Genomic DNA, 72089 nt, shown 5'->3' with positions numbered 1-72089 from the left:
CTACAAAAATGAATCCTAGATTTTGATGAAAAGTACGGAAAAACTTGGAAAGGTTAGTATTGTCGCCTATGGTGAAATAAATACTACCGTTTTCACTGTAAAGTTTTAACAAGCAGATCAATCATAAATAATGATGGTAGAACAGTAAAGTCGACGAAATATGAATTAAGACAAAACAGCTTCATAAAGTTCTATTGAAAACGCAGATATATTTCTTCACTTTTCAGATGATCAGTTCATAGTAACCAATTGTTCTACAGGGCATGACAGGTAAAATTACATAATATAAAAATCTAGTGCTATTTCTTTTGCTGTGTCGTTTTAGATTTGTACATCTATATAGAACATCTCAAGATAAAGGCCAAAAGCAATTAAAGCAAGATAGGAAATTCTGAAGTCAATTCAAAGTAGCTAATCGTCAAATATTCAATGTCACTGGTTTTGGCTTATTCTTATTATCCGAAATGGAAATATGCTCTAAAGTCGGGTGACTTCCACTTAAATTTTGATATTATTGCGTACTCTTTCGTGACCCGGATGTTTTCAATCATCCGGAGCAAGATTGAACTGAATGAGAATTAACCCTAGCGATTAAATAGAAATCCCTTGTACAGATTGTCTGTTATAGTATTCATGTAACAAAACAAGTACTTTTAAAATATTTCGGAAAATACCGAAAAGTTTAAATTACGACTGATAACGATCATTGCTTTACCAACCATTGCTCACACAGTGAACACATTTCCTTGAGTCGGGGATGATAACAAGACTTTTTTCCAGAGCCACCGGACGTGAAACAACCGTCTACCTTGCACCACATATTGTACATGTAATTGCCTTAATCGTGTACTTTTGGTCATTTCGATTTTTGAATATCGACGACAACGCCCACAATTGAATTCAAAGCCATCTGACTATGACCAATCACGTGATCTGATATTTCGGTGCCAATTTCAGGTTTATTGTAAATATTTGAATTGAGTTGGTTTTACACTGTACACGTTGATGTACTCCCAATCAGTTAGAGTGGGGAAACGCTCTCGGACCCACGTGTGGTCTGGGAGTAGGCCAGAGCGTCAACACAGCAGCCCAGCCGCTAGTAGGACATACTCCGGTCAGGTATCCCGAAGGCTGGGCTTTGCTACCTTCTACTACTAACTAGCATTACTAACAGAATCCACGTAAGGGGCGGTCGTGCGAGATCTGTAAGGATAGTCGAGACCGCAAAAACCCAAATAATGATCAGTTGGTTTTATTCATCCATATTGTGTTCCAAAATACAATAAAACGAACCTAAAAAATCTTTTGAATTCGGATTAACCCTTGAGATCGATTCAGAATACAAACACTTTGTAACAAATAGGACAAACGACAACAAGCTGTATCCACATCGAAAGAGTACTCGCTTTTGTGTAAGCTGGTTCAAAATCCAAAAGCAACTGATAAACACATCTTGCCTACTCCAACAAAAATATCAATAAACACGCAGTCCAACAGGATTTAGTGAAAATATATATTAAATGTCAGAGTAAAACAAGATCTTCGTGCAAATACAAAGACATGAAGCGATGACGTTCACATGCACAGACTAAAAGCATTTCGAGCTTTATTTATTACTTTACCATAAAATCCCATTTTTGATTAAGCTACGACAAGTACAGCCAAACTTCAGCATCAAATCTTTATATTTACGGAGACGAAAATAAATCGGTCATACAGAAATTTCGTTCATAAGGTCTAAACATCGCTACAAACACGGACATATCGAACAATTGGAGAAATAAATACACCGCATGTTTAACATCCTCTTAGAATGACTTTTATCTTTTGCTATACCGTCCTAAACTCACTAGACCGAAGGCCCTTGTGCTTCTGTCACGATCCATGTTCGCGTTGTCTGACCAGATTAAGATCATCCGAATACCCGGCGGCGTGTCTTAAAGTTTCATAACTTTTACACATATATTGCTTATGTTTTAAAGGAAAGGCCTTTGTTGCAAAATGGGAGTGGAATACACCACCTTTATGAAAACAAACAAACGGTAAGAGTATTGTTTTAGTATAATGTAGATCCGACTGTAAGTATCAAAACTGACATTTCGAATTAAGATTAAAAAGCAGCAATCTAACATGGTAAGCACATACAAGTATACATGTGTGTGTGTATCTCTAGAAAATGCAAAACAATGCTACTTTCACGTCCAAAGATTTTTTTTGTTTTTGTTTTTTGTTTTTGTTTTGTTAATGTTTGTTTATTTGTTTTGTTTTGTTTTGTTTTTGTTTTTTGTGTGTTGGACCAAGGATTTATCTATTAGTATATTTTACTCCTTGGTTTGACATGAACTTAAAGTAGACGAGACACAAAAAATTATTTTTAATTTTTTTTTTTTTTTTTGATTTATTACACCTAACATATATATATATAATCAAAACGTCCCTTGTAGTCACTTACGTTATTTACGTCATTTACATTCAAAATAGACACCAATTCTGTTTGAAGATTACATAGAAATATTTCATTATGTTCTGTGAATTGAACATATTTTATTGCATAATTTAACAGCAAAAGGATCGGTCAAAATTTCTATCAACTTAAAGGCGTCCTCTTCCAAATATATAACGTGAATATGGTGTATACGATATGAGTAAAATACATGCATCAACATATAATAAAGACAAGTAATGATATATACTACGCGTATTAGGGCCATCATTTTTTTTCAAATTGTCGACTTTAATCTTGGAATTTCCAACTTTATTCTGATCAACATTAGTCTTGGAATTATGAACATTAGACCTGGAAATTCCAACTTTAATCTTGGAATTATCAGCATTTATCTTGGAATTATCAGCATTAAAATTGGAATTTACAACATTTAACTTGGAATTATCAACATTAAACTTCGAATTATCAACATTCAACTTGGAAATTCAAACTTTAATCTTGGAATTATCTACATTAAACTTGGAATTTCCAATGAGTGTCGGCCTTAAGGCATTATCTCGGTTTCCAAGATTTTCCAAGGTTTTAATTCTGTTCCGGTTTGGTGATGTTATGGATAACATAAATAGTCCGACAGTTATAAGTCCGACACTCATTGGTCCAATGCTCATTGAAAATTTCAGGATTAAAGTTGATAATCCAAGATTAAAGTTGATAATTCCAAGATTAATGATAATAATTCCGAGTTTTATGTTGATAATTCCAGGATTAAAGTTGATGATTCCAAGATAAATGTTGAATATTCATTCCAAGATTAAAGTTGATAATTCCAAGTTTAATGTTCATAGCCTGAATATAGCTGAAATATTGATGCTCGGGTATTAAACCTCAACAATCAATCAATCAATCAATCACTTTGAAACTTTGTAATAGTATTTATAAATTAGAAACGTTTGCTTTGTTTAATAAATTGTTGAACTGCTTTGAAAATGTTTTCCTTGTTTTCTTCATTTAACCTATTATTACCAAATAAAAGAGTTTCTATATCCAATTCGTTGAGAAAATTTAACCGATTTCGTAGATTTTGTCTTGAATTTTGATAAAGAGGACATTCTGAGAAAGAATGAATAGAGTCTTCAATCACGCATCCACACGAACATTTTGAATCATTTATTAAGTTAACTCAAAAAAGATCAGTATTTATATTGCTACAACGATATCTTATGCGTGTGTGTATAACATTCAAATACCTGTTTTCGGTATCATAAAATTTAGGGTGTTTTGAAAGTAATGTATTTATTTTTCGTTTAAATGAATGAATACATGTAGCGTTTCGAATAGTTACATCAAATCTATTTCATAAATTAATAGACGAAGGAAAGAACGAATTTGAGAAAAAGCTGAGGTCGAGTAAGTGTAGTCAACTTGATTTCTTAAATCATAATTATTTTCAGCGGGGTTGAAATCTTGTAAACAGTCTATTAAATATTTGGGAAATTCCCCAATTTCCAATTTTGTACATTAAACAAAGTTTCCGATTTTTCCGTCAATCTCGAAGAGTTTCCCAACCCGTTTCAAAATATAATGATTCAATACTGCTAAATTTTGAAAGTTCGGTAACTATTCTTGTGGCTTCATGTTGAATTAGCTCCAATTTATCTATATTTGTTTGACCACACTCATCCCAAATTTCACATCCATATTCTAAATGGGTCTTTTATATGAAAAATTTATTTTTTTCTAAATTTTCTCTCTTAACTGTAAACTTGAATTTTCTAAGTATTGATAATTTTTTTTGTGGCGCTACTGATTATAGATTCAATATGACAATTCCATTTTCAGTTGCTAGACAAAAACACACCAAGATGTCTATGATCTTCAGCATAGTTTACATTTTCACCATCAAATTTAACAATTGGTTTATCTACATTGTAAAAAATACACTTTCAGTTTTGGCGGGATTCAAATCAACTAACCATGCTTAGACCAGTTAAGTACTAGATTAAGATCATTATTTATATTATTTTCCAAAGATTGGGTATCAGCTGAAGAGCTAAAACGTGATGTATCATCTGCAAACAACCTTGATAGACTTTCAGTATTGTCAACACGATCGTTTATGTATATTAAGAATAACAAGGGTCTCAAAACTGAACCTCGAGGTACTCCACCTATAATTAACCCCTGCTGAGACGAAACATTCTTAATCAGAACTTTTTGTTTTCTATTTGAAATATAATTTTCTAACCATTTTAATAAATTGCCTGAAATACCATATGCTTCAATCTTTTTCAATAACCCTCGATACCAAACCTTATCAAATGCTTTTGATATGTCACAAAATACTGCGCATACCACTTCTCTATTGTTTATCGCTTGACATATTTTATGATATATTTCTATTAGCTGATGAATAACAAAAACCAGATCGTTATTTATATATCAAATTGTGAACAATAAGATTATTATGCATATTCTTGTATAACTTTACCAACGCAGCTTAAGAGTGAAATAGGTCTGTAATTGGAAGGATTTGACTTATCTCCCTTTTTTAATAATGCAATTACATGAGCTGCTTTCCATGTGTCCGGGTAAACAGAATTTTGTAATGAAAAATTAAAACTATGCTTAAGGGTTTACAGAGAGTTCTAGCTGTGTTTTTGACAAATGATGACTAATGAAATCACAGCCTACTGCTTCTCCAATTTTTAATGTCTCTAAAAGGACTGAATATCTAACGTATATTCCGTTCGTCTGTCTATGATTGGTGGTGTTGAGTTCGTGTTGGGAATATCAGTTATTGAACAGAAAAGTTGTTTAGTATATTTGCTTGATTCACCACTTTCAATTGTATTTGTAGTTTTGGTTGAATAGAGCCGGAATGTTAGTTACCCATCAAAATTCTAACAAGTGTTCAATATGACTTAGGATTTTGTTTGTCAACATTTTGTAATTCATTAGTATTTATGAAAAATTACTCTTTAGCATATTAGATCATGTTTTTCACCTTATTTCGCTGAGTTTTGTACCTAGATAAAAAAATGTTCTGTTATGCAAGAGTGAACTTTTACATAAAGTAAATTAAATTCATATTCTAAGATTTAAACTGTTTCGATCTCGAACTTCAATGAAAATATTGATTTCACCTTTTTACGGAATGTTACTACTGACAAGTGTACCAGTACCAGGAAGTGTAATATAAAGACCCTGCAAGTACAGATGATAATACGAACATGTTTATTTTTCATTTGTTTCTTTATAATTTTACTTAATAATAAGGCTATCTCTTGTCCATAATTAAGTCTACCGAGCTTGTTTATTTTTTTAATATGATATATTTTAATTTGATGAGAATCCTGCCATTTGATTGGTTTGTTGACAAAAATCAACATTGTTTCAATTGTATAAACTAACTTGCTATTTAGGCCACGCCCACCTTTTGCGGAACTACTTTTTGTTTGTCAACATCCGAAACAACGTTTTCAGTCACATTGTAACGTTGAAACATTTTTGTGACAATAAATTTTTAACTAACTTTATGTCCGCCGGGTTTATGTCAAATTCCTGCTTTAATAACTGTGTCTTCAATTTTGGAAAATAACTGAACATTTCCCAATGAATTTAAAATAGCGGCCAATTTGTTTACTAGAATTACTACACGGCGGGAAAATTAAATTTGCTGTTTACTCAGTGTTAATAAAAGTGATATATATATTTTTTTTATTTTTCATTAAAATATAATGAATGTATTCGATTTCTGATTAGGTTATAGCGTATAAACTAATCAGAAATTGAATACATTCATTAAATAACCCAGCGACTGGGTTGTGTGCCCCAGGTGGTGGAATGGGGTAACCCTGGCATGTTTCATGCTGGGATCATCAGGCCATAATACGGAAAACCTGACAGCAAACCATAGTGGTGCAATGTGTTGGGAAAGATGCCACGTTCCTCGCACGTTAAAGAACCCTTCTGTGGTATTCTCCCGGAGTAGGAACCATAGTGCTCCGCCACAGGCGGCTAAATTGCCCTACCATACCCACCTCTCTTTATTTCCAGTGGCGTTAAACCCCAACAATCAATCAATCAATCTTACTTTCTAAACTCGATTATTGCAACCATACACAGATCAGTAGACCACTATGCATCATACATATTATTTTCGAAGATTTATTAATTTTTTCGGGCACGGGATTGAGAATCAATGACGTAACACTTCCATAAATGGTAATTGAGCGTTACTTCCGGTTTTTATTTATGCATATTAATCAGGTAGTCGTGAAAACACAAATAAATCATTCTAAATTTCTTTAGCGCTAATCTGATGAGAAAACGTTTGTCACGTATCACTATATTTTTTATAAATAAAAACGCGTTTATAAAATGATATTTTTTGTGTCACGTCTCCTTTAATATTGGACACTGAGTGTTAGCTACGTCCTATATATTAATACATGCTCTGAATCATGAGTGGCTCAAATCGTTCTATCAGAAGTGCCGTAAAATCGAAATGACGTAAGTAGCTAGGAAGTGATTGTTTGAGGCACAGCGTTGGTCATGGGAAGTCTCGCTCATTCCAATTGGTCGAGACAACTAAAAACTACAATGTACTGCATTGTGACTGATACTTGAAATGAATAAATTGTGATATTATACAAGATATAGAATATTTTATTTATAAGTGTTTAATTTGTAAAATGGGAGTTCTGTATGTCTTCACACAATCCCTGGGTGAAGGGTGCAAGAAATCAGGGAACCCCTTTATAACTACCTTGGGCTTAAAGGGGAGTTTGCTGTATTGCAGGATTTGTAAATAAACTGTATATGAATCTTTAAAAAAATGTTGCGGGAGTGAATAACTTGCAAAGTTTAAAGAGTTCTTATATTCACTGATCAAGATGACATCCCTGAAATAACTACACATAAATATCACAAATAGAACTTCGGTAACTCTATATCTTTAATAAAAATTTGAATATATGTGGATCTAATTAGTTATAGCTATACTATATATAGCCAATCAATAAGAATTGAAATGAATAAATGATAGATTAACTAAATACTCAGAAAAGAAGGAGTCGGAAAAGGAAAATAAAAAAAAATGTATAATTAATTCATAAACTGATCCTATCACACTAACATCATATTATTGTACATACTTCTGGATTACTTTCATTGTATTTCTCACATATTTCGTACCAAAAGAAACAATTTACACACCAGACTACTGATTCGTTGCCTTATTTAAAAAAGGTAAAGTAGTAAAATTACTTCAGGGGAATATGCTCAAGTGACTTGAGAGAAAATACTGAAATCATCAAATAATTTTAGTTTCGAAAATATAATTTTTTTATACCGTCCCTCCCTAACAGAGCAGTAAACCAATACATCTGGTGTGTATTAAGTCTGTTCCCTGTTGGCCGATGCATAAAATGTCTACATTGTAGAGTGAAAACAAGTCATTGAAATATGTTGTTATATGGGTCTAGATGTTGCACTGGAAGGATTATGAATGAAAATATATTACACAAACAACAAGTAGATCAAAACTGATTGATGCCCGTGCAATAATCACCAAGGTAATGAAGTACAATTAAAAAGAGACTTAATATGCATCTGTAACGACGAAAGTTTAAGCTTGATTTCAAAGCATTAGATAGAATATTAATACATTAGAAACTTTTTCTAATGCTCAGTTCGTAGAATGGTATGACTAAAATGGCTTCTCGCCATACGTCAAATAATAGCATGTAATAGTTCAACGGCCAAATACACCCTTTTGCTGAATTTCAGAGATCATGTTTTAACTGATTTACATGTATAGATTGAGCATTGATTTTTAGCTAACTGGTACTTACTGCAAATTATGAAAAAAGATCGATTTGAAGTGTAAACCTGTATAGAATACTATGCTGCATATCTAACTTTAATAGCGGAGGGTATTTTGCTTATGTGACCGAACACAGTAGGTTATCTTGATGAAAAAGAAAGTACAAAATTCTATTTTTGAACATTGTTGGAATCCAAGAACTACGGTGAAAATGCTTCATTAGGTTTGAATCCAAAATAAAGTCAGACCTCTCTATTTATACTAATGAACGCTGAACACTCCAGTTTATCTCTATCACTTTTCTATATTATTTTATAAATTGAATAATTGGAAAAAGTTTACTTGTGGGACCAATATAATAAATAAAATACGAAACATAGTACAATGATCACACATTTCATCAAATAAAATTTTAATCAGATTTGGGTATTAACAAAGCGAAAATATGCGTCGGTTATCTTTTTTAAAGACAGTACTTGTTTAAAAAATGATCTATACTCAAACAGGAAAAGGAAATTATGAAACTTCCGCTTTTTATCATTTTATCATCAACACTTTGACCATAAAATAATTTAAAAGAAATATCCCGTTTTAAGGTAGTAGATCTGAGGTAAGGGAGATAATCTAAATTGAAAGGTTTTCAATTACTAGAACGTTTGGATTACTCCTAATATGCAAGCTTCAAAGTGATACTGATGTTAAAGGGAAGACTTCAAGAAAGGGTTCAACTTCTGCAACAAATATGTCAGCCTCCACTGCTCTCTGTAAACTAGCTTAAGGAAAATTGACGTATTGATTAAATGTTTCAAATTTGTAATTTGAAAAAATTACATAAATAACATAAATAGCATATAGCTAAGAGGGTGATAGAGCAACCTCGAGCAAATCGTTGTCAGGCCGAGGTGTAGCCAAGGGTGACAATGTATTCTCAAAGGATAACAAACTCTCTATCATCCTCTAAGCTATATGTTATTTATTTCATTATACTGAATGTTCTATTTTCATTCGTTTCAAAGTAAGCCCTTACAATCAGTTTTGTATTTTTGTCTTTTGTCTTTATTTTCTTCATCATAATTGTTTTATTTTCTTCCAAGTTTGCCATTCATTTGAAACTGTAAACGGCAACTGTTAATCACACCCCCTTTTATGAATTTATTCAATGTATTGGTTGTGGACCTTTTCTCTGCTTACAAACATACATATCAATAAAATTGGTTTTCTTTTGTATAGTTATTTAAATCAACTGCTACATAAGTCTTTACGAGACAGAATTACCAAAAAAAAAAAGAAAAATAAATAAAAAAAAGAAAAATAAAACAAAAAATGAAAAAAAACAACGAACGAAAAACAAAAAAACAACAACAACAACAACAACCAAAAATTGGTAAAGAATGCATTTAACAGCAATGTAATACATTCACATTTGAACACTTTCATTTCCAGTTTCTGTCTCAGTTACTTTTTAATTTGACAATACAATAATAAATGTATAAATGTTTGGGTACAGATACGTAGAAGGTCTGGGATTATAAGTAAAAAAAATAAATACGTTTATTAATCGATGTTATATCAGTTATTGATACGAACTTCTACTTTAAACGCAAAACTGGCTAAGATTGAGCTGGTGCCTATTTCTTTACCGGAACCAGCTTAGCTTTTCACGAGAGGATACTTGTAATAGACAAAAACAACAGAACAAAAAAACAAAACAAAAAAAGAAGAAAAACAAAAAAACAAAAAGACTAACACCCTCTGAGCTATCCTGTGATAGAGCAGAACATTACCCTCGTATTGAACCAATCAAAATTCAGCAAATTGAAATGAAGTATAAAAAATTATTTATTCGGTAAAAAAATGTTTGAAATGATGCTTTCTATTGCAAACCAAGGTTATTGAAGGAAATATTAAATATTCTCTGTCATGAGCCAGTACGGATAACAAATAACCCTGCCATGTTTATAACTTCTTAACCTTTTAGAGTTGAGAAAAGATATTTTTTTTATAATTCCTGATAAGATTTCAAGCTTCTGTTTTCATTTTGTAGCTGTGTTCAGCATACGACTCATTAGGGCATTTTAAGTTTATCATATAAATTTTTCCCTCTTTCAACCTCTTTCAAAACTTTTAACTTCAATACTCACAGCTGTCAAAGAGGATCTGCAGTCCCACCACAACACTTGTTACTCTCGTAGTGGTATTAATTCAATGGATCCTGAAAAATCTTTTGGAGACAATCAATTCAAGACTATTATAAAAATATAATAGCATGAAAATCTATTGTTTTTCATCACTATACTTCTTTTCCCCATACTCAATAAAAATCCCGACTTAAAAACATTATACATCGTTGTTTTTTCCAAAAAAGATGGTACAGCTAGATACAAATATATCGTTCTTGGTAGAGATTCCGCATACTTTGAAAGAAATAATTCCAAATCATCTTCCAAATATATAGAAGAAGATGTTTACAAAATGCTGGAATTTTTAATCGACAACATATTTGTCCAGTGTGGTGGACGCGTTTTTCAACAAACGGTCGGCATTCCAATGGATACAAATTGTGCTCCTCTACTTGCTAACCTTTTCCTTCACTCTTATGAGGCTGACTTTATAGCTGATCTGATCCGAAAGAAAGAATATATTTAGCTAGATCCTTTAATCTCAGTTTTTGCTATATAGATGACATATTATCTTTGAACAATCCTAATTTTAGGGATTTGATACATCGCATCTACCCAAAAGAACTTGAGATAAAGGATACTACAGACACTGTGAAGTCAGACTCATATCTTGGCCTACACTTAGAAATCGATGGTAAAGGAAAACTTTTGACCAAACTTTACGACAAACGTGATGACTTTTCATTCAGAATTGTCAACTTTCATTTCATCTGTGGCAACATCCCTTCAGCAACGGCGTATGGAGTATTCATATCACAACTCATAGATTATACCAGAGGTTGCCGCAACTACGCATACTTTTTGTATCGCTCTAGAATTCTAACAAATAGGCTTCTGGAACAGAATTATGTTGCTACAAGATTTAAGTCTTCGCTGTAGTAGTTTTATGGTCGTCATCATGAACTCGTGGATCGTTACGGTGTATCCTTCTGCACAGTGAAAACTGATTTGTTCAACGTGTCATAGGTTTCCTTTCCTCTTTTGTCTACCCCGGACTTGACTTTTAATGAGCAACTCGGCGGGTGTTTCTAGAAAAGCAGAGGACGCTTACCCTACCGGTGCACCTGGTTCATGCTCCCAGTTTTTAGTGGAGTCTGAGTTGCTCATTTGCTTTTGTTGCTTTGTGTGTATGGTTTTAGTTACTTTATGTTCTTTGTTGTGTATGTCTGTTTTTATGTCAGGTCTTTGTCCCTGAATTACATTCTTTTGACTACCACTATAACCTTGGTTCCCTTGGTTACTCTTCCCTTCATGCAGAAAATGGATCTTATTTTGCAACATTAGTTCTTTCATGCTGTGCCTGACAATGCTCTTTCTTTTATATTAGTCATCATAATTTGATATTTGGTGACGTTATTTAGATGATATAAGCCATTAATTTGACTGGAAAAGAATTTATGCTAATGCATTTTAATATAAAAAAAATACACTGTGAACTTTTTTTAAACTTTGTATATTATAAAACGTATGACATATTTCAGTAACTAAAAAGCATAGCCCATAAATTCCCAGTACATGAATGATACATGGGCTATAAAGTGTTTCAGTAAATACACTTATGACACAGCACTATAATATTGAAAACAAATAATTTTGGACACTAGATATTGTAGATTATTATTGGTCTATTTTAAAGATGGTTCTGTCACATGGATGATGATACATACGTGAACGTCCCTCTCTTGGTCCTTTTACTACAAAATTACACTTATACAGAAGACTGGTATATTGGTAGTCCTAGTCTGACGCATCCTATGAAAATACGTATAAAGAATAGATATGAGGTTTGCTTACTATCAAATAAGTTAAAATATCAATCAGCAATCATTGTCCTTCAAACAAGAAAGCAATACACGAACGCAAGCAAACAATACAAATAGAAAACATTAAGACCAATATTGTCGTACTTTGTAAGGACGAATAATAATAGGATAATTAATTGGAAAGAGTGAATAACTGAAATATTATCACGAGTTAAATCCTCAAGCGTTCTTGGCACAAGTGATTATATTTTGGTTATTCACGATAACCAATTGATTATCCTATTTATCATATAGATTTTCTTTATAATTTATCGAGATTTTCAACATGAATTTTAAAATTCTGTGATTGGCGGATTGATATCAAAGTTGTGACGTTTGGCGGGAGAAAGTGCGAGGGTGAAATTACCGAATTTATTTCACAGTGTGAATTATCCAAATTTATTGCACTGGAAAAATTCGATTAAACACTGCTTTCTATATAATAATTGCGTCTCTTTCCCTTTTGATAACGCTTTAATTTTTCTGATTGCATTGGCTGTACCAGATTCTTTGTTGGTACTGTTATGTGGTACGCAGGCCGCAATTCAAATAATCCCTGATAAACTAATTTTTGAATAGGAGCCCATTCTTAATATTTGTACTTGAATCCATTAGAAATTAAGTTTCGGGGTTGTTTATTTAAACATAAACTGTCGTCGTTATTTCGTATAACCTGTTCAAAATTATAGAAAGAAATTCTTATATAGTTTTAAATGTTAACTGTCATTAATTGTTATCAGGAATTCTGGTTTGCACATGGTGGATGTGGATTTTGTATCAGCAGAGGACTTACAGAAAAAATGATTCCTTATGCTCGGTGAGACACTTCAAATATTTTCTTTTATCCCAATTCTTGTTCCCCCTTGTTTTGATTAAGCAGGAGCTATCTATCAGTTTATAGCTTCTTATAATCGTAAGTATTATTTGTAAGATTCCACTGGCATGCGTATAACACACGTTGTCTGCTAATTTCCATCACTTTAAAGCATGTATTTTTACATTACAAGCTTTTAATCACATAAACAACATGCATACATTTGTGTATCAGTTATCATTAAAATTTATTTAACAATAAAAAAAAACGCAAAAAATTAAACACAAAACGACAAAAAACGGGTTTATTGTGTAGAACTCATGGCATTAACTGTATAATATATAAAATTTTGTGTCTATATCATTAGTGTACTAACAAAGTATTTCTCATACCCTAACTGTCATATAATAAAGCAAAGAAATATAGATATATTTATTTTACGAAGAATGCTCAACATGATTATTTCCTTTTTTTAGAGGTCGTCAATTTGAGAAAATGTGCTCGATAACCGGAGTATCAGACGACTGCACAATTGGTTACATTATAAGTATGTATAAACTCATGCTGCTGTAGATTGTTCAATCTAAAACTACTTCAAACGAAAAAGTATTGGTATATTAATGAAACCGTTAAAAAAGTTATAAAATTCAAGATTTTTGAAAATTATGTATGCTATATATTTATCAGTCTATGGTAACCGTAAGATTTGAGGTTCAATCCTATAACCTATAGTAAAATAACCCTGTTCCATAAGCCTAATTGTAAGAAGTCTAACGCGATACAAAAAGTCTGCGTAGTTGCGACAAGCTCTAGTATATTGCATGAGTTGTGAAATGAAAACTCCACACGCCGATGCTAAAGGGGTGTTGCCACAGAAGAAAGAAAAGTTGACAATATGGAATGAAAAGTCATAACGTTTGTCGTATAGTTTGGTCATCGATGTCTAAGTATAGGTCAATATATGTGGCAGCTTTCATAGTGTCTACAGTATCCTTTATCTCAAGTTCTTTTAGGTAGACGCTATGTATCAATCTCCGAAACTAGGATTGTTTAATGAAAACACGTCATTTATATTACGGAAGCTGAAGGATCTAGCTAAACGATGTTTCTTTTTTTGGATCAAAATCTATGACCATGTGCACATCAAAATTGAATGGAGCAACTCAACTGATAGAGATAAATAAACACTAAATAATTTTAAAAACAGAATTCAAACAGAGTATCTTACAAATATTTAATTAAACTTTGCTTTTACCATTGTTTTCTTATACTAAAGTCTAATATGCATTTTGTGTACACGGGCGTTTCTTTTGAGATTTTATTAATGAAAAAATGTAATCTTCTTATTTCATTGGTTTTTCTATGTGATAACCGGACTATTACTTGGGATATTCGATTTTTTTTTAAATTGCTGACATTTATCTGCTTAACAGATAATTTGCTGAAAGTGAGTTTGACAAAGAAATTGTTTCGACACGAATATGAAGGAAATATTCACATTCCTGCTAGTCAACTACCAAACCAGGTATATCATCATAAAGAGCGCGTCAATATCTTGAAACAGTAGTATACTAAATTCCATTAGGGAAACTATTCTGTAATGGTCAGAAGAATTTTAATGTTCAATAGCAAGTAGGAATAAAACAGAATCAGCCTGAACTGAATTTGTTTTTTTTTACATTTCATTCTGCCATAAGAAACTCGTGCAAACTTAGTTACTTTCTTAATGATACCCTTTCAGGTAACGATAAGCAGATCAATTGAAATCCAAGGATACAGTCCTAGTGTTGACCCCACAAGGTAGAGAAACGATATTATGCATATGACCATTGTTTACGGCATTTACAAAATTAAACTCGTCCTAACACAATCACACAAATCTATTTTGCTCTTATGCTGTATTCAACCATGACTTTCCGTTTGTAAAGCTTGTGTATGACTACAAATGTATAATTTCAAATAATTCGTCATGAGCATCACATGCAATTGATTCGAGATTTATGATGTCCTGGAAGTTCAATCTGTCTGAAAATACTGATATCGGGAAGCTTGTGTGTGTGTGTGTGTGTGTGTGTGTGTTAAATGCAGTAGCCATATTTTATTGTCAATGCTGCTATATCATAGCTGATCTTAAGAGGAGAGTCTCCCATTACTAATGTAGCTTAATGTTACGTCTAAGTAGACAATAATTTTTCATTTGAATTCATTCACGTATTCATATTTTTTGTTGTTACTTGTTCCTTTCTTGTTTGTTCGTAGGTATTTTTGTCATTTTCACCTTTACAACAAAATTTCAATTTTCAGATTTCGCACTATACACTGTCACTTGTACCCAAATTTAAAGCAGTGTGAAGATATGCCTACGATAATGATTTAGTTGGTGAAATGATTGGAATCAAACCTGTAAGAATGTGTTACGAATATAGGTTCAATAAAACTGATGCAGTCTTAGTTCAGTGTTACGTATCATATGCATCGTTCAATCGCTCAATACATAATCTCATACACGGAAACAACACAACGTCGACTACTACGTTAAAAGACTGGAAATAACGTTACTAACTTAAAATTAATGGATACATAGAATTCTTTACACATTATTCTTGGGCCTCAAAATGCTCTATGTTCATTACATCTAAATGTGAGGCAATTACAGTTCAAACTTCTAGATCGCATCGCCCAAATTCAAAATTTGTGTGCATTATCCACATCGTATGATAATATCATCGTCCATGTAAAATCTCAATTGTCTTACTAATCTCGATCCAGTGGTAATGTTCGTGATATGATTCTTTTCTGTTGCAAATTGTTTGCTATCTTTGTATACAGGAAATCCATAGACATGTCGTTAGTTGAATGTCGATTCCTTTGATATTCTCCCGTGTTTGTCAACATGTGCTTCCAAAACCGTATCTCTTCGTGGATCGCCATATTTCTTCAAATTTCAGTTCGTAGTAACTTCCCGCGGATTAAAAATCTCGCTATGTCAATGATTTTCCAAATGCCGAGCAATTCAGTATGATTAGATTTTCTCTCACCATTTTCGTTTGTTGACATCAATAATGCTGTTTTGCTCGTAATGTTCGGTGTCCAATCTGACCACTTGTTTTCACAGTTGTCTATGATGGCCCATGCATCAATATGTGATAGGACAATGGTTAGACATTATTGATTAAATTGTTATTTTTGAGATAGGGAGGAATGCGTTAATGACTTTAATAATCAGTATTGCTCATGTTAATTATAAATTGAATTATATGTACTTAAGAGTATAAAACAACCAAAAAGGGGAATTGTAAGAACACATTATAGAAAACAAGGTACTATACAATAGCAAGCATACCTAAGGCCAAACAATAAAAGTGTTAGTAAATGCACAGGTACACAAAAATACCTCGGTGAAAAAACAAGTAATAAACAAGTCAAAAGAAATGTATTGATACCCGGAGGACAAAAATACCTGTACACAAATAATAAAATGGTTCAGTACATCATACGCAAGGCGGGTAAACTGCACGCATGGAATGTTTATGTCCAGATTCACATTGATTTAAGGATGTGTCTGATATAATTGAACAGTATATATTTGAACATGTTGTATATTCTGAGATCCTCGCTCATACTCTCGTAATAAAATTTACAGTCAGTAGTTATTCGTCTTCGAACCAGATACTACCAGAAATAGACTTCTCTATGTACTTATGGGCTGTGATACCTCGTTTTTGAAGATTGGCTGGGTTTGAATCTGTTGATACGTATTTCGAAACAAAGGACTGCGTTGATTTTCTTATTTCATTTATACGCTTCTGAATATGAATTTTACAAGTGTTTTTGTAGGTTAAATCCAATGTAAGACAATTAATTTAACTATCGCTCCAGAATATTGCTTGGTGTATATCTAAGCTTTGTATCAACTGTGTAGCTATGCGCGTTCCAATGAAAGTGACTATTAACTTCAGTTTTGACAGTTTTACTTCTTTTACCGGCGCGACGTTATTATTAGCTATGACTTAAGATTATATGTCACATCTACACAAATAAACACTCGCTCCGTAAGTCCTCTGACTGGCCTCAATGAAAACATGTACAAATGTCATATTATTTTGCTGTTCCTACTTGTTTCTGATTATGATTCCTCGAAGTAATATCGTACAATGCTAGTGTCTCTAATCACATCTTGAATGTTGAATCGAATATCTATCCACGATATTAATGTGTGCCTAGGCAATATTTCGTCCCATTCGAATCCATCTGTTCATAAATTCTGAATTAGTATCTTGGCCCTGATTATTACTGGTCCTATTGGTCCTAACGGATCGTAAATAAATGAGGATTGACGCAATATCTGACGCTTTTTTTATCATTTCAGCCAATTTATTACTAGTATTTCCTGTTTTATCGAGTTTTTGATTCGCAAATGTCAGTATGTTAGTAGGCACATTCCAACGCATCCGTGTCCGTATCTATCACGTTTTCCTATGATGCTTTGTCCATTTGTTTCTCGCTGTTCTATTTCCATGTTCTTAAGTTGAATCCATCACTTTTCAATAAATTCCTAGAGTCCATAAAGAAACTTATGGCAGCTTCTTCAGTGTCTACGATTGTCAACACGTTGTCAACATATAAATCTCGCTAGAGTATTTCCGATGTGTTACTTGGATTCAGTGTCAAGTGGTTCGGTACGGTTGCATTTAGAAAGCAACCTTAAGCTTCTTTGAGCGTTGTCGTCAAATAAAACTTTTACATCGTCAAAATTACGTCCATTGCCAGACACAGAAGCAATAACAGTCTTGTCTTTAAAAGTAGAAGATGATGTGAAAGAATTATGCTTGCAACTTGTTCACTGTTTGTTGGTTCACAATGAAGAGTAAGACTGGTTTTGTGCCTAGTATTTTGTACATACACTAGTGTGGTGTCGTTTCCCACGATTTTTCCGATTTGTTTTCTGCGACTTTATGACTTCGTAGACAATTAAGACACAACTAATTCTATTTCCAACGACTGGTGTATTTCAACTATTCTCTCCAATCCACAAATGTAATTTTCCATACTAGCAAAAGATTCCTTCAATTTAGCGATGCTCGATGTCGGACAAGGAAGATAAATAAGCCTTTGCATATAGGCCTTAACAATTTTGTGAGTTCGTCCGAATCTTAGTTTAAGAAAATGTAAGGCTTGTCCATAATATGCATTTGTTCTGTTAGCCTGCTATGCATTTACTAGCTTCGTAAAGTTGTGACTTAAGATAATTGATAAAATTTCTGTACATCATTCAAAGATAAGTTGCCATGTGCTGGAGCACTACATGAATCCCAGAAGGTTTGCCACTCCAATAAATTTCCACCGAACGTCGCTAAATTTAACTTGGAAAGTTTATGGTACATACTTGTGTTTGTTAATGCAGAGGTAGACTTTTGGGGTATGGAACTATGCTTGAACTGCCTAATGTTATAACTGAGTAAGCTGTGAGTTACTTAAAACTGTGAATGAACTAGCCTGGAGTTGGCTTACAGATTGTTCATGTAGAAGCATAAAGGATTAAGTCATGACTTACTTGTGACTGTGACTGTCTTCGAATAATTAAATCACAAAGTATTAAAATCGACAACATATTTGTCCAATGTGGTGGACGTGTTTTTCAACAAAACGGTCGGCATTCCAATGGAAACAAATTGTGCTCCTTTACTTGCTGACCTATTCCTTCACTCTTATGAGGTTGACTTTATAGCTGATTTGATCTGAAAGAAAGAATATCGTTTGGCTAGATCCTTTAATCTCAGTTTCCGCTATACAGATGACGTATTATCTTTAAACAATCCTAATTTTGGGGATTTGATACATCGCATCTACCCCACAGAACTTGAGATAAAGGATACTACTGATACTGCAAGGTCAGCCTCATATCTTGACCTACACTTAGAAATCTATGGTCAAGGAAATCTACTGACCAAACTTTACGACAAACGTTATGACTTTTCATTCAGAATTGTCAACTTTCTTTTCATCTATGGCAACATTCCTTCAGCAACTGCGTATGGAGTTTTCATATCACAACTCATACGTTATGCCAGAGCTTGCCGAAACTACGCAGACCTTTTGTATCGCGCTAGAACTCTAACAAATAGGCTTCTGGAACAGGGTTATGTTGCCACAAGATTGAAGTCATCACTACAGAAGTTATATGGTCGTCATCATGAACTCGTGGATCGTTACGGTGTATCCATCTGCACCATGAAAACTGATTTATTCAACGGGTCATAGTTTTCCATTCCTCGTTTGTCTACCCCGGACTTGACTCTTTATGAGCAAGTCGGCGGTTGTTTCTAGAAAAGCAGAGGACGCTTACCCTACCGGTGCAACTGGTCCAGTTTTTAGTGGAGTCCGAGTTGCTCATTTACTTTTGTTACTTTGTATGTATGATTTTATTTACTTTATGTTTTTTGTTGTTTATATCTGTTTTCCATGTCTGGTCTTTGTCCCTGGATTCTTTTGATTACCGCTATAACCTTGGTTACTCTTTAACAAAAATTGCCAAATGTCAAGATTTTATGATGTTTAAGTTGTCATTCCATAAAAATAAAATAATGGTCTTGGGATGACATTTTCATTCCGATGGGAATTCTTTCGGAGTTTTTGGAAACAGAAATTTGTTGAATATCAGCTATTCTAATATGACTTGCCTCAAAGATCTTTAGACCACAGCCATGGTAAAAAAAACACATGACCAATACATCGCGCATCACATTAAAAAATATGAGGAAAATCGAAATGAATCCCGGAAACTGCATTTTATCATTGTTTTACCATGCACGTGTTGGCCGTTTTTGTCGTTATTTAAACATTGTGACATAAGTAGCCATCCCGTGGTAAAACAATAACAAAATGGAGTTTCCGTGATTTATTTCTTGATAAACTAATGTATTTATATCGTAACACTATGTAACATACCTCATGCAGTGCATTTGCGCGTTATAATTATTGTTAGCATTGTTGTAAAGTTATATTTGATGGTATTACAAGCTTAAACCTGGAACTTACCAATTTTAGGCATGATTTAAATTTTTATCGCGTGATTTGTTGCTATGTTATATCAAGGTTAAGATCAAATTCCGACGTTTTTAAATATACAGTCGCTATCGGCAGGTATTTTTATGGCGATTTTTTTTATTATCTTTATTTAAAATTTGTCTAGTTCGGATAACTTACCCCTTTTTAGCATTATTTACTTTGTTCACATCTTTATACTTAGTTGAATTAAATGATATTTACCTAGTGTATATCGTCTTTGACGGGACTCCTTTGTGACTCAGCTATCATTGTTAATTTCTAATGATTTAATTTCAGATGTAACACGCTTTCTGATTGGATAAATAGTTTTGTCGATCATCTCATAGACACAATTTTGTAATGTGTCTGTGACGTCATCTAATCTTTTTTGTAAATTTACTCCTTAAATATTGATACTAAAATTCAATTATAAGGAATGACTATAAGAATGTGACCATTCTTTTAATGCAAATTCTAAAGAAAGGAAAAGTGAAAAGACAAAAAGACGAGCATTTTATTTATTATTTTACTATGCTTTTTATTTATTTTTAAATTGTTATAGAACAGCTGTTTTTTCCTGGACTTTTCATAAACCACTTGTTTTATTTTTTTCCGCGATATACCAACTGTCAGGTTTCTGCATGCGCATCATTCAGCACCTTGCTTCATTAATGTGAGAAGATTCTCTAACCTTAATCGAACAGTTATAGAAATGTTTCTAACGTTCGTATCAGGATATTGTACTTATTGATATTGAATACTAAATCTTATATCGAGCACAAAAGATATGAATCGATCAACTAAAACCCAGGAAGTAAAAATATAATTTATGAAAAGAAACCAATAGTATTTGTTGTACAAATGACGAACGTATATGTAATGTGTAGTGTGTAGGTAAAAACGTAAATGTTTCATAGTTACAACATTGATGTTTATATGTGAAGTGAACGTGTGCTCAGTGCAAATCTTATGTAATAAATTAAGGATTTGTCATTAAAAGATTATGTTATGACTGGTATATAAGAAAGACATGAATGTTACAATAAACACAGTGTATAGAGTCTATAAGGATTCTGGTTTTATGGGAGGTTTCTGTCCGGGTTGTTCTCCTGATTATTGTTACCATAAATCGAGGGGAAAAAGATATTTCAAAATGTAACAAAAACTTTTGAACAAAAGCGAAATCCAACGAAAAGAATGCAACAAAAAGATTTTTTTAAATGTCATGAAAAGCACAAACAAACAAGCAGAAAATTATAAAAAGAACTTCAATCGATTCTGAAAGCACTATCCAGCCCTATACTGCAGACTTGTATATTACTGTACATTATTGTTTGTTCAAATAATTTTTTGATTATATTTTCTTCTTTGATGGTGACTTCAGTAAAAATCAGTTTATTCGAAACTGTCTGATTAGTCGGATCACAATAGATATTTTAAGGGCTCTCTTTTTAAAATTAGAATTTATCAAAAATTTATAAAGTTGAATTTTCGAATTTTCCATTAAAAGTTGCATCTAATCGATCCAATACGTTAATATTACAAGATGAAAACATCGATTCAGTACGTTAGTATTACATGATGAAAGCGTCGAATCGATTCAGTACGTTAACATTACATGATGAAAACATGAAATCGATTCAGTACGTTAACATTACATGATGAAAACATCAAATCGATTCAGTACGTTAATATTACATGATGAAAACGTCTCAACTGTGGTATCATTTGATGAAATTTTCTAAATCATGAAAATAAGGAAAAGCTTATCTTCATGCACGAATTTCCAAGAAATTTATAATATTACACATACCCCTATATAACAGGTCTCAGTATCAAGCACAATGCTCCATCACATGCCATCACTGGAAAACACACATTTGAGGCATTTATAATTATGATAAAAGGGGAATTATATGTGTACTACCCATGAGAGAGAAGATGACAATTTTTTTATTTATCTATCAATTTACTTATAAAACATAAATAGGAGTCATTCTTTCACGTAAGTCATGTTTTTTTTGTGGTTAAAAGAATAAGCTGTAGTTGGAACTTAAGAATTTTACTTTTATTGGTGTTTGTTTTCCTCTGGTGACTTACCCGAAGAAACCACAGTGCAAATAAATAGCTTAAGATGTTTTGGAAATGGTTTAAAGAGTTGCATTGCTAATTATCCTATCTCTGAGTGCTAATGATATTTTATAAGATTGGAAAAGTACTCGAAAATGCGTAGCCGTTGGTGTGTATATATTTTGTTGAAATAACAGGTATCTAAATAGTGTATTTAAAACAAAAAATACTGTATGTTAATTTATACGTAGAACTTTAACGCAAATAAAGGAAAAAAACTGCAAATTTCCTAAGTCCAAGAGTAGTACGTTTTTATTGATCGAAATGCATGACATAACTCAGTAAAATGTTTCCAATTTATATCGAATAAATTCAAACCTGTTTGACATTCGTATAAAGAACTACATCTTATTCAATATAATTATGTTAATTTGATAAAACATAAATAAGTTGTCATATATCTGATTAATGGGGAATTGTTTATAACATATAAAATAATAATTTTGGCGATATAGTTCGTTTGTTTGCTGATGACGTTATGAGAGACAATATTGAAAAAAATGCATGAACGACATGGTAAACTGGATGACTTGGAATCAAGAGCAGACATCTTGGCTAAACAAACGGTACTTTTGTTTCAGTATTTATACAAATTCAAAAAGCTGGTGAATCATGCAGAATGTATAAGACTGTATAAAATTCAGGCAATGCCAATGGTCAAGTGATTCATGGTGTAGGAAAACCCACCAAACAAACGATGGTTTTTCAGTTTACATATGCTATATTTTTACAAAACAAAAATCATTTCAGTATTCAGATCTGGACTTTTGAGAAAATCATACATTCGTCTCCCACCAAAGTCACCACCAAATAGAACCAAATCAAGAACGATAAATCTTGCAAAGTATAAATTCATGTACAATCTATATAATTTTTATCACAAAAGCGCAACAACCAAATGAAAAACTAAGACTTGTAATGTGATCAGTAACTGTTTCTGAAGAAGAAATAAAACTAAATTCAGTGGGTTTTTGACATGAATGAATCACCTTCTGTCTGATTTTTAGGAAGACTGCTACTTAATACCATTATGACTGAACATTATTGTAGAAATTTTAATATTCCCGAAACAACAAATTAACTTCTATCTTGTTCATTGTCAATATTTTGTCAGTGTCTAGGGAACATTGACAATTGAATCTTGATTCAATATAAACAATTCCTCTTGAATTCCTTCACAAAATTGACTTATATAATGGACACTCGGTTCTTGTTCAAGCTCAAAAATGATAAACTGATGGGATATATGAATAATTCTCTTTGATAATTTGTACATTGATAATTAGTTTACCTCTAACGTATTTCATTGTTTATTCATTTGGCAAGAATGATTAAGGGAACCAAGAGTATATACCAAGAGTATAGACTAGACGGGTAAAACAAACAAACACAAACAACAAAGAACACGAACTAACCAAAATTACGCCCCGTGCAGGTCCGGGTGTTAAAAGAATAGGCCTGCAGCAGCGCTAAGCTTGTCGTATAAGGCGACTAAATAGTGCTCAGAAACATAGCCGGGGCTATGCGCTCTGCGAACAGGGCAACTGGGATGTGTGCCCCAGGTGGTGGAATGGGGTACCCCTTGGCGTGTTACATGCTAGGGTTGTAAGGCTATAATACGGAAAACCTGACCGCAAACCATAGTGGTGCACCGTGTTGGGAAAGATGCCACGTTCCTCGCACGTTAAAGAACCCTGCTGTGGTATTCGATAGGAGTATGAACCTTTGCGCTCCGCCACAGGAGGCTAAATTGCCCGATCTTACCCATCCCCCTTTTTCCAGTGGCAATAAAAATTTGTCGACCCTATTATCCTTGTGACCCATCCTTTTGTTTCATTTCATATTCATTTTATCATCCATTTCATGTTCATGTCTGAATATAGCTGAAATATTGCTGCTCGGACGTTAAACCCCAACAAACAAAAAAACAAAAAACCAAAATTACACTTATAAAACAAAATTAATTGAGCAACCCGCACTAAAAATTGGGAGTATGGAGTAGGTGCACCGGCATTTAAAGCGTCCTCTGCATCGCGTTAATCATATGGTTTTGTCATGAGTTTTCATTTTTCGATAGATCACTAAGTGTAGCTCAAGAAATGAGGCTGCCTTCATAGTGTTGAAGTTAATATGTGAAATGGAAACTAATAGTATTTTCAGTTCTTAGACATCGATGTCTGAAACAATAATAGTGAGACCTTATGCATGATATAACCGGTAAGAATAGCGATAATATTAGACGTACATAAGATTTTGCACACTTATTCCCAGGAAATGAGATCTCTCTTTAAATAAAGTTAAACAACCCCTCTCAAAGTCACCAACATCGTCGTTTTCTCCTAAACCACGAAAATGGGTACCCACGATTAAAAGTACTTTCACAGTAATCATTTCACATGATGTTTAACAGAATAAAATATTTAGTGAACTGTTATAATGGTAGTTTGAGAATTTTTATTCCTTCGAATGTGGAAATGCTGAAATTGCTAATTTGCCAAGCATTTTATGTAAAACATATAATGTCACTCTTGGATCATTTTGTCGGACTTTGACTATCCTATATATATATAGCTATCGAAATAAACTCAAAACCTGTATGTACGAGTACAGATTTTTTTTATATCTTCACTCTCTATTTGATGACTGAGTGTTTCCTTAACAAGACATTTAGTGCAAGTTCCTCTGGTTTTCATTCATAAGTATGACTTCTGTTACCTCTGGCCCCAGCGCCAAAAAACGTAAAAACTACTTGAGTTTGAGATAATTATTAACTGTTTGTGACTATTATGGTGGTTAAAACTGTTCTCCGATTTCTCAGACTTAATTATTTTTTTCCTTTTGTGGAGCTGGGGCATTCCATGCAAAAACAAATGGTCTTTTTGATCAATTTTGACCCGAACTGCATATTAGGTTTGAATGTTGGCTTTAAACATATGATTTGTTTTTTCAAGCTGTTGAATTTAAAAAGCTTGCAACACAGACAAAGAATCAAGTGGAAAAGAGATCTAAACGTCTCATATTTATTCTTGTGGTGATAACTATTTTTGTAGCTCTGATTATTATTTTAATTCTGACATTGTATTTTACTGGTAATTTTAGTTGAGCAAGCAGTAAGCAAACACGCAACAAAATGGAGTGTCGCGTAGGGGACAAAAATACTCATAAATGATGTGTTCAGTTGTGATAATTAGGTATGGATTCAGGTAAAATTGCCAAATCAATGCAGGGGCGGGGCCATAATTTTGTTCACAATTTGTTTACTGGTACTAATTTTGTTTTCATGATTTCAACATGTAATGCGAGTAAATCTAGTAGTCTGATTTAGAAAAGCATTTATCAAAATGGCATTGATATATTTTTTGAATTGCCCTTTTGTGATTTGAACTGGCTCATCTTTTTATCTTTTTTTCACAACCTTATACCTGATGTTCTGAACCTGCCTCAGAACCCTGCCGGCATTATAACCTGTCGTCATGTCAATGTCATATCGGGCGAAAAAAAAAGAAAATATTAAACTACATTCTAGTCATTCATTTTTTGTCAGAAAGCTCTTAATATTCGTACTTTTACACTGTAAGCGGAGTGAACGTTGTTATTTTTTTCACGACAAATGACAGTGATGGCAAGGCCTTATACCAGTGACGTAAAGACCTTATTATGGCAGTATTTGGTTTAGTTATGCCAATATTTTACTTTCTGTAGTCGTCTGTATGTGATCAGATTGTTAATTAATTGGTGTATTATGTATCGAAAATAATATGTGTACCATAGTGCCTATCTAGTGATACCACATGTGATACTATTAGATTATTTAATATTTTTTTCAACGAGAGGGAGTTTCTCATTCTCGCGAGACGAGATGAGCAGAAGAACTCCCACATTTATATGAATCGCCATGAAACTTTCTGAAACACCACGGTTAGTCCAACAAAGAGGACAATGGAAATGTATAAGACGGGTGATCTATTCAAGAGCAATACAAGCCGTTTAGAAGCTGTAGATACTGTGTACCTGTTTCTATGTTTTTTTCCTTTTATGAGACTACTTTAAATAGAACCTTGAAAATCCTGTCCGTACACTGACATGTGTGTGCATATAACATTATTGCTTATTTTGCAAGGAGCAACTTTAATTGTTACATTTGTCACCTGCCTATCGACGTCTACAAAATTTATGAATCTATTCCGAATGTCAATTCCTTGCGTGAGAAAGGGTCAAAAACGTTACTACAAATTCCTTTTCCTTTAATTGAATATATTGTATACAAGATATTGTAATTGTATTATTACAGAATAAATATGTTTAAACTAAAGTAGCAAAATTATATTTATAGAAGATACATTATCTATTGCTACGTATAATAGCAGAAAATTGTAAACTTTTATAAAGTCAGAAAGACATTGCCTTATCACGAAATAAAAAAAAATGTTTCTAAAATTTTATTTAAGTAAAATGTACATCTTAATTCAAATATATGATATATTCGTATATACATCAGAAAGTATTTTTTGTACTAATATCATCATATTAAAGGGAATGACCACCTTTGCATTAAGTTAAGCTCTTATGACAAATCATACCCACGTGAACAAAAATAAATAACCTTTAATGCAAAATGCGCTTTTATAAAATGTTCAAGGCTATGTAAAGTTCGAAATCCTTGAAATATAAGTGGATAGCCATCTTGCAGAACTCTCCTATCTGAAGGAAGATCATAACCAGAGTTTATTGATTTTTAGGCGCGGGAAAATTCAAATTTCCTAATTATAAATCTCGATTAGTTAATTAAGAAAAGGAAATTATTTTGTTTCAATTTAATTTTCATTAATATTTAACAGATTACTTTCGATATTTATGACTTGCACAATAACATGGTCTTCCACTTTAACTTAAAACATAAAAAAAGGTAAATTGCGATATCAAACATAATTCAGGCAACAATCCTGTTTATCGGCATTTGATCTATATTGTTAAAAAACGTATACGTCTTTTTTAATACTGGTGCTGATTAAAGACAATACATAAGATTTTTTTCTATATTCAGCAACAAAAAGAGTGTACAAATAGAAGCCATGAGAATAATTACGGATGGGACAAAGTTGGCTTCCATTAAAAAAAAACTACAAGCCGAGACTGGATGGGAAAAACCTGTGGATCGTAGAAAGAATCAGAAACTTATTATGATTCACAAAATAGTGCACAAGGCCACCCCGGTTATCTTTGCATTTTGTTTCCAGATACAGTTTCGGATTTACATCACCACTTTACTCGACGATCCAAAATGGCTGAAATTCTTACGAGAACTAATCTTTATTCGGGGTACTTCTTATCGTCCAGTGTTAAAATATGAAATAATTTGCCTCTAAACATCCGTAAAACTTCGTCATTAGAAACGCTCAAGAACTCTATTAAAGTTCTGAATGTAAAATGTCAGGCATATTTTTACATCGGCAGTAGAATCCGTCAAGTCCTCCATACAAGGTTGCGTATGAACAGCGGTTCTTTGAATGCGCATTTATTTACGCAAAACCTTATAGATAACCCATACTGTACATGCGGTCAATCGGAAACAGCACATTATCTACTTTACTGTAATAAGTATGCAGCCATTCGAGAAACAAATCTATTTTCCCTTAATCTTCATATTCCATTAACATCCAAAATCTTGCTTCACGGATCAGATGCTCTAACTTTAGACCAAAACATACAGCTTTTTACAAATGTGCAAAAGTATATAATAGACTGTAAATGATTTGTTAACACCTAAATACAACCATTGTACCTATAATGTATTTCAATATTCTGTTTCTTTTTTCCATATATCACATTCCCCCTTCAGAACATGCGTATGGAGTTTTCATATCACAACTCATACTTATGCCACAGCTTGCCGAAACTACGCAGACTTTTTGTATCGCGCTAGACTTTCACAATTAGACTTCTGGAACAGGGTTATGTTGCTACAAGGTTGACATCATCACTACATAAGTTTTATGGTCGTCATCATGAACTCGTGGATCATTACTCTGTATCTATCTGCACCATGAAAATTGATTTGTTCAACGCGTAATAGTTTTCCTGTCCTCTTCCGTCTACCCCGGACTTGACTTTTTATGAGCAACTCGGTGGGTGTTTCTAGAAACGCAGAGGACGCTTAGCCTTAAAGTGTATGCATTGCATGTCAACGTTATGTTTATAGAAGAAACATTATCTGTTGCTACATATAATAGCAGACAATCTAAAACTTTTATAAAGTCAAAAAGACATTCCCTTATCACGAATTAAAAGAAGTGTTCATAAAAGTTTATTTAAGTAAAATGTATCTGACTGTATCGTTATCACACGAGCGATAACTGTACCACCAAACAAAATCGAACAGTAAGTAATTATTTATTATAGTGACATGTGTACAAAATCAAACTAACAAACAATAATTTTAACATGAAATAAGATACACCCGGCCCACTGGACCTATAAGTCACTTAAATTAGCTTTATCTATATACAATTTCAAGCAAAGTAAAACAACAGAAAAAAAAAATCATTTTGAGTAAATGAACTGTCTACGCTTACAATAAGCTTTTAAAATAAAATTTGAAGTTTGTCTGGGAAAATATTTCACAAGTTGAATTAACTGTTCACATTTTGGTAAGGTTTTGAAAGTATCAAGTCCATTTATGTTATTGACAAGCTCAGTTCTGATATCATTGTAAAAACAACATTCGGTCAAAAAGTGTATTTCATCTTCAATTACATTGTCAGTGTCACACAAACGACATATTCTTTGATGTTTGGGTTCACCTACATAGCGGCCTGTTTCGATCCTCAAAGGGAGAATTCCACATCTGAACTGTGCCATCATAGATCTCTCAGATTTCGATAAGTTCATTTTGACGTATGGTTCAATTTGGAAGAACGATTTAAACGTTTTGTAAGTCCTCAACTTTGGTGAGTTTTCATTCGTATCAAACCACTCATGTGCGTACTTTTCAACAAGAGAGTCATTTACGGTGTTAAGATCACATACGAGTTTATTACTAAATTGATGATTGAGTCCAATGTCATTCATCACAGACTTTAAATCTGAGGACCAGTTATTGTTACATCTGTTATAGTCCCACAGAAACACTTGTTTACATAATCTGTCGTCAGGCATTTTCATAAGTCTATTCCAGTATCTAACCATATGTTGAAAATGTCTATGTCGTGATGGTAACAATTCAATAATGTATTGTTTGTACGCACCGCCATAGAGTAGAACCACCTAGAGGACTCAATAGTGTGCGTCAAGAAGCCTGGGTAATTAGGCCGCGAAGATCATCCCGTCACTCAGTAGCCCAGCAGGGAATCTGATGTACTCCTAAAGATACGCCTGCTGACCCCAGTTGACCTTGATTGAAGAACTTTTCCGGAATGGAAGTGAAAGTGAAAGCCATTTATACAGCATTAGAGTAAAAGTTGTGACCCCAAATTATCTGACGTGTGCAAATTTGCTAGACTATATTCAAATCATTACATGCACTACGACAATATAGATTGTCATTATTTTATTTCATTAATTTATTTATAATTACATGAGCACTCCAAACTAGTATACATTACATTCCAGAAGCAAGTTTCGAAAGTAAAAAAAACAGCTAATTTTCGTAGACTGAAAATGAATATTTTTCGCGTTATAAAGTCAATTCATTACGCATTCCATTTTCGTAATTTAAAGCTAAATAACAGTAATTTTCGCGAAATAACGCGTATATTTCTCGTTATTACGATATACTTTCAAGAATTAACGCGAAATATTTTATATTTATTAATTGATACATGCAAACGCCATTCATGAGTACAAGACTTTTATAAAATTGGATGGAGACCGAAATCTTACTATTATTTTTTTTCCGCAAATGTCTATCATTTAATTGACTTATATACGTAGCAGTGAATTTTCTCGCTGGCATGGTGGTCAAACATAAACTTTTCCTTGAAAAGGAAAAGCATTTTGAATCGATAACAAGTAGCGGCTACTGTTTATTTATATCAAAGCTTCGTGATGCCGTTATATAATCATGAGGTGGCCGCTAGATAATTTGAATGCCTCTGTTAAATAAGATATGGTATTACACCTAGCACCTATCTGCTGGCGTACCAAATACATATTTTATGTTTTTGTCATTAGTTTTTGCTGTTATCTATTTATTTTTATTTTTTGTTTGTTTTGTTTTGTATTTTTTTTTCCAGTAAAAAACTGATAACTTCACAATGTGGACTATGCTTTGCAATACAAGTGAAGATGTTTTAATCCATAATTTTATGTTTGTACTCTCATCAATAAACCGAATAATTATTACATTTATTGTTATCGTTGGTACTTCAGGGATCATGACTTCTTAAACCAAAGTTAATTGAACCTCCTGAATCTGTTTTTTTTTTCGTTTTACTTTCATTCACGATATCATAGTTTCATAAATGAATTGATTGGCCTAAATAGGGAAAAAAACAAATTCTACGTAATCTTCTAATTTAAATGTAAGAACATTATGAACAAAACAATTGTGAAACCTTCCGTTTCGGTCCTCTCCCCCCCCCAAAAAAAAGGATAAAATTTTGGAAAAAAGGGAATTAGATAGTCCAATACTGATGGATGATTTTTTCGTTTTCTTCTCCTTTTACGTGAACACATAAGACGACATTCGGCAAAAGTATTGCGTTATTACGGAAAAGTTTTGCCTTATAATGCAAAAATATTGTTTTTAGTCTTCGAAAATTAACACACTAAGAACTTATAAAAAATCGGTCTCCAGAAAGGGAAAGGTCAAATTTTAGCACAGAATACTCATATTGCTATATAGATTAACTAAACTGTTTATTCATATCAGAGTAATTTACTTACATTACCAACTCAGTGACACCGGCGTTAGAAAATACACCAGTTCAGCTTGTCACGGGGTTAGTCACGGTGAATTCGTTTCTTCACTCAACCTTACATCGATGACTGAACAAAGAAATATGTTAGACTTCTCAAACGTATAAGGTCATCAATATATATATAACTCGACTAACCCAGGAAGTAAATATAGGATATTTAGACGGAAATGGTAAGAAATCAGTTGACATCATTTATTGGGCATATGAATATATGCTGAACGTTAAAGTACATTAGTAATGTGTACATGTATACTAGATTGTTACGTAAATGTTCTATAAATATACCATGTAGTGTTTTAAATACGCGATATATGTGTATTTAGGTATCGGTATACATGTATCTAAGTGTTGATCAATGTAAAATCTTACAATAAATAGACGAGCATTGATGGCATTCAATGAATTCTGTATTCGACGAATAATAGAACATATTATGATAGTCATTCTGTTTTCGTCAGTTGTCAGAATTGGATCGAGAATTCGACCTACTTGATCAGATTTCAGCTTGTAGATATGCTCCTGATTTTTTAAGGTCTCATATCATATTGTTGTGTATTTTACAAACAGCATTTTCAAGAACCATCACCATCATTTCCTTCTTTCTTGATCTGGGACTAATCTAGCATAAAATTGGCTTAAACCCTGACGAGTTTAAAAATGAGAAACCAAATGTTTTGTGTTTTTGAACATTATTCTCTACATATTATTTAGAACTTAACCTTACATGTAAATTCAAAGAAGTACAAATGTTTGATTAAGCATCGTTTATGGAGAAGATGTAAGTTAATGCATGTGAATTGTTGGAACTCACGAAACGAACGAAACAAAGTCATGTAAACCACGAAACGAAAAGAAAAGAAAATTAACGGTAAGAAGCAAATCAACGAACGAAAAATGCAACAAGAAGACTTAAAGCAAAAAAAAAAACATGTGAGAAAAGCATATAAGTGAAAAAAAATTTTAAAAAAAAACGACTCTTCAAACATATGTGTACATACATGTAGTTTTTCCCAATTATTTTTGCATTATTTCTTTTTTCTTCGGTTGTATGATAATGTTATGTATACTTGATGTAATATTGACCAAATTCATTCCATATCAATCCAAACCTGCATCACATTTGAAAATAGAACTAAAATCTCTCTATTATAATTATGTTACTTCCACAGAAATATAAAACGGTATCCTTATATCATTTATCCTTTAATAATATACAGATTGTGTGGAATAAAACATAGAACAAGTTCAAATATCATTTTAAATTCTGTAAGTAATTGAGTCTGTCTGAACTTAAAATTTTAAATCTTCTTGTCAGTTGACTCACTTAACTCCTTTAGGCAGTTCATCTGGAGATAGTCTTATATCTCAAATGTAAGTACATCTTTTATAAGAACTTCAATTTGTAATATAGCGTGTAAACATGTAATATTAAAGGAGAAGACAAACAGACGGAAAGATGAAGACAAAGGTGAATCAGAGATTATGCTACAAACCCTTGAAAGGGAAGTATCAGCAACTAAAGACATTATGAGGGACAATATTGAGAAAATGCATGAAAGGCATGGTAAGCTGGATGACTTGGAATCCAGAGCGGGCATCTTGGCTGAACAAACGGTAGCTTTTGTTTTACTTTTTATATATATAGGAATTCAGATTATGATTACCATTTGCCTTTTTACAGCATTGCAAAAATTTTGATATTTCCGAAACAACACAGTAAACTTCTGTCAGTGTCGCTGTGGTTCATCGTCAATATTAGCCATTGTTCGCTTCTTGGAAAGATTAGTGTCTGAATCTTGGTTCAATATAAACACTTTCTCTTTCTTGTATTGACAATAATTGTTAGACTTGTATCACATTTCTCACTGATAAAATTCAGAAATTATATTTTAGAAAATGATTTTCTAATTTGTATGAAGCTACAGTTGAGATGCACGTTCCCTGTTTCATAATAAAACCATAATTCTTATTTGACTAATCCGATGATACGTGTAACACATCTTCGAAAAAGGCATTTTATTTTAATTTATCTATTATAAGGAAAGAGTAATCAAGGGAGCCAAGGTTATAGCGGTAATCAAAAGAATGTAATCCAGGGACAAAGACCATACATGGAAAACAGACATACACAACAAAGAACATAAAGTAACTAAAATCATACATACAAAGTAACAAAAGTAAATGAGCAACTCGGACTCCACTAAAAACTGGGAGCATGGACCAGGTGCACCGGTAGGGTAAGCGTCCTCTGCTTTTCTAGAAACACCCACCGAGTTGCTCATAAAAGGTCAAGTCCGGGGTAGACAAACGAGGACAGGAAAACTATGACCCGTTGAATAAATCAGTTTTCATGGTGCTGATGGATACACCATAACGATCCACGAGTTCATGATGACGACCATAAAACTTCTGTAGTGATGACTTCAATCTTGTAGCAACATAACCCTGTTCCAGAAGCCTATTTGTTAGAGTTCTAGCGCGATACAAAAAGTCTGCGTAGTTTCGGCAAGCTCTGGCATAACGTATCAGTTGTGATATGAAAACTCCATACGCAGGAGCCGAGGGGATGTTGCCACAGATGAAAGGAAAGTTGACAATTCTGAATGAAAAGTCATCACGTTTGTCGTAAAGTTTGGTCAATAGTTTTCCTTTACCATCGATTTCTAAGTGTAGGTCAAGATATGAGGCTGACTTCACAGTGTCTGTAGTATCTTTTATTTCAAGTTCTTTTGGGTAGATGCGATGTATCAAATCCCCGAAATTATGGTGATAAATGAATATATATTATTCGGAAGAGTGTAGAATGCTGAAAATTCCATGTTAAAAAAAGTTAAATTGCCTTTTCATTTTCAAATGTATTTACTCTTCTATCATTTTGTCAGGCTTCGATCATCTTAAAACCTGTGTATACGAGTATATCACTTTCAGAACTTTTTGTCGTATCTGACTGATTGTCATTTCCTATAGATCTGGGCCAACTTCTCCGTTATTCCATTCATTGAACAATACTCACGAATTAAAATTATGCATTTAAATATGTGATGAATCGATTATATATTAGGTTTGTCGGGAAACACCGGGATAATAGGTGTTATAACATGAACAATGCCATGAAATTTAAGTGCATAAGCGCGTATTAATGAAAGATATTACTAGGATCGACATTACATATACGTCATGAGCCTTTGTACGATCATTCTTTACCAAAAGAAAACATCAGAACATGAAACCAAAATGTCATGGACTCGGATTGCTGTTTTAGTCTTGAACCTTTGTTTTGCAAAATTGGGGATATGATTATATATAGGTCATAAGGAATTATGTCCCGAATTTCGAAATATGTTAAAAATAAGTTAAAATTCAAAGGATCGTTTGATACCAGTTTTGAGTGTTAACAGTTCATGTACTTCATGCTAATGCATTATCAAAACTTAAAAGATACATAACAGCATTCTGGTTTATCTGGTACCATATACTGTAGTAATGGGAGTCAAATGAAGATGATGCTAAAGGTCGTGTTGCATGCATGATGAAATATATTGAACATGTTTTTTCATGCTCAGATCAAACATTAGTTTTTAGGTGTTTGTTCAGAATGCATGGATATCTTTCATTAAAACTGCATTAAATACTAAGAGTAACCGGACCACGTTGTATAGATGTATGTTATGGAGTTAATACGCTCAGACAAAAGAGCTGCCCACAGTTATTCTATAGGTTTGCATAATTAGTTTCGCTAGTCAAGACCTATTTTCATGTAAAAGGGTCTCCTCATCCTTCTAATAGTGACTGACAGTTTTACACAATTTGTCAGTGGGTATTTATCATATGTTTTAGTTTACATATGATCATCGTATGATTATCATATGATAATCATATGTGTTCCACAAACATAAAATAATAATATGTTTTCAAGTCAAAATTAACATATGATAATCATATGATAATCGTATGACTAGCATATGTTAAATATCATATGATTACCATACGTGACACATTTGGTTGTGTAATGGTTGCCACGGTGCTCTTCAGGAATTTCCTTCTGAAAATGTCCAGTAAAGAGCAAAAATTTTTTTCCACATGTAAAACTGTTAATTGCACATGTTTGAACATGCTTTTTCAATTGGCCATACTTGTGGTCAGAGAAAAATGGTACAGATCCTTTGTAGAACTTTTGAAGTTAAAAACAAGTGAGACAATACCCTTAACTAGACATTCACTACGTTCTTTTTGGTGCTCAGTTGTTCACCTTTTTTAACGTGTTTTCCATGCATATTAAAATGGTTTTCTTCATTCAATTACCACTTTTGATCATTTTCATCGTGAAATTACGGTTTTAAAACATGTAAAAAATATTTTTTTGTAGACTTATGAATTTAAAAAGCTTGCAGTACAGACAAAGACACAAGCGAAGAAAAAATCCAGACGGTTAACGTGTATTGTTGTGGTTCTTGTTGTTGCAGTTCTATTGATTATTTTGATTGTGATATTGTATGCCACTGGTGTATTAGGTGAAGCTAGCAGTTAACTAACACTTGCCGAAATAGATTGTCGACTAGTCTTGAAGAAGCCAGAAATACTCATAATGGTATTGTGTTCAATTGTTTAATTCCAGGAGTGGATCGACAAAAATGACCAAACAATGTTTGCATGAACCTTTCTTACGGATTGTACTCCTTAATTTCGCGTCAAGCGAATCTTTGGATTTTTTCACAACTTGTAATATATTGTATTGTACCTGCCCCAGGACCCTAAAGGCGTTATTATTTGTACTAGATCGACTTAGAACTATCTAATCTTTAACTTTACTTCAATAACCACAAATTGATTGATCTTGGACGATATTCCAATTACAAAATTAGTAGCGAGATTGTTTAACAATGTGATATCGGTTTCGTCTATACTGTACTCATTTTTTAGATCCTTCTCTTAAGGAATTTGGTCCTTCGTTCTTTGACCCATCATATTTGCAGTTATCTATTTCCTCTCTATTCTCAGTTCAAGTAACATAAATCATTTATAGTCGGTACATATAAATAAACGTGAGTATAAGCTGACAGAGAATTTGGAGCCGACGAAACACTTTTTAACTCTTGCGTTTCATATCGTTCAAGACAACAGTGCGTGTCCTCGCCGTTGAGAATAATTTGAATAATTTCAGATAACGAAACTCTGTTGTATTAATTGTTGTTTTGATTGCCATTGATTTATTGATTTATTGTAACGTGAAAAATATATCAGTTGGTAGTTTGATGTACATGTAGCAACAAATAATAATCTTTCTTTCAATTTATAATCTAACTAATAATATTTCTTTCAATTTACATAATTTCGACTAATTAGCAATATCCTGTTTTTTTTTAAATGGGACAAACTCTGGCGTCCCACGGCCCCAACTTGCCTGGCAAATCAGCCATTGGAAGTCAGAGTTATCTTGGACTAATTTCTATACAACAAACTGTGTCTGATATTTTTGTGGATGTTGGAAGTATAAAAAACGAAAAAGAAATATTTCAGGTTGGTGGTATTATAAATGGAATTATGATATTCATTGTAGGATTAAACAGAATTTATCGATGTGTAATTGGACTATTCACTCACAAAACAAATACAAGTCCGAAGGATAAATTAGATTGGAATTATATTGTTATTTATTGTACTTCATATAAAATTCTACGTTTTTCCTTAGTTTATAAAGATGAATTATTCTAATAATTCAACCCTTCCTTCATGAATACAACCCTTTCCTTTTAACTCAAATCTAATTATATATCATAAGCTTTTTTCGTGCATTATGATTGGTTGTTACGACCTCAGCAGTGACAGTTTTTACAACAGTGTAAATTTCATGTACATGACAGACCAGTTTAGAGGCTTAAAACGGTATTATCTGCTTTATTCGTTCAATTCCGGCACTGTATATCCAAAACAACAATTTTTGGAAGAAGTTAGATATCGGTAGCACTTAAATACTTTGAATATTGAAATTAACAATCATGTCAGGATGTCTGTTGATTGCCGTCATATGCAATGTCAATTTCGGATGTCAATTTCACTGAATGAGAGCCTACGAGAAAAAACTATTTATATATTTCCGATAGTTAGGGATTGCAATTATAAGGGTTAAATACCGTTATTTTTTCAGTATATATCAATGTGTGATATCACACCATTCACTCGGACACCTGATATAAAAAGACTTTTATGTTAGGTTTGCGAGTGAATGGTCTGATTTTTAGGTCAGTTTTGTGCGTAAATGGTCATCAATACATTCTAGAAAAACAATGTTTTATCCTTTAATAAACGAGTAGCTAAAAGTTGCGACCGGTCAAAATTGGTAAAATATGTATTCAAACCAGTGCAGTAAATATATATATATAATAAATAAATGATAATAAAAAACTTAATACAATTATTAAACGAGTTAAACTTTCAACTAAGTCGAGCTTTGTGGGGAAGACACGTCAAGTTCCAGTTGGATACAACGATACAAGTTAAAAAGTAAGGAAAATTATGTTGATATTATGAAAATCCTTATATTATCTGTTTGTCATTTAAGCATCAGTCTTTTTTATAATCAGACAGGAGGTGATTCATGCATGTCAAAAACCCACCAAATTCACGTTGATTTCTTGTTTAGATACTGCCTTAGATCACATAACCAGTCTGTTTTTCATTTGGGTGTTGCACTTTTGAGATAAAATTTATATAGATTGTACATGGAATTAGCACTTTGCAAGAGTTATCGTTCTTGATTTTGTTTGATTTGTTTGATTTTAGTGGGAGATAAATGTATGATTTTCTCAAAAGGACAGATCTGAATATGGAAAGGACAACTGTGACGTAAAATAAATCATATGTAGATTGAAAAAGCATTGTCAGATTGGACGGTTTTTCTTCATCAAGAATCACCTTAATATAGACAGTGTCTGAATTTTATATGGACTGGTAATTGATAACTAATTTAACAAAAACTGACAAATGTCAATTTTTTTATGTTGTTAAAGTTGAAATTCATTGAAATATAAAATAATGGCCTTGGGCTGACATTTTTAATCCGGTGGGATTGTTGTCTCTTTGACATATATAACATACATATTCTCGTTAAAATAACTTTAAATATTGTTTTGATAAATTGTATGTTCAATTTTCTGAAAATTATTCCGGAGTTTTGGAAACAGAATTTTGTTGAATATCAGCTATTCTAATATGACGTGCCTAAAAACTCTTTAGACCACAGCCATGGTAAAAAGAAATGATAAACACATGACCAACATTTCGTGCAACACATTAAAAATATGAAGAAAATCTAAATGAGTCACGGAAACTGTATTTTATCATTGTTTATCATTGTTTTACCACACATTGGTCGTTGATGTCGTTGTTTAAACATAGTGGCGTAAGTAGCCATCCCGTGGTAAAATAATGAAAACATGGAGTTTCCGTGATTTGTTTCTTGATAAACTAATGTTTTATATCATAACACATTATAACATACCTTATGTAGTGTATTTGCGCATTATAATTATTTTAGCATTGTAAAGTTATATTTGATGGTATTACAAGCTTATAAACCTGGAACTTACCAAATTTTAGGCATGATTTAAAATTTTTATTGCGTGATTTTTTACTAAGGTTAAGATCAAATTCCGACGTTTTTTAAATATTCAAATGGTATTGTCAAACCAAAAGTTGGTTATACAATCATGGGCTGATACAGTCAGCAGTTACCTGATAAATTTTACTCAACCCATACAGAGTTGTATGGGATAAACTGAAATGTTTACAGTTTGACTGTTGAATGTGTATGTTGATGATTGTGGGACTGAAATATATGGCGAATTCAAGGATTGATGTAATTTTCAGTATATTTTGTTTCAATTTATGAACGGAATTCCAAAAAAAAATATCTAACAAATACCCTGATTTTGTTCCTGAAATATACTTATTGTCTTTACAAAAAGCGAGTTGAAAGCCTGTTCTTCGATCTACCATGATTTATATGCCGTAGAAACAACAACAACAAAATGAACACTGTGAGAATTATCTGAATTATTTATGACACTTTAAATGCAAACTGATGTGTTGAATATCAAGCAACTGACCAGGGCGGATTCATGCGGGATGTGGTGGGCGTGCGCCTCCCCCTAAAATTTGCAAAGCATGGGTTGTCAGTGGTAGTTTTAGGCGGTTTTAGCCTGAAACTTTAATTTTCTCGCTAATTTTACCACAAAAGATATCTACATTGCACCTACTCTAGAGGAATATTTCACAATTGTGCGCCTCCCTAATCTAAAATCCTGGATCCGCCCCTGCTGACGAATTTCAAAGACTTAACTATCCTTGTTAATCTCTAATGATTTAATTTCAGATGTAACACGCTTTCTGATGTCATAGATAAAATCTGGTCATGTGACTGTGACGACCTTTTTTGTAAATTTACTCCTTAAATTTGCATACTAAAATTAAATTATAAGGAATTACTATAGGAAGGTGATTATTCTGTTTAATGCAAATTCTAAAGAAAGAAAATGCACAAGTAAAAAGACAAAAAGACGAGCATTTTATTTATTATGCTTTTCATTCATTGTTTTAAATTGTTATACAACAGCTGTCCTATCCTGGACATTTTTCCGCGATATAAGTTTCTGCATGTGCAGTATTCAGCGCCTTGCTTCATTAATGTGAGAAGATTTTCTTACCGTTATCGAACAGTTATAGAAATGTTTCTAACGTTCGTATCAAGGATATTCCATGATTTACTTATTGATATTGATTACTAAATCTTATATCAAGCGCAAAAGATATGAATAGATCAAACTAAAACCCAGGAAGTAAAAATAGAATTTATAATAAGAGATTAGTAAGAAATCAATAGTGACAAACGTGTATGTATATGTGTAGTGTGTAGGTAAACACGTAAATGTTCCATAATTATAACATTCATGTTAATGTGTGATGTGCACGTGTGATCAGTGCAAATATCATGTAATAAGTTAATGATTTGGCATTGAAAGATCTGTTATGATTGGTAGGAACAGGAATGACTTACAATAAACACAGTGTATAGAGTAAAGAATATACTTTTAAAGGATACTGTTTTTGATGGGAGTTGTCAGAATTTGACCTACTTTATCAAGTTTCAGCCGGTGGATGTTCTCCTGATTTCGGGAGATCTCAATATCATATGATATGGTAATGTATTTTATATGCAATTTTTACAATGATTAAATAAGTTTTATTAGATAAGGACATATGGGCGGTACTTAAAGCAGCAGCCTGGGTATATAAGGGTTGCATCCCTTGCTTTTCAAAAATCTTATTGTAACTGGTAGAGTTAAGATCAGAGAATATAATTTTAGAATATCATGAGCTAGAAGCAGATTTCATTGACAATCTTTGTCTCAAATGTTTCTACCTTTGATCAATATTCCTAGAGAAATTACATTTGCAAAATCTGAAGTGGACACAATTTTGTACAGATTTTGAATTTATTGGAGGAGTTTGGTATCAGCTGTTTTTGTTTGTAAACAAATGCACATGCAAGTTAGTGGTTACAGACATGCTTCACGTACCTTGTTAGCAGTACATATAATTTTCGCCTTATTCCAACAAATTGATACTGATATCAAAATCCATTAACACATATCCAAAGAATATAATATGTCAGCAAATAAGTTGTTCTAATGTGAGCCATTTGCCGTTCACCTAGCCAACTTTTCCTGTTTATAGTTACACATGGAGTACAAAAACATTCCAAACACATATCCCAATCTACTTCATGCTGAATATCTTCCTGATGGCTTGGTCCACTTTCAAAAGTTTGCAGGTCAACTTGTAGTTCTTTAGACTTATTTCTGTTGGTGTTTTCAGCTGGTTTGTCGATTTAGCAATCTGTCATCTTATTAACTTCATTAAAATCCCACTTATTGTGATTGAAAAAAGCTTGTATAGCTAATCTTTGTTCTTCAGTAACAGCCAAAGAAAGCACACTTGCATTCTGCAGATTTTCCATTTTCACTGACTTTTACAAAGTTTATGTGTCATCATTTACTGAAGTGGGTCAGAATCCACTTTATGGGCATTTTGGGGTTATTCTGTGGGTAAAAGTGTCTGTAACATTTACTATGAATTAGTTGTTGGCCAAAGATTACCACACGTCAATTTATTTATCATTGTTCGAAAAACTTTATTTTCTCGGCAGATTATTTTGTTTATTCTTAGGCAATTTAATTAAAACCTATCATTCCCTCTAATGAAACAAAAATGCATGACCTTTGACAACGAGGTTATAGAAGGATAGAGATTTTTAATCATTATCCCAATCTCAAAACATTGCAACAATCAATCAGATGGGAGGATATACCTGCCAATAATAAAATGTTTCAAAAGGTAATGATGATCCTGACAAAATGCATTAATTAATGTAAATAAAATGCATTACTATAATTCCTTGATGGCCCCATGTTTTAGTGGGAAATTTGTAAATGTTACAGTTTGGAGGGAAATTTTGAATAAATGAAAATAAATGTATCATCATGGAAGCACTACCTCTTCAGAATATTAATATAAATAATGAAATAATCAACGACCAGAAGAAAAGGAAATACGCCAAAGATAATTTTGAAAGTGTCAAGAAGAGAAATATTGCAAGAAAAGATAAAGCAAAACCTATTGATGGAAAAATTAATTTTATATGTGAATCAATTGATGAAAAAGACCATATATATAAAATGGCCAATGACATCAAGTGTGCTATGGGTGGTGGAAATCCTAATAGAACAACAAATAAAGACATGCTTTTGGAAGTATTTTCGTTTTATATGAGAAATAAACTAATACAAAAGTTGGACCCTGAGAACCAAAATGATGAGGAGGATGTCCCATTTTTAGACTGTTCGTTTACAGCTTGTGATATTGAGGCATCCAACAACAGCTTTTTATAACTGGTGAAAAGTCTATGGAAAACCTCATTCAGAGAGTAACAAATCACGGGAAAATCTGCAAGAGCAATTTATTTGTCAAATCAACTGATATAAAAGGACATGTTGGAGTTTGTAAACTTAGATGTGAAGACAAACAACATGATCTACTTTGGTCTTCTTCATCCTACCTTGGTGACAAATTTCATTGTAACCTTCGGATGGCTTATGGATTTTATGTCTCTGGTATTTTACCAAACCAGTATTCAAGATTCTGTCAGGCCTCAAATATTGGATGTATTGGCGAAATTATCCTAAATGGAATATTTCAAAAATATTCACCAGTGGTAGAAGGTTTAGTAAACAGCACTTCTCGAAGAAATTGCTTCCTATGAAGAACTTCAAGACGGCATTGACATTGTTACTGATGCTAGGCATGGAACTAGGAAGAACTCCATGTTTACTGATGTTGTATGTCTTGGTTCTAGAACTCACAAAGTGTTACATGTCGAAACTATTTTTTAAGTTGATTGTCCGAGTGCACATAAACACGAACTGATTGGAACAGAAAGAATATACGAGTATTTTAACACTTTACATGATGAGTATGAAGTAAAATCCGTGTTCATTGTCATGACAGAAATACAAGTGTGAACAAATTCATAAGAAGCAATGGAATGGATACTAAATCTACACATGATACTTGGTATTCAACAAAAAACATTGCAAAGGAAATTAAATCAATTTGCACAGGGCCAAAGTACAAAGAGAGGCAAACTTGGCATCCCGAGTTAGCAGATAAAAGTGACAGTATCAAGACTCACATTTACTGGGCAATGAAAAATTGTAATCAAGATCCTACAAAACTTAAATTAAGTATACTGAATATTGTAAACCATTATAAAAATAATCATGAACACTGCAGTGAATTATCAAGATGTAAAACAGAACTGAAGTATGAGCCATCAAAAGATGTGATTTCTGATCCAAAGGCAGAAATGTTACTTGGACGAGCGTTAATGAACACTCAAGTGTATAAATCACCTGTAGATTATATTCACTGCATGGACAGTTATTATGTTGAAAGCTTCAACAATGCTATATTGTAGTATCATGACAAAAGGATAAACTTTTCCCACCAAGTTTATGTACTACGGACTAATCTAGCTATCTTAGATTGGAATGAACATGTGAATAGGGAAGCAACATCAACAAAAACTGTGCAAGATGCTAAAAATCCAAGGCGACAAGTAGATATAAAAGTGCTAAAAAGAAAGGCATATAACATGTGGTCAGAAATATGGTGTAAACTAGTTAAAGCATATCTAGATTAATAAAATTGGAAAGGCATAATTCATTTTTAAATTGAAAAGGTGATTAAGAACTATTTCTTTATGTAGCAAACAATAATTAACTCTAAATGTCGTCTGCATATATTTACCTAGATAACCACACATGCATTTGTTTTTATTTTACAAAGAGAAGTGCTGTTTAATCATTGCATTTTTGATTTTGTATATGGAGTAGATGTCAATGTTGTCGAATGTGGGATGTTGGAAATTACGAAACGAAAAAAACTAGCATGTCAGTTGTTTGTTAAACAAATGAAAGGTCTTTCCATTGAAAACTATATCTTTGTATTATACAAGTCGACATATGGTTTGATACATAACAGCCTACTTTCTACAAAATTTGGGTTTCTTTTGGACTCGGTAAACTTGTCAAATGCAATTGTCAATGTTTCCATCATTATTTTTGTAATGCAAACTTGTCGACCTTTCATTAGATATACAATAGCACAACTTTCTGTGAACTTTAAGGTGCACTATACAGTTACATTAAGGTGCACTGTTTCGCACACCAAGTTACCCTCTTAAAAGTTGAAATTTGGTAGATATATTGTTTAGCATTTATACATAGACAGATTTGATATATGTAATGGTAAACGTGTAATTAAAATGAAGAATGGTATCCGGAACGTTTCATTCCCCTGCCGTATTAGGTTCTCTTCTCAGCATCAGATGGCTGATTTTCAACATACCTTATTTCGCACGAATTTTTGGAACTAAAATTGTGAGAGAATGAATCGAAAAGGGTCTTATCATTTTTACCCTTTTTCCACCTACTCCATTCATGCTTTCATCCTGTGGTAGTGTCTTAGTGCCTGATATATTATAAAGCATAGTATTTTGGCTGTTAGTTTTGGAAAGGCACCCCTGATTTGTACTACAACTCAGTAATATTTTTTTCAGTATTTTACCATGGATTTTGTAACAATAATTATTTAACTATTGTAACTAAATTATTTATAAATGACTTGAACCTCCACACACCAAAATGTGCACTTTTTTATGACAAAATACTAGAAATGTCTGTGTGACTGCCTCAAAACAGCTTTATTTTAACAAAATGAGACAAAATTTTCAGAAATGACCTAACTGTATTGTACTACCTTATGGCAAGTTTTAATGCTGCAGTAAAAGTCAGTTTATTCGAAATTGTCTGATTAGTGGGATCGCTATTGATATTTTTAGGGCTCTTTTGATGACTTATGGCTATTTTTAAAGTTAGAAATTATCAAAAAGTTCTAAAAGTTGAATTTTCGAATTCTCTATTACAAGTTGCATTAAATACGTTCATATTACATGACGAAAACGTATCAACTGTGCTATTATTCGATGGAATATTTAATTTTCTAAATCATAAACACAAGAAAAGCTTATCTTCATGTACGAATTTCCAAGAAAATTTATATTACACATACCCCCATATAACAGGTCTCAGTATCAAACAAAATGCTCATTCACATGCCATTACTGTAAAACACACATTTGGGGCATTCAAAATTATGATAAAAGGGAATTACATATGTACTACCCATGAGAGAGAATATGATAATTTTATTTTTTTTAAATCTTTCAATTTATTTTTCGAACAACTATAGGGGTCATTTTTTTCACGTAATTCATTTCCCCGCAGATGTGTTTTTGTGGTTAAAAGAATAAGCTGTAGTTGAAACAGGAATTTTACTTTTAATCGTGTTTGTATTCCTCTGGTGACTTACCCGCAGAGACCTCAGTGCAAATAAATAGCTAAAGATGCTTTGGAAATGGTTTAAAGAGTTGCATTTCTAATAGTCGCCCAGTAATACTTTAAACTTTTTAAACTATCCTGTCTCTGAGTGCAGGTGATATTTTAAAAGATTGGAACAGTACTCGAAAATACGTAGCCGTTGGTGTGTATGTATCTTGTTGGTTGAAATAACAGGTATCAAAATAGGGTATTTAAAACAAAAGATACTGTATATATGTTCATTTATACATAGAAAGCGTAATCAAGGGAACCAAGGTTATAGCGGTAATCAAAAGAATGTAATCCAGGGACAAAGACCAGACATGGAAAACAGACATACACAACAAAGAACATAAAGCAAAGTAACTAAAATCATACATACAAAGTAACAAAAGCAAATGAGCAACTCGGACTCCACTAAAAACTGGGAGCATGGACCAAGTGCACCGGTAGGGTAAGGGTCCTCTGCTTTTCTAGAAACACCAGCTGAGTTGCTCAAGTCCGGGGTAGACAAACGGGGAAAGGAAAACTATGACCCGTTGAATAAATCAGTTTTCATGGTGCAGATGGATACACCATAACCATCCACGAGTTCATGATGACGACCATAAAACTTCTGTAGTGATGACATCAATCTTGTAGCAACATAACCCTGTTCCAGATGCCTATTTGTTAGAGTTCTAGCGCGATACAAGAAGTCTGCGTAGTTTCGGCAAGCTCTGGCATAACGTATCAGTTGTTATATGAACACTCCATACGCAGGTACCGAAGGGCTGTTGCCTCAGATAAAGGAAAGTTGACGATACGGAATGAAAAGTCATCTCGTTTGTCGTAGAGATTGGTAACTAGTTTTCCTTTATCATCGATCTCTAAGGTCAAGATATGAGGCTCACTTCACAGTGTCTGTAGTATCCTTTATCTCAAGTTCTTTTTGGTAGATGCGATGTATCAAATCCCCGAAATTAGGATTGTTTAAAGATAATACGTCATCTATATAGCGGAAACTGAGATTGAAGGATCTAGCCAAAACGATATTTTTTCTTTCTGATCAAATCAGCTATAAAGTCAGCCTCAAGAGTGACGGAATAGGTCAGCAAGTAAAGGAGCACAATTTGTTCCCATTGGAATGCCGACCGTTTGTTGAAAAACACGTCCACCACACTGGACAAATATGTTGTCGATTAAAAATTCCAGCATTTTGTAAACGTCTTCCTCTGTATATTTGGAAGATGATTTGGAATACTTAACGCAAATAAAGGGAAAAAACTGTAAATTTTCTGAGTTCAAGTATAGTACGTTTTTATTGATCAAAATGCATGACATTACTCAGTAAAATGTTTCCAATTTGTATCTTATAAATGCAAGCCTCTTTGATATTCGAAAAAAGACCTACATCTTATTCAATATTTCTCTGCGGTATTGAATAATAGACGGAATAAATTTTCTGAAGAAATTGATCTCATATCAAAAGCACAAGCAGGTTTTCGCAAAAGGTTTTCTACAGTTGATATCATTGAAATTATTGAAATCGGACATATAAAACTATTTACTGTCATTCTTAATATGTGTCAGAATATCAAAACCTGTGTCAAATTAGGAACGAATATTTTAAATTTTTTTTATTTCATATGCTAGAGTTAAACAGGGTGAAAATTTATCACATTTTCTATTTTCAGTGTTTTTAAATGACCTGGGGGCTGAAAATAACGTGGAACCACTGAATGATTTATGTTTTATATCAAGAAAGGGTGCAAAGTTGTTAATATATTGTATGCAGACGATACTGCACTTTTGTCGGAAACGGGAGAGGGGTTACAAAAAATACTTGATGTTTTTGAGAGATGTTATGAAAGTTGGCGGCTTCAAGTTAATATTAGTGAAACCAAAGTTGTTGTATTTAGTTAAAAGAAATTTAAGCCTAGGTACATATTCAAAATCTGTAGTGAGGAAATTAAGATTGTAGATTCTTATACTTACCTTGGTATACTTTTCAATTTTAATGGTAATTTATGTAAAGCGAGGAAAAAGTTGATTGAGCAAGCACACAAGGCTTTATACGCTCTTTACAGGAAAATATTTAAAAAAATATTGCTATTCCCATTTGTTTACAGTCGAATTATCTGACTCATTAGTCAATCCGATTTTGATATATGGTTCAGAAATATGGGGTTAGGAATAGCACCCCAAATTACATAATCTATAGTGAACTGGGCAGATTTCCTATAGAAATAATGATTAAAAGCAAACTTATTTTATATTGGAATAGCTTACTGACTGACAATCCGAATAACTTAAAGTGGATATCATTTGCCAAGTCCGTCCTAAACGAGGTAGGAATTACTTTCATTTGGAATGATCAAACACCTACAGATAGAAATGTACTGGAAACCCTTGTTGAACGACAGTTAAAAGATCAATTCATTCAATCAAGGTTCTCCAATGCTAATAACCCTTCAAGAGGCGAATTTTATTTTGAATTCAAAATAGAATTTACGTTAAAAAGGGTAATCAAGGGAACCAAGCTTATAGCGGTAATCAAAAGAATGTAATCCAGGGACAAAGACCAGACATGGAAAACAGACATACACAAAGAATATAAAGTAAAATCATACTTGTTAAAACTATTTGTTAAAACTACTTGTTAAAAGTAGGTGAAATGCACCAAATCGCTAAACTGAGATGCTCCAATTTAAAACTACCGTTTGAAACAGGTAGATGACCTAAGATACCAAACGATCAAAGAATATGTCATCTTCGTGAGCAGGGAATCGGAATTGGAAATGAATTCCATTATTTCTTTTTGTGTAAGCATGAAAGAAATTCGAGATAAATATTTGCCAATATATTATACTATAAATCCGCAGATGTAAATATTAAGAAGAAATCTTGAATTTTATCATAAAGAACTTTACATTAATTTGGCATCATTTATTAGAAATCTTGCTAAATTGCTGTGAAACCAACCTTTCATCCGTTAGATACTTTATATCTTGATACTGTGTTGTGCATTAATTTCATGTTTTATAATTATTGTATGTATTGTTGTGTGATTTGTATGATATGATGGTGTCCTCTTGTACACCTATTGTGTCTGAGGTTATTAATAAATTTGTCTTGTCTTGTCTAATGGGTGCCTTTAATTTAATTAATGTAATTAGGTAGTTCATCAGGTAATAGATAGGTTTTTAAAGGAATCAAAGCTTTTATTTTAAAATTTTCAAATGCTCCCAGTGTAATAAATTTCGATAATAATTCACACTGTGAAATAAATTCGAAAATTTCACTCTCGCGCTTTCTCCCGCCAAAACGTCTCAATTTTGATATCAATCCGCCAATCATTGAATTTCAAATTCATATTGAAAATATCGATAAATTATGAAGAAAATCTTTATAACAAATAGGATAACCAATTGATTATCGTGAATAACAAAAATATTATCTCTCGTGCCAAGAACGGTTGAGGATCTAACTCCTGCGCGGAACAAGTTCCGTACACTCGTTAAATCTAGACGTTTTTCGGCACTCATCATGATACTTTGGTTATTCACTCTTTCCATTTAATTATGCTGTTATTCTTATATTGAAGGGGAAGACAAACAGACGGAAAGATGAAGACAAAGGTGAATCAGAGATTATGCTACAAACCCTTGAAAAGGAAGTATCAGCAACCAAGGGCATTATGAGAGAGAATATTGAGAAAATGCATGAACGACATGGTAAACTGGATGACTTGGAATCAAGAGCAGAAATCTTGGCTGGACAAACGGTACTTTAAATTTGTTTCAGTATTTATACAAATTCGAAAAGCTGACGAACCATTCATTATGATTTAGTACCATTATGAGTGAACAGTATTGCAGAAATTTTAATATTCCCGAAACAACAAATTTACTTTTATTTTGTTCATTGTCAATATTTTGTCAGTTTCTAGGGAACATTGACAATTGAATCTTGATTCAATATAAACCATTCCTCTTGAATTCCTTCACAAAATTGACATATGTAATGGACACTTGGTTCGTATTAAAGCTAAAAAATGATAAACTGATGGGATACATGAAGTTCTCTTTGATAATTTGTACATTAATAATTAGTTTACTTCTAACGTATTTCATTGTTTATTCATTTGGCAAGAATAATTAAGGGAATCAAGATTCAAGCGGAAATCAAGAGTATATACCAAGAAGATAGACTTGACAGGGAAAACACACACACACACAACAAAATAACAAAAACTAACCAAAATAGACTTACAAAAACGAAATTAATTGAGCAACCGGCACTAAAAAATGGGAGTATGGACCAGGTGCACCGGTAGTTAAAGCTACCTCTGCATCGCGTTTTCCATATGGTTTTGTCATGAGTTTTCCCTTTTCGATAGATTACTAGTGTATTTCAAGCATGAGGCTGCCTTCATAGTGTGGAAGTTAATATGTGAAATGGAAACTAATAGTATTTTCAGCTCTTTAGACTTCGATGTTTAAAACAATAAATTAATAATGAGACCTTATTACCGATTAGGTTAGCGATACGTTTAGACATATATAAGATTTTGCATTCTTATTCTTCAGGAAATGAGATTCTCTTTAAATGAAGTTAAACAACCCTCTCATAATCACCAACATTTCTTTTTGACTACTGTGAAATTATTAGTGTTCGTTGGGTACTAATTTTCGTGGTTTTTGTGGTTTGGTAAACCACGAAGTTTGTTTCTCAACGAAATGAAAATTTCCATTCGTTTGTAGGAAAACCTGACCGCAAACCATAGTGGTGCACCGTGTTGGGAAAGATGCCACGTTCGTCGCACGTTAAAGAATCCTACTGTGATATTCTCCCGGAGTAGGAACCATAGGGCTCCGCCACATGAGGCTAAATTGCCCGACCTTACCCATCTCTCCCTTTTTCTAGTGGCAATCAAAATTTGTGGACCCTACTGTCCTTGTGTCCCATCCCTTTTTTCATTTCATCATCATTTCATGTTCATTTTATCATCCATTTCATGCTCATCGTCTGAATATAGCTGAAATATTGCTGCTCGGACGTTAAACCCCAACAATCAATCAATCAATCAATCCATTCGTTTGTATGATATAGTTCTTAAATCAACGAAATCAAGAATCTGCCAACTGGCCATTTTCTCCTAAACCACGAAAATTGGTACCCACGATTAAAAACACTTTCACAGTAATCATTTCACATGATGTTTAAACAGAATGTTAATTTTTCCTTGGATAAAATATTTAGTATTTTGAACTGAACTGTTTAAATGATAGTTTGAGAATTTTTATTCCTTGGAATGTGGAGATGCTGAAGTTGTTAATTTTCCAAGCATTGTATGTAAAACATATGATGTCACTCTTGGATCAATTTGTCGGACTTTGATTATCCTATATATATATATATATATATATATATATATATATATATCGAAATAAACTCAAAACCTATATAAACGAGTACATATATTTCAGGATTTTTTTCATATCTTCACTCCATATTTGATGACTGAGTTTATCCTTAACAAGACATTTAGTGCAAGTTCCTCTGGTTTTCATTCATATATATATCATCTTTTTTGTCACCATATGGCCCCAGCGCCACAAAGCTTAAAAACTACTTGAGTTTGAGAAAATTATTAACTGTTTGGAACTATCATTTGAGGTTAAGACTGTTCTACGATTTCTCACTTATTTCCTTTTACTTTTGTGGAGTCGGGGCAGGATTTTATGTGCGTACTCAATGCAACAACAAACGTTTGTTTTCAATTTCGACTAGAACTGCATGTTACTTTTGAATGCTGGCTTTAAACATATGATTTTTTTTTAGACTGTTGAATTTAAAAAGCTTGCCACACAGACAAAGAATCAAGTGGAAAAGAAATCAAGACGTCGTATATTTATTCTTGCAGGGATAGCTATTTTTGTGGCTCTGATTATCATTTTAATTTTGGCATTGTATTTTACTGGTAATTTTAGTTAAGCAAGCAGTAAACAAACACGCAACAAAATGGAGTGTCGCATAGGAGACAAAAACACTCATAAATGATGTGTTCAGTTGTGATAATTCTAAGTAAAGATTCAGCCAAAATGACCAAATCAATGCAGGGGCAGGTCCATGATTTTAGGTTCGAAAAAGTCCAGCTATGGGTACCAAAATGGCTCTTTCTTATGCCAACATTTTCATGGGAAAATTTGAAAAAGAACTACTTGATTCATCTGTAGAAAAACTTCTGTCCTGGTTTAGAATCTTTGAATAATTAAGATTCTATGCAAAATAATTTCTAATTTAAGGAGGGCATACATAGGAGTAATTTCATGCAGTTTCCCTTTATTCCGGTCAATGGCATGGAAAATCAACTAAGGAAAACATGGAGTAAATTGTGTTTTGCAAAAGACAACATTTTTTACAATTTGTTTACTGGTACTAACTTTGTTAACATGATTTCAACATATTATGATTAGTAAATCTAATTGCCCTTTTGGGATTTGAACCAGCTCGTCTTTTTATCTTTTTTTCACCTCATACCTGATGTTCTGATTCTGCCGCAGAACCCTGTTGGCATTATAACCTGTTATCATATCGGGAAAAGAAGAAAGAAAATAATAAACCACATTCTAGTCATTCATTTTTTGTCAGAAAATGTCCAAAATAATTGAAAGTACTTTAGCTCTTAATATTTGTACTTTTATTGAAGAGCATTTTAAAAGTATCTTGCAATGTAAGACCTTATTATGGCATTGACGGAATTGCCTTAATCGTGTTTGGTTTAGTTATACCAGTCTTTCATTTTCTCTAGTCGACTGTATGTGATCAGATTGTTATTTAATTGGTGTATTTTGTTTCGAAGATAATATGTTTACGATATTGCCTATCTGTTGGTGACGAGAGCTATGTGGAAGACTATTACATGTTTGTATTTATATTTTGTATGAATCACCGTAAACCTTTCTGAAAAAACCACGGTTCGTCCAACGAAGAGGCACTCCAGTTGAATATTATATGTCACAATCTGTATCACATGCAATATCAAATGATAAAGTCGTTGGTTTGTTTTCACATTTATAAGACGGGTTATTTGTTCTAGAGCAATACAAGCCGTTTACAAGTTGTAAATACCGTGTCCCCGTTTCTATGTATTTTTTTCCTTTTATGAGACCACGTTTAATAGAAACTTGAACTAACTGTCCGTACACTGACATGTGTGTGCATATAACAGTATCGCTCATTTTGCAAGGAGCATCTTCGACGTCTACAAACTTAATGAATCTATTCCGAAAATCAATTCCCAGCGTGAGAAGGGATCAAAACCGTCACCACCGTTACTACAAATTCCTTGAGTTGAATATATTGTATCCAATATATTGTATTTGTATTATTACTGAATAAATATGTAACAAGATGCATCGCATTTCAACTTTATGTTTATAGAAGAAACATTATCTATTGCTACGTATAATAGCAGAAAACTTTAATTTTTATAACGTCAAAAAGACATTCTCTTATCACGAAATAAAACAAAATGTTTTTAAAATTTCATTTAAGTAAAATGTATCTGATTGTATGGTTATCACACGAGCGGTAATTGTACCTCCAAAATAAAATCGAACAATTCAAGAACTCATTGTTTGTACGTACCGTAGAGTAGAAGCACCTAGAGGACTCAATGGTGTGCGTAAGAAGCACGAGCGATTAGATCGCGCAGACCATCCCCGTCACTCAGTAGTCAGCAGAGAATCTGACGTACTCCTAAAGATACGCCTGCTGACCCCAGTTGACCTCGATTAAAGGACTTTTCCGGAATGGAAGTGAATGTTAAAGCCATCTGTCAGCATTACAGTAAAAGTCGTGACCCAAAATTATCTGACGTGTGCAGGTTTACTAGACTATATCCAAATCATTACATGCACTTCGATGATATGGATAGTCGATTGTATGTCCACATTTGTTCCCAACGTACAAGGTTCAACTGGTTTTATACACCCGAAAACAAAGTTGGTGGCGTAAATGTTTTATTCTGCCTGTCTGTCTGAAATATGTTAATCACAACTTCTCCTAAAAGACCTACAGGATTGCAATGAAACTTTAAACGATGCTAGATTGCCATATGGAAATGTGCATATTGTCAGGAATTTGTGAATTGTCAAATACGTTTTATGTCTTCCCATTGTAAAAATTGTTTTGTTTTGTTTTTTGTTTTTTGTTTTTTGTTTTTTTTTTTGTTTTTTTGTTTTTTTTTGTTTGTATTATTGATATACGGTAATTTAAGTATGCTTTAAGGCAAACATAGATTATAATTGAAAAAGATATGGAAATCATCATCAAAATCCATATAAACCGTTTGGAGTCTGATAGTTCAAGTCGACAAGCACCGCCTAATTTATTTATCATTGCATGAGCACTTCAAACTAGTATGCATTACATTCCGGAAGCAAATTTCGAAAGTACAAAAGTCCATGATTGATTGTTGGGGTTTAACGCCCGAGCAGCAATATTTCAGCTATATATTCAGGCGATGAACATGAAGAGGAAGATAAAATGAACATGAAATGATGATGAAATGAAAAATGGGATGGGACACAAGGATAATGGGGTCTCGACAACTTTTGATTGCCACTGGAAATAAGGAGAGGTGGATAGGGTCGGGCAATTTAGCCTCCTGTGACCGAGCCCAATGGTTCCTACTCCACAATAGGGTTCTTTAACGTGGGAGGAATGTGACATCTTTCCCAACACGGTGCACCACTATGGTTTGCGGTCAGGTTTTCTGTATTATACCCTGACAGCATGTAACACGCCAGGGTACTCCATTCCACCATCTGGGGCGCACATCCCAGTTGCTCTGTGGGAAGAGCACCCAGCCCCCGGCTAGGTTTCTGAGCATTATTTAGTCGCCTTTTACGACAAACTTAGGTCTCACTAACCACTTCTAACGTTTCCATTACTTTACATGTTAAAAAAGTAATTTTCAAAGTCTCACAGTGAATTCCCAGGACAAATGACATCTTAAAGTTGTATACCGTTGCGAAGCTTGGAAAATAAGGCTTCCAAAATCATTATGCTAATGGTACGATGATAGTAGAAATTCTTCACAAAATTTACTTGAATAAATAATACTGAAAATCCACACTTTTACCTGTTCTGCTAACTGACAGCATGGAGGCAAATTACTCACACATGTAAACAATATTCATACACTTTTGTAGTTAATTACATATATGATTTTAAAGTACACATTCTCAGCTTCATTTTGACTACTTTTAATCATAATACACACAAATAATGCACTTACAATGCATATCTAGGTTCAGTGTGTTTTTGGTACTACATAGAGAGGTGGCCATTTGACCCGGAAGTGGTTAGTGAGGCTTATTCTGTTGACATCCAGACCTGCACGGGACACACAAAAGTCCATAGAGTTAATTTCCGTAGACTAAAAATGAATACCTTTCACGTTATAACTTCAACTTTTGTGTAATAACGGGTTACTTTCTCTTAATAACGCGAAACTTTTGTGTAATAACGCGTTCCATTTTCGTACTAACGCGAAACGTGCTTTACTAAATAACAGTAACTTTCGCGAAATAACGCGTATCTTTCTCGTTATTACGATATACTTTCACGAATTAACCCGTAATATTGTAATATACCCTTAGGATAGCCATAAACTATTCTAATTTTTAGTACATTTTTTACCAAAGCGTTAGGATTCTCTGCCATTTTTGTGGAACATACTCTTTCCCCGTGGAATTTTGAAAGGATTTTATTATATTTTTTAGCATTTATTTATCTTTGTAAGCCCTTTTTTGTAAACATTGGGACTTGGACATTTAAAAATGAGGTTTGTACAGCATGTTTATACATTTAAGGGTTATGCTTACTTAAAATAAGTTTCCGACTACCCGTAGCTCTTATGGAACTGCCACACGGACTGTAGTTTCAGAGAAAACATGTGCGACTGATATTTGGAACTTGTCACTTTCATTCTTGGCGTCCATGGAAACGCAGGAAGTTTACATTATATCTTAGCTTTGGCAGATTTTTGGCATACAAAAGATTATTATCGAGTCTTCCTGAGACCATTTGTCATTACAGAATTTATTTAGGTATTCATTTTATTCATATTTAAGCGCTCTATTAACTACGTTCTACTGATCTATTTTAATTCGTAGGCGTTCATGTACATTCAATTTAAATGACGTAATACGATTCAGGGATAATCAATGACTCATCCTTGTTTTAAGTTTTTGTGCCGGGAAATTTGAAATATAAGACTGTAATTTTATTAAAAGTGGTATCTTGGCCGACCGGCAACTTAATGTAAGGTTTTGATAAAGTTATTAGCCAAGGTTAGGGCCTGCCGGCCGAGTAAGTTTCTGCCGGCAATTCCTTAACCTATATAAGGCGGGAAGCACTGCAAGGTGGCATATCGCATCAGTCTCTCGAGCTGAGAACATCTCGAACAGACCCCAAAAAAGGAAAAAAGGGCTCACTGCCAGTTCCAATTGCTTAGCCAGGTACATAGCATAAAGTTTCCAAGTATGCAGAACTATTTTTGAAGTAAAGATAAAGTAAAACTCTTTTCTTATTTGTGAATAACCCCTTCAACCGGAGAAAATAATGGCGGATATTTGCTTCCGTTTTGACCACACAAAGTTCTATTTAAAGATAATTTTGAAGAGAATCAGACCTTTCGAATAGCTGAAGTCTAAACTATTTTTGTAATTGAATGACGATGCGATATCCCACCACACTGACGACCTGACTTATATAAAAGAGAAGCTACATGTATATTGGGGAACAAGGAAGGCCATCATCCGACATCGTATTTTTTTGGTTGATTGTTATGCATTGATTAGTTGTTAAACTGGAAGTTATGATGAACTTATGAATACAAATTATTTTTACAACGATATTCTTCATTATTGCATTCCCCTCTGCTTGAAGCCAGTCAAAGAAGACCAGACCCACTCGCCCGTCTATGACAATATTTTATATTTATTAATTGATACATGCAAAAGCCATTCATGATTAAAAACCTTTTGCAAAATTGGATGGAGACCGAGATCTTATTATTTTTTTTCGCAAATGTCTATCATTCAGTTCAACCATATATGTAGTAGTGAATATTCTCGCTGACATGGTAGTCAAACGTAAACTTGTCCTTGAAAAGGAAAAGCATTTTGAATTGATAACAAGTAAGAACCTGTCTAGCGGCCACAATTTACTTATATCAAAGCTTCATGGTGCCAGTATATAATCATGATGTGGCAGTTAGATAATTTGCATGTCTCTGATAAATAAAATATAGTATTTTAGGGATCTTGACTTAAGTTAATTGAATCTCCTGAATCTGTGTTTTTTGTTTTTGTTTTTTTTTTTGGGGGGGGGTTGTTTTTGTATTTGTTTTTGTTTTGTTTTGTTTTGTTTTGTCTTGTTTGTTTTTTGTTTGTTTGTTTGTTTTTTGGGGGGTTTTTTTGTTTTGTTTTTTTGTTTTCGTCTTATTTTCATTAACGATATCATAATTTCAAAATTAAAAAAATATTGGCCTAAAAAAAGAAGAAAAAGCATAAATTCTACTTAATTTACAAATTTAAATTTACGAACATTATGAACAAAACCAATTTGAAAACCTCCGTTTCGATCCTCTAACAAAAAAAAAAGAATAAAATTCTTAAAAAAAAAGGAATTAGATAGTCTAAGTGTATAATTACAGATGGACAATTTATTCGTTTTTTTTTTCCTTTTATATGAACACACAAGACAAACATTTCGCGAAAGATTCGCTTTATAATGCAAAAAAATATTGTTTTAGACTTCGAAAATGAGCTCACTAAGAGCTAAAAATCTATCTCCAAAACTGGAAAGGTTAAATAATTAACATCAGTAGATCATACAAAACTATTAGTTGATACCTCTGTAGACAAACAATCATATTGTTATATAGATTAACTTAACTGTATATTCATATCAGAGTAATTTACTTACGTTACCCACTTTTTTAACACTGGCGTTAGAAAATACATCATATTGGCTTGTCATGGGTTTAGTCACGGTGGATTAGGTTCGAAAATAGACACATGTCTTCACTCTACCTTACAAGGATGACTGAACAAAGAAATGTGTTAGATTTCTCAAGCGTATAAGGTCATCAAGATATAAATAACTCTATACTAGCCCAGGAAGTAAATATAGGATATTTAGACGGAAATAGTAAGAAATCAATTAACATCATGTATTGGACATATGAATGTATGCTAAATGTTAAAGTACATTAGTATGGAATTATTGGGTAAGGTTTTCCAAATTGGCTTAGGCGCAACCGAAGTCAAATATTTCTAGCCAAGGACCAATAACTCGGCCAGTATGGAAAACCTCACGCAATTATACCTTTATTGACTAACTAGTCCAATACGTTAAGCCAATATAGATATTAACCCGTTCTTTTAATCTAGCATGAAAGGGGAATCAAAATCTGGTAAGCATCGAGTGATTCAGTTTATACATGTAGTTAACTACTTTCCGCATTCACTTTTTTAACATGAAACACAATGGTAGGAAAAATATATAAATATGTATATATTTCATTACTATGAGCTATTTCAGCCATTCGTAACTTACTTAAATTGAATTAATTATCGATTCGCAAATGGACAATCAAACACCGTTTGTTTTGTACTTTTTCGATACATGCTGACTTTAAAAGGAGTTGCTTTCTTTAAAAAATCATCGAAATTAGATATCTTATAATTTGGAACAACGCTCAGGAGTAGGTATATATGTTTTGTGTTGAATTAGCGGTAGCTAAATAATGTATTTAAAATAAAGGATAGGTGTTCGTCTGTATAAAACATTAATAAAAATACAGGGGGAAAAGAATAAATTGTGTAAGTTCTAAAGTTCAATCGTAGTACTTATTTTATTACCTTTATGACATTACTATAAAGTAATATTGCCCAAATTTATTCCATATCAATTCAAACCTGCAACACATTTGAAAATGGAACTACAATCTGTCTATTATAATTATATTACTTCCATAGAAATATAAAACGGTATCCTTATATCCTTTATCCTTTAATAATATACAGATTGTGTGGAATAAAATCTATAGAACAAGCTCAAATATCATTTTAAATTCTGTAAGGAATTGAGTCTGTTTCAACTTTAAATTTTAAATCTTCTTGTCAGTTGACTCACTTAGCTCCTTAAGGTAGTTCATCCGGAGATAGTCTTTTAATCTAGGAAACATCACTGATATCTTAGATGTAAGGATGTCTTTTATAAGAACTTCAATTCCTAAATATAGCGTGTAAACATGTAATATTGAAGGAGAGGACAAACAGACGGAAAGATGAAGACAGAGGTGAATCAGAGATGATGATAATAAGGGAAATATCAGAAATCAAAGACATTATGAGGGACAATATTAAGAAAATACATGAAAGGCTTGGTAAGCTGGATGACTTGGAATCAAGAGCGGACGTTATGATTACCATTTTGTCTTTTTTTTCAGAAATTTGATATTTCCGAAACAACACAATAAACTTCTATCAGTGCCGCTGTGCTTCATTGTCAATATTGGCCATTGTCCTCTTCTTGGATAGATTGGTATCTGAATTTTGATTCAATACAAACACTCTCTCTTTCTCATATTGACAATAATTCTTAGACTTGTATCACATTTCTCACTGTTGTACTTCAGAAATTATAATTTAGAAAATGATTTAAATGGTTTTCTAATGTGTATGAAGCTACAGCTGAGATGTACTTCCCTGTCTCATAATCAAACCTCAATTTTTATTTGTCTAATCATAACACTTAATGTTTGAAAAGAATGCCCAGCTGTTCTTCGAAAAAAAAATTCATTGTATTTTAATTTAAGGAAATAATGGTGATAAATGAATATATACTATTCGGAAGAGTGTAAAAATGCTGAAAATTCCTTGTTAAAAAATGTTTAATTGCTTTTGAATTTTCAAATGTATTTCTATCATTTTATCAGACCTATGAGTATATCACTTTCATAACTTTTTACTGTATCTGTATGATCTTCACTTCCTATGGATCGGGGCCAAATTCCGTTATTTCATCCATTGAAGAAAAAACTCATGAATTAAAATTATGCATTTAAATACATCATGAATCGATTATATATTAGGCTGGGCGGGAAACACTGGGATAATACATGTAGGTGTTATAAAATGAACAATGCCATGAAATTTATATGCATAAGCGCGTATTAATAAAAATATGTTACTAGGATCGACTTTACATCTACGCCATGAGCCGTTGTACATGTACCTCATTCTTTACCACAAGAAAACATCAGAACATGAAACCAAAATGTCATGAATCGATTATAGAGTTATATGGCCAGCTGGGGTTGCTATTTTAATATTGAATCTTTGTTTTGCAAAATTGGTGATATGATTCTATGTAAGTCATGAGGAATTATATCCCGAATTTCGAAATATGTTAAAAATAAGGTAAAATTAAAAGGATCGTTCGATACAAGTTTTGAGTGTAAACAGTACATGTACTTAATTCTAATGCATTATCAGAACTTAAAAGATACATAACAGTATTCTGGTTTATCTGGTACCATAAACTGTATTAAAAGAAGTCAAATGAAGCGGATAATAAAGGTGTTGCATGCATGATGAAACGTATTAAAGCATTTCATGCTCAGATCAAACATAACTTCTTAGGTGTTTGTTCAAAAAGCCTTGATATCTTGATATTTTATTAACACTGTATTAAATACTAAGAGTAACCGGGACCACGTTGTATAGATGTATGTTATGAAGTTAATACGCTCAAAAAAAAAAGAGCTGCCCACAGTCATTCTATAGGTTTACATAGTTAGTTTAGCTAGTCAAGACCTAGTCTCATCCTTCTCATAGTGACTGACAGTTTTACACAATTTGTCACTGGATGTTTATCACAGGAAAATGTGCCATGCATGATAATCTTATGGCTTTCATCAAATGATTATCATATGAGTCGATCACCATACGATTACCATGTGTTTTAGTTTACATATGATCATCGCATGATTATCATATGATAATCATAATGTTTTTCACTAACATAAAATAAATATATGTTTTCAAGCCAAAATTAACATATGATAATCATAACTCTGTCATATGTTAAATATCATATGTGGCACACTTAGTTGTCACGGTGCTCTTTAGGAATTTCCTTCTGAAAATGTCCAGTTAAGAACAAAAATGTCGAAAATTGTTCCACGGGTACAAAATGTTAATTGCAGAAGTTGGAACATTTTTTCTTTAAATTGGCCATATTTGTGGTCAGAGGGAAATGGCACGGATCCTTTGTTGATATGTCAACTTTTGAAATTAAAAGCAAGTAATAGGATATCCTTAACATTGACCACGTTCTTTTGGTACTCAATTTTTCACCTCTTTTTAAACTTTTTTTCCATGCATATTAGAATGGGTTTCTTCCTTCAATTACCACTTTTTATCATTTTTATCGTCAAATGACGCCCCGTGCAGGCCCGGGTGTCAAATGAATAGGCCTGTAGCAGGCAGCGCTAAGCTTGTCATAAAAGGCAACTAAATACTGCACAGAACCCCGGCCAGGGGCTAGGGCGTTCTGACCACAGAGCAACTGGATTGTGTGCCCCTGGCATGATACATGCTGGGATTGTTAGGCTATAATATGGAAAACCTGACCACAAACCATAATGGTGCACAGTGTTGGGAAACGGGCCACGTTCCTCGCACGTTAAAAAAACCCTGCTGTGGTATTCGATAGGAATAGGAACCTTTGCGCTCCGCCACAGGAGGCTGAATTGCCCGATCCTATCCATCTCTCCCTTTTTCTAGTAGCAATCAAAATTTGTCGACCATATAATCCTTGTGCCCCATCCTTTTTTTTCATTTCATCATTCTATATTTTATTAATTCTATCATCCATTTCATGTTCATCGTCTGAATTTACCAGAAATGTTGCTGCTCGGACGTTAAACCCCAATAATCAATGAACCAATCGTCAAATTACGGTCTTAGAACATGTAAAATAGTTTTTGTATACTGATTTTAACAAGATTGCAGTACAGACAAAGACACGAGCGAAGAAAAAATCCAGACGGTTTAAGTGTATTATTGTGATTTTTGTTGTTGCTGTTCTATTGATTATTTTGATTGTGACATTGTATGCCACTGGTGTATTAGGTGAAGCTAGCAGTTAGCTGACACTTGTCGAAATAGATTGTCGACTAGTCTGGAAGAAGCCAGAAATACTCATCATGGTATTGTGTTCCATTGTTTAATTCCAGGCGTGGAATCTACCAAATTGACCAAAACAATGTTTGCATAAGCCCTTTTTACGGATTGTACCCCTTTGTTTCGCATCAAGCGAATCTCTGGATTTTTTAACAACTTGTAATATATTGAATTTACTTCAATAACCACAAATTGCTTGATCTTGGACGATATTCCAATTACAAAATAAGTAGCGAGATTGTTTAACAATGTGATATCGGTTTTGGTCTATACAGTATATCACTATTTTTGCAGTTCTCTATTTCTTCTTTATTCTCAATTCCAGTAAAATAAACCATTTATGGATTGTACATGTAAATAACCGACAGCATAAGCTGGACAGAATATTTGAGTCGACTAAACATGTTTTAACTTTTGCGTCTCATTTCTGTCAAGACAACGGTGCGTGTCCTCGCCTTTGAGAATGGTTTGAATAATTTCAGATAACGAAACTCCTTTTTAGTTTCAATTGTTGTTTTGATTACCATTGATTTATTGATTGATTTATTTATTGTTAACAGAAAATGGAAAACGAATTTGAATGTTGACGTTGAAAGTAACGTTTAAAAAAGCCTTTTTATACGCCCGTCAATTTTGACGAGACTTATTAAGACATACCGCTATATGTCCGCCCGTCCGTCGTCAACACTTTGTAGAATAACTCCAACACTCTTTAAGCCATTTAGATAAAACTTTGCTCAATTGGTATTGATGGAATAAAAGTTCCCTTTTTTTCTAATCAATTTTGAACATGCAGTTTTTGAGATATAGGACTTTTTCCATTTAAAAAGAAGAGTGGTAGGTTTTTCTGTTTTTGCGCTCTATAGAAAATAACACGAAACTTATGGGTTCTTCTTTGTATTAATAGTCATTGGCTCCTTTTCGGTTTTTTTTTTATATTATTTCGAATTCACATTTTCGAGTTTTTTGCATATTTAAAAAAGAAATTAAGGCGGGGTGGGTTTTTTTGTTTTTTTGTTGTTTTTTTTTTGTTGTTGTTGTTTTTTGGTTTTTTTTTGCGTTTCCGTGCTCTATCAATCATATATAAATCATAAGAGTATTGAAAAAATTATGAAGCTCCAATAATTAATGGCTTTGTAGATCCAATCAATTCGCATATACACATTGTATATCTGTATTTCTCATCACCATAGTACATAGGTACAGAGATGTTTTGCACAATATGTACAATATTTACATTAATTACAACATGTTGTATGTGTTTAGCTAGGAGGCACACATTCTTAATAATTACACGTATAAACTTACATATTTGGACCAATTGATTTTCGTTATGTGAAAACATCAATTCATTAAACACAATTTACAAAAAGTAATAATAAACAATATATGTTTTATTCTATTACCCGGTATTCATATTTTCCACAGATAATGGCAAATCTGTATACCAAACTTTTGCTACTACACCATAAATAACATTTGATGGCTCAATAATCAATAATCTTTATAATATGACACTTACATTTCAACACCAAAAAAAAATAATGTTTTGATTAATGTATATTAAAAGATAATTAAAAATAAGGCTACAAAATACATCAGTTATATATATATATATATACAAGAAGGGGTTCGAATCCCGCTGAGGGAGCGACCAAATTTGTTCGCAAGTTTGCAATCTCGCATCGATTCTAAATTTGGAGTGTAGTTTAGACTTGTATATATATGTGCATCATTAATTTGATCCTCTATCATACATAATAATACCTAGATGAACTGTCCCTTACTACAATAGACCGTGTAATAAGTTACAACCCCAGATTAATCCAGGCCAGTGGAAGGCATATTTTCATATAGCCTAGCTGGCCGAGTGGTCTAGGGCGACGGACTTTGTGCCGGCGGTGTTTCCATAGATGTCACAGCGGTACGAGTTCGAGTCCAGCGGAGGGAACGACTAAAAATTTGCCTCGCAAACTTTGACAGTTCTAACAACGTCTCAAAATATGACGACTCTATTCGCTACACTGCTGCATCGGATCAAATTGATACAGGGAAGATAATGTAAATATAGAAGGGTCTGAAAAATTCCCGTTTTTAGAACTGTTAAATTTGCAAAGCAAACTCATACCGCTGTGACATCAATGGCAACACCGCTTGCACAAAGTCCAGCGCCCTAGAGCACTCGACCAGCTAGGCTATATAAAAACAAAGCTTTGGCTGGCCGGGTCATTCCTCCTTGTAGGTTTAATCTAGGGCTGTAACTGAGTACATGATGTATGGTAGTACTGGACAGCTCATTTGGGTGTTACTATGTACGATAGAGAATCAAATTAACGACGATATTATAGAACTATTGCTTAAGGATTTCTGTATTGGCTAAGTTATTGGTCCTAGGGTAGTCACAATGGACTTAGGCGTAGCCGAAGTCCAATTTGACAAGCCTTATGCAATCATGTTTATTGACTAACTTGTCCAATACGTCATATTGGCCTAGGCCAATAGTGATCTTAACCAGGCCAATAGTGATCTTAACCAGGTCAATATGACACATTGGACGAGTATAAGCCATATTGGACGGCTAAATCCCGTATTGGCGCACTTATGTATTTAGTATTGTATTGTATTGACAGTTTTGACCCTTTTTAGGCTAATATTCGAACGTTAGTCAATATATGTATATAAGCGCTTGAACGAACACAGAAGCGACCTAACAAAAAGACTTTACTCCCTGTGAGTCAACACTTCAGATTACCAAACCACTGCTTCGATGATTTCAACAAAATGCAAATTCTTATCGGGGAACAAAACACAATCTGGAGCGATCTACAGAGTGAAGCGGGAGGGATTTTGGATAAAAGAACTCCATGTTTTATGTATGTATAATTTTAGTAACTTTATGTTCTTTGTTGTGTATGTCTGTTTTCCATGTCTGGTCTTTGTCCCTGGATTACATTCTTTTGATTACCGCTATAACCTTGGTTCCCTTGATTACTCTCTCTTACATCCACACGGTACTAATAAAAACATTAAGGTCTTCCTTGTTTGTATAGTTTATTATCACGGTGTTTGTAAATATTTTTAGTTTTAAATTTTTACACAATGTTTAAGATCAGCACAAAACATCTGTCTCTATAACACAATGTTCAAGATCGTTGTTAACTGTCGATAAAATTTTGATACGTCATAGGTATTTACCCGACTAGAAAGTGAGTTGTTTTCACAAACCATTTGTTTTCCTACACACATTCAGTGTTTTAAGGCACTGAAGAAGGTCATTAGTTGACCGAATATTTTGCTCATTATACTTGTTATAATGTTTTAACATCTTTATCGGTATCGTTGTGCAATCCTTTAGAGGTTATCATGTTTTAAACGACGGTCATCGTTAAGTGTAAGAAAAGGCGAAACTTCACATATGAAGCCACCCGTCGATATTGGGGTATATCTCCATTTATCCTCTCGGCATATTAGAGCATTGCCGCAACCATGGATACAGATGACAGTGGATCGTCAAAATTCTGAGAAAAAAAGCACAATTTAAGATACTTTTCCACTACATGAAACTTGAACATGAAATGTTACATTTTGGTTACAGACCCAATTCAACCAATGAGCATTTGGAACGTACGCAGAAATTACTTCCAGTTCCTCATAGCGCTGTGAAAAAAAGTTCTCATTTTATTTCAAAAATTGAAAGTGTTTCTGAAAGGACAAACAATTCTGTACATTTTATAAGTGTATTTTTTTCTTGTGCTGTAAAGCCTAATCTCCATAATGATTTCTAAATATACTCCTATTATGTGAAAATACTGGGATTTCCTATGCTATTTATGTAGACCCTTTATTTCCGGTGACCAGTACTGCACCGCAAGTCTGCTAACCCTACATGCCATTCTGAGGATTATGAGCTGTCATATGTAAAATCATGCTGATATATAGTCCTCTGCAGGTTAAAGTTAAGATAATGTCCAGAGAAACCACTGAATCTTGTGAAATTTGCCTTGAAGCTTATGGGAAGTGGAATTAGTGGTTTCTAGCATTTTGGTTTCTTAATGATAATATATTCACATAATATGCTCAGATATGATACAATTCACCAAATAAATTCATTTGGCTAGATATCGACTGACAGTGGTCTACACAGGTTTTGTACCAAATAGTCCTAGATATTTCAAGAACTAAGTTGAAAACAGGAAGATAATTCAGAAACATTAGAACCCAAAGGCATAATCATGTAAAAACTGAGGATAAGGAAAGAGAAGAAGTATACAAAACACGAAAGCAATTGCAATATTAACTCCCACCAAAACAAGGATAAACGTCATGCGGGTGCTGCAAGAAAGTGTAACCATGTCCTGCTCCACAAGCGGCATCTGTCAGTTAAATAAAATACGGATGCTTTCAAGAGGTGAAAATTAAAGGGAAATATATTTTCTCATCTGTAAGATGAAAATTTCTGTCAATTAAATTCTAATTACGACCACTTAAATTCAGTAGTGATGATAGCAAATACAAAAATACCTTTCATATATATTGCAAGTTTTGTTGTGCTCCCATCGGTAGCATTAGAAGCAAATATGTAGGAACATTAACTGTTTACAAGAAGTACTCAAAACCAAAACTATCAAAAGAGGAAGCCAAATCCATCACTGAGAGGTTCTACCATATGCAATACAAGGAATAAAGTCTCAGTGTTTAAGGTATTTTAAAATTTGTTATACTGAAAATTTTGATAAATGTAATTAGATCTTCACACAATGGCCATTCTTCAACACAGAGTGCGTCTTCCACTATATGGTTATTTCTTATTGGTCCTTCATAGAAAGCACATTTGTCCAAAATGACATAGTCAATACAAAATAATATAAATATCAAAGCTAAATAAAACGTGGTATTGTAAGCTTATTTATCAGTATCTTCGTCCTGCAAAGTACGCCAAGATATAATTAATTCACATGCACCACAGTAACGGCAAAACTACGAAAGAGTAATCAGGGGAATCAATATTCCAGAAGAAAGCAAAATAATGTAATCCAGGAACAATTACCAGATATGGAAAACAGAGGACACAACAAGGAACATACATTAACTAAAATAATACATACAAAGTAACAAAAGTAAATGAGCTGCTCAGACTCAAATACAAAATGGGAGCATGGAACAGGTGCACATTTATACTACAGAGGCTGGAGGTGTTGTTATACAGCCACTAAGAAAGGAGAAGTTTACAGTTGAAAATTTTAACTTGTCATATATGTCATTTTCAATTCCAAACATCCTGTGTCAGCCATATATATATATCGGTTGAGACATAGGTCAAAATAATAGGATGTTTTAAGGAAAGAATACCTTATGGTTTTTAGTTTACTTTCACATTAATAGTTCCCCACTTTTCTGATATCTTAAACTGAAAAATTCAATATAACCACCTTGAAGGGTCTTTCTGTAAATTGTACCCTGTGATGTTCACAACGTTATTTTTTGTTTTTGTTAACTTGTAGCTAAATGTTACCTAGAAAAGAGAAAAAAACATTTTTAAAGCAATTGTGTTATAAAACAAGCTGTAAATAATTAATGTAAACAGCCTTGTTTTTGTTATCTCTTTGGTTGTTCAGGTTCCGGATCTTATGTATAACACACCCGTAACTTTGGTTGTTCTGGACCCGGATCTTATGTATTACACACCCGTAACTCGTTGATCACATCATTACAAAGAGGTGATATCAGTTTTGATGAACAAAAATGTGTGTAGTATAACATTTTAAAAGGAGTTTAAGCTTCTTAAATTAATAGTTAATTCATAGTCGAGAATCTGTTTCCCATAATTTTAAAAATGTTTTAATTTTTTTAAGTTGTTGTTCAATTAGGATTCAATTTCACATTTAGCGTTGCCTAGTGTAATTCATTGTCAAACGTACATGTAAATAGTCAATTTTGGCATTTTCATTCGATTTCAAAGTAAATCGTTTAACAAAGTGTTCCCATATGTTATGTGTTGTATATGTAGAATAAGTATCTTACTTGTTCAGATAGTCGTTCTGTAGAAATTGTGTGCAGAGGTTCATGATGTGAATGAAACAGATTAACTACTGTCAATGGAATCTTCAATATATAATCTGTGAAATAATCCCCCCAAAAAATATAACATGATAAAATTTCGGTTTGTTCCTTTATATTTCTAATATGTTTTAGAATCAATTTGTATTGAATATGCAATTTTAGACAACTGTGTTGTTTTTTGAAGGGCCAATAAGAACTAACCTAGTAGAGAAAGATGCACTCTGTATTGAAGGATGGCAATGGTTTTGTTTTTTTGAAGGGCCAATAAGAACTAACCTAGTAGAGAAAGATGCACTCTGTATTGAAGGATGGCAATGGTTTTGTTTTTTGAAGGGCCAATAAGAACTAACCTAGTAGAGAAAGATGCACTCTGTATTGAAGGATAGCAATGGTTTTGTTTTTGTTTTTATTTATTTATTTTTGGTCATTTGTATAAGAATGTTTTGTTGTCAAATGGACATCCCCCATACATCCCCATACATCCACTCAATTACTTAACCTCAAATCTTCCAATGACTGGAGCCTAACTGTTTTTTTTTTTCAGTGTATAAAATGTTATATATCTTATGAAAATGCTGATTGTTTTCTTCTAAATAAACAGACGTTGTTTTATTTTTACAAAAAAAATTGTCTAACTACTTCTATTCCGTTTACGTACGTATGATATACCCAATAGTAGGATCATCGAGCTGCTGGATAAAGTCACATAATTTTTCCATTCTATTACCTCTAAAAGTAAATATATCTATATATTTAAGAGCATCAATAAATACGAACAGATACCTCCTATTTGTTTCAGTCTCGATTCATATCGGAGTACGAGACCACATTTAATTAATCCAAATTTGGTAGTAGGTCCCTATTTTTTATTGTTTTTACTGGAAACTTATTTGCTTACGTTTTGCCTCTAATTGGTAGAAAATGGGTCAAAATTACATGGATTTATTTCATATATCAATTTTGACTACAAGTTGTGATTTGGTTCAGACTCTTAACCCAGATCATCTGTTATGTTTACCCATCATTGTTAAATTCATATTTAAATTCGGCTTGTAGGTATCCATAGGCCAGAGAAGTTTTATTCAGTTTGCGCCGGTGTAATATTTTTAGTCTGTTGAAATGTGTATTTGAAATGCACTTGAAATTAAATTGTGGTGCCTACATATACAACTATGTACACATACAGATTCCTTTAATCTCTCTATCCTTACTTTAAGTTAAGTTAGTATAAGAATGTACCAACCTCTTAATTGCATTAGTAACTTATCTTCCATAGGATGTTTATTTCGAATTTAAACTTCATTGATTAAAGTTTTTCGATTAGGTTTATTTGGTGTAGTCATTGCATTTATTTTACAACCGAAAGCAATCAATCGATTATGAAGTAAACATATAAGGTATATCTAAAAATATCTTATAGGTACCTTGCAAATGGTATCATTTCTTCTGCTAAGACTCTGCTTATACAAAATCCCGCTCCACCATGAGCAAAACGGAATGTTATCGATCGCTACATAATATCAAATACTTATTAATGAGTTTGCATTCTTTTTTGACAAACAAAAATGTACTGTTCTTAATGTATTAAAAGACGGAATTGGCGAATGATAGGCCCCGATGTCAATGACCTTCCTTTTATAAATTTTATAAATGAAGTTGTATTTATTACGTTTGTTAGCAATTCATGTACTTGCCATGTTTGTCGTTTTGCTTATTCAATAATGTTTATTCTTACGACACTTTCTTGTCAGTAATAATCGATCTGTATTGTTAATGTAAACTTGTTGCTACAGAACAGAACTTTTTCTCTGTTTCTAGAAATCAAGCTTACTGTTTGAATGGATAGTATAACGCTCATATATTTGATGCCTCATAATCTATAACATACTCTATTTCTATCGAGAGTTGTAAATGGCTTGGTGTATGTGAGTTTGCCTAGGTACCATTTGTCAGTGTACGTATAGTTCTGTAGTAATCGGACTAAGGCAGGAATGTTGATATATGTATCATCATCCACGTGACAGAACCATCTACAGGTAAAGGACAAGTGAGGGATATTGTTTTAAAATAAGTTTGTAACAAGCATAATAATAAGAGGGAAAAGGAACATGTAATATGGATTTTTTACGATTGTTTTACTGTAGGGTAAGAAAAAGGTTCTCTCAGAGAATAATGTTAATTGTTCCGGTGATATCAGTTTTTCATGGTTCTGTGATTTCTCCGATAATAGACTCCATCGATTTGGAACTTGTCATATACATGTATTTTTAATATTTGTTTCCGGTATACTATGAACATGAAGATTGTAGTAAGATGCACCTAGCTGTACATCTTATAGGAGCTCTCTTATCAATTCAAGGTGAAATATCTTTTAAGTGTCATGCATACCTTTTTGCTGTTTTCATGAATTCGTTGTATTCACGACCCATTTTACAACACAATCCACGCCTTCAATATGAAAGGAAGATAAGTACACGATGAATTAAATTTGAAAAATTGCTTTAGGACACTTTTAGTTTCAATTCAAGATCATACACAAAAGGGTGAAGAAAAAACAGTCTGAGAAAATTAATTGTCAGTGCAGATCTGGAGAACGTTGAAGTCTAAAGGAAATAATAACTTTTGGAAAGCTATTCTGAAAAAAAAGAAAATTTTGAAAGTTCTGTATCTGTTGTTTAAATTCCCTTACTTTTAAATAAAAATTACGTTGCTAATTTAAATTAATTAAGTATTGTTTTGGTCTTATCAATATAAAAAAAGCTATGAACTTACCTTGTGTAACCTTTCGAGCAATTTGTCACGAGTATGTGGTCAGCTGGAAAACATTTATTTCTAGTTGATACACAAAACTGAGTGGCACAACTTGAGAATCAATATTCAAAAATTCAGTAATGATTGAGTGTGGGATGACAAATACCAAGAGTAATCTAAATAATACACATAAAGGACTTGAAAGATTTCAAACGACAACTGCTTTACTGCTTACAATTTTGTTGCACATACCATAATTCATTAACACATCTGGTGAAAACAGGCTTCGTCTACGTTGTTGGATGTGGAATAAAAGTTTTCCTCATTTTGTTTAGCTGTACATTCACCTTTCCTGCACTATAACTATCGTACTGGATACTGAAAATACATACCTGGGAAGTCATACGGTACATTGTGGTTTCTATCAGTGATAACATACGTCTGAAAAGTGACAAAATATATATATGTGCATATTCAGAGGATTAGGTCTTGAAATGCTGCATTAAAACGATTCATCGATCCGGACATGAGTGAATAATGCAAAATAAAACAATTTCAACTCCAGCAATGGTTAACATTTTCTTCAACATCAAGGTAATAAAAAACATATATCGATAACTTGTTCAGTTGAATGGTTAAAAAACGAACCTCATCTTTTGCCTGTTTAATCCATGTGGCAAAAAGCAAATTCAATTTGTTGGCGTGGGTCCCTGTCGTCTTCACTGTAATGAAAATGTCCGATTGTTGTGTTTTCCCCTCAATTTGTACGTTATTCGAACCTAAATCATTCATTCTTCTTTTCAGTCCTTTATTTATTGTCAACAATCCCCTGTAGTACGTCAACCTGCTATAGTGAATTCGAAGATGCCAAGCCAGTAGTAAAATAACCAAAAAAATTAAATATATAATTCGAAGTTTCCAGGCCACTTTCAGGTAAAGACACATTGTCTTCTCATTCAATTCCGAAGTTTAGGAAAATCAACGTAAGTACTTCTTTTCCAAAACAAAACTTGATTGTTCAGCTTTGTATTTAATTGGAAGTTCATTTAAATCCAATGAAACTTACAGCTTTGATTGATGTTAGATGTGTCCAACAACGAGTCTCTATACTTGAACAGCAACAATGAAGTTCTATACCAATCCTATAGAGGACTAGCCTATTATGTTAACTACAAAATCTGTAAAGATATTTACATTTTAATAGTCAATGAATTCTAAAGCTTACAAGTCGTCAACCTTTCGATCGCAGATTAGGGTCTTCTTTAATGCCGAACATTTTTAACTCAAAGTATATGTAATCCTGTCAGAGTCAAATGTAATACTTATTGGACAATATAAGCATAACAATGATAAACCTCCATATTCCTATATCCCTTGAAACGACAAAAAATATGACATAAAAGTGTTTAAAAGTTCCCTTTTAAACACTTTTATTTCATATTTCTTGTCGTTTGTAATGAGCCGACATCAACTCGTTCATAGATATTGCGTCTGCTTCTCCTAGTATTTAACCCGAAAATAAATACATTTACTTGTGACGCGACACAAAAAGTTGAGAGACATTTATTGATTCTCAATTTTTCTTACATAAACAAATTTTCAATTCGATTAATACTGGTAGTAAGCGACAAAATACGCTACAAGTTCAACCAAATTTATCGGTTCTAAATATATAATTCTCTACTTGACCTTATCTGATGTACAGAATGAAGAAACTTTTTACAGAATGAGCATAAAACCCCCTTTAAGTAATTTTCAAATATAACTACTTGAATACACTGCGATGACATAAAACGAAATTAAGTTAAAAGGTAAAACCTATCTTATTTAGTTTTCAATATTTATTTTGGTACTTTAAACAAAAGTG

General features: G+C 33.0%; 3 protein-coding genes and 1 long non-coding RNA gene across 12 annotated transcripts; 2 read left to right on the top strand and 2 right to left on the bottom strand.

Annotated features, from left to right (window-relative positions):
• Positions 1 to 234: 234 nt before the first annotated feature.
• On the top strand, positions 235 to 15520 carry LOC148619071 (beta-1,3-N-acetylglucosaminyltransferase lunatic fringe-like). Its single transcript, XM_088578617.1, has 8 exons — positions 235 to 270; positions 1983 to 2042; positions 12090 to 12237; positions 12996 to 13072; positions 13546 to 13616; positions 14503 to 14594; positions 14811 to 14869; positions 15374 to 15520. The coding sequence occupies exons 2-8, from the start codon at positions 2002 to 2004 to the stop codon at positions 15444 to 15446; spliced, it is 561 nt and encodes a 186-aa protein (XP_088434743.1). The 5' UTR covers positions 235 to 270; positions 1983 to 2001; the 3' UTR covers positions 15447 to 15520.
• Positions 15521 to 28620: 13100 nt separating this feature from the next.
• On the bottom strand, positions 28621 to 31268 carry LOC148619070 (uncharacterized). Its single transcript, XR_015921528.1, has 2 exons — positions 31130 to 31268; positions 28621 to 29648 (listed from the first exon to the last, which is right to left on the bottom strand). It is a non-coding gene; the product is annotated as an uncharacterized LOC148619070 (long non-coding RNA).
• Positions 31195 to 71165, top strand: LOC148619069 (uncharacterized). Of its 8 annotated transcripts, none has more exons than XR_015921527.1 (5): positions 31195 to 31334; positions 32599 to 32778; positions 48745 to 48924; positions 64058 to 64284; positions 71027 to 71165. XR_015921527.1 is itself a non-coding variant. In XM_088578616.1 (4 exons), the coding sequence occupies exons 1-4, from the start codon at positions 31332 to 31334 to the stop codon at positions 67662 to 67664; spliced, it is 372 nt and encodes a 123-aa protein (XP_088434742.1). In that variant the 5' UTR covers positions 31195 to 31331; the 3' UTR covers positions 67665 to 68136. The 8 variants fall into 8 exon arrangements, 5 of the variants coding, with proteins under 5 accessions (XP_088434742.1, XP_088434739.1, XP_088434740.1 ...); XR_015921526.1 differs by lacking the exon at positions 71027 to 71165 and adding an exon at positions 67731 to 68136; XR_015921525.1 differs by lacking the exon at positions 71027 to 71165 and adding an exon at positions 67656 to 68136.
• Positions 64450 to 71167, bottom strand: LOC148619068 (fringe glycosyltransferase-like). Of its 2 annotated transcripts, XM_088578610.1 has the most exons (10): positions 70871 to 71167; positions 70615 to 70663; positions 70244 to 70286; positions 69860 to 69919; positions 69360 to 69501; positions 68896 to 68981; positions 68130 to 68200; positions 67433 to 67527; positions 66841 to 66923; positions 64450 to 64929 (listed from the first exon to the last, which is right to left on the bottom strand). In XM_088578610.1, the coding sequence occupies exons 1-10, from the start codon at positions 71165 to 71167 to the stop codon at positions 64863 to 64865; spliced, it is 993 nt and encodes a 330-aa protein (XP_088434736.1). In that variant the 3' UTR covers positions 64450 to 64862. The 2 variants fall into 2 exon arrangements, with proteins under 2 accessions (XP_088434736.1, XP_088434737.1); XM_088578611.1 differs by lacking the exons at positions 66841 to 66923; positions 67433 to 67527.
• Positions 71168 to 72089: the final 922 nt, after the last annotated feature.

The sequence above is a fragment of the Perna viridis genome, chromosome 4 (assembly GCF_037379345.1).
Source record: "Perna viridis isolate PV_CMFRI_1.1 ecotype Kerala chromosome 4, ASM3737934v1, whole genome shotgun sequence".
Taxonomy (NCBI): domain Eukaryota; kingdom Metazoa; phylum Mollusca; class Bivalvia; order Mytilida; family Mytilidae; genus Perna; species Perna viridis.
Note: the sequence above shows the minus strand (reverse complement) of the source record. Positions and strands in the feature narration are given on the sequence as shown.

Bases quoted from the DNA above. Each gene is read 5' to 3' on its own strand.
- LOC148619071 (XM_088578617.1), top strand. From the start codon at position 2,002: ATGGGAGTGGAATACACCACCTTTATGAAAACAAACAAACG. The intron at 12,238-12,995 runs GTTTGCTTACTA...AATTGTTATCAG, and splicing joins GTATAAAGAATAGATATGAG to GAATTCTGGTTTGCACATGG. The intron at 14,595-14,810 runs GTATATCATCAT...ATACCCTTTCAG, and splicing joins CTAGTCAACTACCAAACCAG to GTAACGATAAGCAGATCAAT.
- LOC148619069 (XM_088578612.1), top strand. The intron at 32,779-48,744 runs GTAGCTTTTGTT...CTTATATTGAAG, and splicing joins GCATCTTGGCTGAACAAACG to GGGAAGACAAACAGACGGAA. The intron at 48,925-49,903 runs GTACTTTAAATT...ATTCGTTTGTAG, and splicing joins AAATCTTGGCTGGACAAACG to GAAAACCTGACCGCAAACCA.
- LOC148619068 (XM_088578610.1), bottom strand. From the start codon at position 71,167: ATGTGTCTTTACCTGAAAGTGGCCTGGAAACTTCGAATTATATATTTA. The intron at 67,528-68,129 runs GTACGTAAACGG...ATTATTTCACAG, and splicing joins TACTATTGGGTATATCATAC to ATTATATATTGAAGATTCCA. The intron at 64,930-66,840 runs GTGGTTATATTG...TTTTTTTCTCAG, and splicing joins TTACAGAAAGACCCTTCAAG to AATTTTGACGATCCACTGTC.